The 59,214-nt window shown below is 35.9% G+C and overlaps 2 protein-coding genes and 2 long non-coding RNA genes across 6 annotated transcripts; 3 read left to right on the plus strand and 1 right to left on the minus strand.

Moving 5' to 3' along the window:
* Nucleotides 1–419: 419 nt before the first annotated feature.
* Nucleotides 420–903, minus strand: LOC135149287 (uncharacterized). The gene is made up of 3 exons (XR_010287610.1): nt 799–903; nt 635–712; nt 420–515 (listed from the first exon to the last, which is right to left on the minus strand). It is a non-coding gene; the product is annotated as an uncharacterized LOC135149287 (long non-coding RNA).
* Nucleotides 904–1,989: 1,086 nt separating this feature from the next.
* Nucleotides 1,990–2,411, plus strand: LOC135149231 (uncharacterized). The gene is made up of 3 exons (XR_010287511.1): nt 1,990–2,026; nt 2,113–2,190; nt 2,324–2,411. It is a non-coding gene; the product is annotated as an uncharacterized LOC135149231 (long non-coding RNA).
* Nucleotides 2,412–29,514: 27,103 nt separating this feature from the next.
* LOC108200864 (uncharacterized) lies at nt 29,515–42,655 on the plus strand. Its single transcript, XM_017369129.2, has 14 exons — nt 29,515–29,683; nt 31,242–31,323; nt 31,871–32,106; nt 37,398–37,470; nt 38,336–38,410; nt 38,837–38,947; nt 39,083–39,125; nt 39,611–39,707; nt 40,024–40,126; nt 40,209–40,304; nt 40,430–40,462; nt 41,822–41,915; nt 42,114–42,198; nt 42,336–42,655. Exons 2-14 carry the CDS (start codon nt 31,252–31,254, stop codon nt 42,451–42,453), a joined length of 1,236 nt encoding a protein of 411 aa, XP_017224618.1. The 5' UTR covers nt 29,515–29,683; nt 31,242–31,251; the 3' UTR covers nt 42,454–42,655.
* An 11,906-nt stretch (nt 42,656–54,561) lies between these two features.
* Nucleotides 54,562–56,075, plus strand: LOC108201884 (uncharacterized). 3 transcript variants are annotated; one of them, XM_064083963.1, is made up of 4 exons: nt 54,562–54,867; nt 55,099–55,403; nt 55,501–55,572; nt 55,657–56,075. In XM_064083963.1, exons 1-4 carry the CDS (start codon nt 54,771–54,773, stop codon nt 55,660–55,662), a joined length of 480 nt encoding a protein of 159 aa, XP_063940033.1. In that variant the 5' UTR covers nt 54,562–54,770; the 3' UTR covers nt 55,663–56,075. The 3 variants fall into 3 exon arrangements, with proteins under 3 accessions (XP_063940033.1, XP_063940034.1, XP_017225710.1); XM_064083964.1 differs by having other exon boundaries at nt 55,108–55,403; XM_017370221.1 differs by having other exon boundaries at nt 54,564–54,867; nt 55,078–55,403.
* Nucleotides 56,076–59,214: the final 3,139 nt, after the last annotated feature.

Raw genomic sequence — 59,214 nt, forward strand, 5'->3', positions numbered from 1 at the left:
TTATCAGTACCATTGTGACTGATCATAAAACAGATTTTAAGTCTAGCTAGAACATTTGCATCAAACTTCTTACATCATCAAAATAGGCTAATTAATTAAGTCTTGAACATAGATATATATACTACTACTGATGATCAAGAATCATCAGCAGCTTCGCTATCAGTCTCCGGCTCATGTTCACTCTCACAGCATGCACATATTTCATCCACATCTATATGGAGCGATGGATTTTTCTCAGCCAAATGTCCAAGGATTCTCTTTAGCTTTTTGTTCAACTTATCCTCCATCTCAGCAGCTATCTCCTTCCTTAGGCTTGCCAATTCTTCAGCCTTTTTGCTTTGACGTTGTTGATTGTTGACTGTTTTCCTTGTTCTACCAGTCCTCCCAACAAGCCAATTTGGTCCATGAGCCTGAAAATCTATTTCTTTTGTATTTGCTGCTTCTTCAGCCTCATTGTCTTTCTCAGTGTCTTTGTCATTGTCCTTTTCATTGTCCTTCTCAGTGTCCTTTTCAGTCTACAAAAATCAAAATATGTAAAGATATTAGTGTATAAAAAGGCATGTACATATTCAACATTCATAATAATCTTATGACAGAAGTAATTTCAACAATTTATAAAAATATTATTCCTAACCTTCTTATCATGACCTTGGCGCGTTTTAGGATATATATCCGCCTTTGTAGGTGTATCAGGGGTCGACTGGTTCTTTTTCTATCATAAAATGAACAAAATATTAACAAGTAGGATTGATAGACAAAATAATTGCAAAACATGATAATTAGTATCCACGACCATACCATTTCATTTCCAATCTGTGCAAAGGATTTACGGCCAGCAGTGTGCGTGTCAATGACCTTTCTTCGGTTGTTTGAATTCTTTGCAGCAGTAGATTTGATTTTTTCATGGCCCCAATATTGTAGCAAAATCTTGAATTTTCCAAAAGAATGGACTGCGGCCGATTTCTTAGCCTTTCCTCATCATTGTCATATTTTGAATAGTATTCTGCCTTAAAACGGCTTTTGTGCATCCTCCATGCATCACAGATGGTCTTTAGAACCCAATATTTTCCCTCCTCTGGAATGATATACTTTGTCTACAGATTATACACAATAAAATAGATTATATATATATGAGCTGTTATACACAATAAAATAGATTATAAATAGGAATGTAGTGTGTATGTGTTGTTTTTACCTTGACAAACTCCCACCAGCCAATCTTCTCTCCTTCGGGAACTCGGCTCCAGTTCACATAATCTAGGGACACACATTGTCTTCCAATTGTCTCCAAGAAACTACCAAATTCCGATCTTATTTTACTATTTTCATGCACTGGCTGCAACTCATGATTCAGGGTCAACTCTGGTCTGTCTTCTAATCTTCTTGTGAAAACAGAATTCTGTTTAGTAATCCCTACTAAGATGAATTCTGTTTTCACAAGAAGATTAGAAGACATACCAGAGTTGACCCTGAATCATGAGTTGCAGCCAGTGCATGAAAATAGTAAAATAAGATCGGAATTTGGTAGTTTCTTGGGGACAATTGGAAGACAATGTGTGCCCCTAGATTATGTGAACTGGAGCCGAGTTCCCGAAGGAGAGAAGATTGGCTGGTGGGAGTTTGTCAAGGTAAAAACAACACATACACACTACATTCCTATTTATAATCTATTTTATTGTGTATAACAGCTCGTATATATATAATCTATTTTATTGTGTATAATCTGTAGACAAAGTATATCATTCCAGAGGAGGGAAAAGATTGGGTTCTAAAGACCATCTGTGATGCATGGAGGATGCACAAAAGCCGTTTTAAGGCAGAATACTATTCAAAATATGACAATGATGAGGAAAGGCTAAGAAATCGGCCGCAGTCCATTCCTTTGGAAAAATTCAAGATTTTGCTACAATATTGGGGCCATGAAAAAATCAAATCTACTGCTGCAAAGAATTCAAACAACCGAAGAAAGGTCATTGACACACACACTGTTGGCCGTAAATCCTTTGCACAGATTGGAAATGAAATGGTATGGTCGTGGATACTAATTATCATGTTTTGCAATTATTTTGTCTATCAATCCTACTTGTTAATATTTTGTTCATTTTATGATAGAAAAAGAACCAGTCGACCCCTGATACACCTACAAAGGCGGATATATATCCTAAAACGCGCCAAGGTCATGATAAGAAGGTTAAGAATAATATTTTTATAAATTATTGAAATTACTTCTGTCATAAGATTATTATGAATGTTGAATATGTACATGCTGCAATATTGGGGCCATTGTATACACTAATATCTTTACATATTTTGATTTTTGTAGACTGAAAAGGACACTGAGAAGGACAATGAAAAGGACAATGAAAAGGACAATGACAAAGAAACTGAGAAAGACAATGAGGCTGAAGAAGTAGCAAATACAAAAGAAATAGATTTTCAGGCTCATGGACCAAATTGGCTTGTTGGGAGGACTGGTAGAACAAGGAAAACAGTCAACAATCAACAACGTCAAAGCAAAAAGGCTGAAGAATTGGCAAGCCTAAGGAAGGAGATAGCTGCTGAGATGGAGGATAAGTTGAACAAAAAGCTAAAGAGAATCCTTGGACATTTGGCTGAGAAAAATCCATCGCTCCATATAGATGTGGATGAAATATGTGCATGCTGTGAGAGTGAACATGAGCCGGAGACTGATAGTGAAGCTGCTGATGATTCTTTAAGTACTTTCTCCCCCTTTTTGACATCATTAGAATTCAAAGCATTAGAGGTGAGAAATTGTACCAGTTGAGCCACAGAGGAGCTCAAATTAGCCAGAGTTTGCTGCATTGATCTCTGAGTGGATTCAATAGAAGACAGCCTGGCTTCCACAGAAGAGGATGGGGCTCTGTGCATATTCCTGGAGTAAGTCAATGTACAGACCTTGCTCTTTGTAGACACAGAGTGAGGAATTGCAGAATCAAGAGATGGTGTAGAATCTCTGACAGGTGAAGAACCTTTGATAGGTGAAGGAACTTTGACAGGTGAGGAATCTCTGATTGGAGAGAATGTTGGAATTGGAGAATCTTCCCTGACTGAGATGCTTTCTCTGAGCAAGGCAGAGATTTCAGCTATAAGAGATACTGAGTCAACAGGTGGAGCAGAGTTTACTTCAGTATCATCATCAGCATCATGATCTTTGATGCTGATTGTATGGGAACACAGAGGAGCTGTAGCTTCATCAGAATTTGCAGCACTTAAGATCTCCTGATCAGGAGCTGCAACAAAATCTTCAACAGGAATCAGAGTTTCCTGAGCAATATCTGGGGTAGTCACAATTCCTTCTGGAGTAGATACAATTTCTTCTGCATTATGTGCTTCTGGAGTCTGTGCCTCTGAAGTATGTACTTCTGGAGTTTGTGCTGAAGAAGGTATACCAGCAGCTGTAGGTTGTGGCACAGGTTCTTCTGATTGAAGCTTATTTTCTGACATTGGAATGTCAGCTTCTGGAGTATGTTCTGATGAAGTTGTCAGAGGTACAGCAGATATTGGCTCCACCATCAGAGGATCAGAGACTGTGACCATCTCAAGGGATTAACCATGGATTCCTGAGGAGGATCCACAGTGAGATCAGTCATTGTGGAGGTGGGCTTGATCTTCTTCCTGGGCCTGGAGACAAGAGGATGGGGTACTGGTTCATTGTCAGAGTCAGAGTCTGAGATCTGCTGCAAAAATCTTCTCTTCCTAGGTGGAGGAGATGGTTTGGATGGTGATTTTGAAGACCTCAGCACCCTGGTAGGTGAAGATGTTACAACTGGCCCTTTTTGGGAAGGACCAGAGGTGGATTTGTGGTCAGATTTTACAACTGGCCCTTTTTGGGAAGGACCGGAGGTTGGTACATCTGTCTGTTGCTGGTGGGAAGAGGAGGGAACATTCTCATCAGAGAATGTGGAATCATATTTCTCTGGCATTGCCTGCTTCAATTTATCATGTATAGTTACTGGAATAGCAAAAACAGGTAGGTGGGGTTTCTTACTATCCTTTTTCATCAAATCAGTGAATGCTCTTTTAGTGATTTTAAAAGGTAGTTCTGTATCAGTATCAGGAATAGGTACCAGAGGATAACAGTATGAGAATATAAGCTGACAAAATCGAGCAAAATAAACAGTATTCTCATCCTCTAACCTTCTATCACCAATAAATCTCAAAATAGATGGAGCAATATCAAAGTTGAGATTATGGATAAGAGAATACCCAATCTGCTGACTGAAGAGAGGAATAGCATCAAAATTGCTGCATTTATTTGCAAAAGCTCTGGTTATGCAGGCGTAGTAAAAGCTCCATTCCTTGCAGAGACATGGACGCTTGAGTTCCCCCATTTTATCAGTGCTACCAGAGTATCCAAAGAACTGCATCATATCCTTCAGAGTTTGAGTAGAAACAGCACTGTGATACGTAGAGTGTTCTGGAAGGTGAAGGGCCTTTCGAACCGTCTCAGGAGTTATAATGTACTCCTGTTCCTCATAAATACAGGTTAAGGATGGTGATCCATGTTCACCACCACCATTATATCTTGCTGAACGCCAGAGAGTCAGAACTTGAGCAGGAGAAATAACCTCTGGTTGAGTGAGTGCATACATGAACTCACTGTGGGCAAGATAATCTTGTATCAGATGGAATTCACTGGGAGCTTCATCATTGCTCAGAACTGCAGCATAGTTGTTGGTAACGAACTTGGCACCATCAAATTCGAAGGCTTTGGTCGACATTGTCTGAAAAATCAAGAAACTGTGAGGTGTAGATGAGATGTTTGATGAAATGCGCACAAGAGGTTTTGAAAATTTTCAGAGAGAGAGAGAGATAGATATATCGTGTGAGATAAAAGAAAATGATCTTTCTCTGAGTATATATGTGTATGAACGCATGCAGGTGAGAGTGTAAAGCAGTAGTGGGGCACGTGGCAGTTTCTGAACGGTAACAAAAACGGTAGTGGAGCAGTAATTATTAGCAGCGTGTGAATCTGTACAAACTTCTACCATTTACCGATAAAACACAATTATTTACCGTGTTTTTCTCCACTCAGGAATTCAAATGGATTTTGTACCGTTTGACAGTAAATCTGATATTTATCTGACCAAAATATATTTATTTTAAACTCTGACTTGAATTAGAAGTTTGACTATTGACCAGAGTTTAAATAAATGGCAGATTTTGAGACAAAACAATGATTAGTCATAAAATTTTGCACTGATTAGAGATAAGGAAAATCTGGCAACCAATTTTTCCTCAGAGTTTGCAAATAATTATTTGAATTTAATCAAAAATCACTCAATGTCATAGATTTTTGTTAATCACAGATGTGGAGTGAGAGGTGTGTGTTGTCATGATTATTCTAATTGTAACAGAGATTGACAAATTTCTCAAATAAAATTAGAAAGAATCAGATGTTCAGAAAATGATTTATCCATCTCATAAGCCGAGTGTCTCATAATAAGGATCAGAGTTTAGGATTTCTCTTCTTTTGTAAGACAAGTATCTTCTGAAAGGAAACTTCTCAGGGTAAGTGAGTTATAACCTTCATCAGATTTTATTTATCAGAGTATTTCTCCAGTAATCAGAGAATGTAAAAGGTCACCAAGAAAAATAATTTTCTGATGCATTTTGCTTAATACCAGCATTGCACATGGTTCTTTCCTTTCACAGAATTTCTAAGATCTCAAAGGAGTACCTGAAATAATTTTCTTTCTTTTTCTATTTTTATTTTCTTTTCTTTTTCTTTTCTTTTCTTTTTGAGAGAAAACCAATATGTGATCCATATCTGAGACCTGATTACTCTTAGCTCATAAGAGGAATAAAACAAGTTCTTTTCTGAATACTTATCTAATATTTAAGAAGTAAGGCAGTCTAGGTAACAAGTTAAAATCATGATTTGTGTCACAAGAATTTCCACATATGTAATGTCCCAAAAGTCAGACTTCAGAGTTTTTCATGATTTAATTCAATTATTTGCAAAATATTTTGCACAAGAATATCTCATATCAGTAAAAATTCTAACCATCAGAGTTTGTCGGGTCAGAGATTAACTATCAGAGTTTGTCATATCAGTGCATAATCATCAGAATTTAGATCAGAGAATAACAGAGGCAGTTGCATATCAAGATATTAACAACAATTACTAACAGATATAGTATCATGCAATGTATCAGAGTTTAGAGAGGACCAGTAATCATCCCTAATTCGTTTACAAGTCTTGTAAATGTTGCTTCAGCCAGAGGTTTGGTGAAGATATCTGCCAACTGCTGATCTGTTGGAACAAAATGAAGTTCTACTGTCCCTTCCATCACATGCTCTCTGATAAAATGATATCTTATGCTGATATGCTTGGTCATGGAATGCTGTACTGGATTTCCTGTCATAGCAATAGCACTTTGTTTATCACAATAAATAGGAATTTGAGTCAGAGTTAACCCATAGTCCAGTAATTGATTCTTCATCCATAAAATCTGAGCACAGCAGCTTCCTGCAGCAATATACTCTGCTTCTGCAGTGGATGTAGAAATTGACTTTTGTTTCTTACTGAACCAGGAAACCAGTCTTCCTCCAAGAAATTGACAGCTTCCACTTGTGCTTTTTCTGTCTATTTTGCATCCTGCAAAATCTGCATCAGAGTAACCAATCAGTGTAAAGTCTGATTCTCTGGGATACCAGAGTCCCATCTCAACTGTTCCTTTGAGATATTTGAAAATCCTTTTGACTGCTACAAGGTGTGGTTCTCTTGGATCTGCTTGAAATCTTGCACAGAGACAGGTTGCAAACATGATATCAGGTCTGCTAGCAGTCAGATATAGTAGTGAGCCTATCATACCTCTGTAGTTAGTAATTTCCACTGGTGAACCAGTATCTTTATCTAACTTAGTGGCAGTTGCCATTGGAGTGGTAGCAGCTGAGCTATCCTGCATGCCAAATTTCTTTAGCAGGTTCCTGGTATATTTAGACTGATTAATGAAAATACCCTCATCAGTCTGTTTGACTTGAAGTCCCAGAAAATAGCTCATTTCTCCCATCATGCTCATCTGATATCTGGACTGCATAAGCTTTGAGAATCTCTCACAGAGTTTAGGATTAGTAGACCCAAAAATGATATCATCTACATAGACTTGAACTAATAGCAGATCATTATCATGGTTGAGATAAAATAAAGTTTTATCAATTGTACCTCTGTTGAAACCACTGTCCAAAAGAAATTGAGCCAGAGTTTCATACCATGCTCTTGGTGCTTGCTTTAGTCCATACAGTGCTTTATCCAATCTGTAGACATGATCTGGAAATTTTGTGTCCACAAATCCTGGAGGTTGTTCAACATATACTTCTTCCTCCAGCTCCCCATTGAGAAAAGCACTCTTTACATCCATCTGATAAACTTTGAATTTCTTGTGTGCTGCATAAGCCAAGAAGATTCTGATTGCTTCCAATCTGGCAACTGGGGCAAAGGTCTCATCATAGTCAATTCCTTCTTGTTGAGAATATCCCTTAGCTACCAGTCTGGCTTTATTTCTTGTGATTACACCATCACTGTCTGTTTTGTTTCTGAAAACCCACTTAGTACCAACTATTGATCTGTTCTTTGGTCTTGGTACAAGTGTCTAGACTTTATTTCTCTCAAATTCATTTAACTCCTCCTGCATTGCTGTTACCCAGTCTGCATCCTTTAAAGCTTCTTCCACTTTCTTTGGTTCTGTCTGAGATAGGAAGGAATAGAATAAACACTCATTTGCTGTTGCAGTTCTGGTCTGTATCCCAGCATCTGGATCTCCAATAATCAGATCTGGTGTATGAGACTTTGTCCATTTCCTTTCATGTGGCAGTTGATTTCTGGAACTAGATCCTCCCCCATGATCCATGCCAGTATCATTTTGATTCTCTGATGCCTCTCCCCCATTATTCATGCTATCTCCATGAGCATTCTGAGTTTCTGATGCTCCCCCTGAAGATGTGTTCTCATGATTCTCTGATGCAGAATGATCAGAGTTTGAGGAGTCAGAATCAGAGTTTGAGTTTTCTGCCGAGTCTGCAACATTTTCATCCAGATTTTCATTTTGAAAGTGCTCCCCCTCAACATGTGCTTGAGGTTGATGAGTTGAAGTGACATGTTCTGATGTTGTCTCAGAGTCAGAGTTTATGGAATCAGAGAATGCATCTTCATCTTTAAATCTCAGTTGCTCATGATCTTCAAAATCTTCCATTCCAGTAATTTTCTTATCATCAAAGGACACATGAATGGATTCCATGATTACTCTTGTTCTCAGATTGTAAACTCTGAAGGCTTTTGTTGATAAAGGATAACCAACAAAAATTCCTTCATCAGCTTTTAAATCAAATTTGGTGAGCTGTTCAGGATGATTTTTCAGAACAAAACATTTACATCCAAAAATATGGAAGTATTTGAGATTTGGTTTTCTGCCTTTGACCAGTTCAAATGGAGTTTTTCCATGATTGTTAATCAGAGTTGCATTCTGTGTGAAACAAGCAGATTGCACAGCTTCAGCCCAGAAGTAGGTTGGTAACTTAGCTTCCTCCAACATGGTTCTAGCAGCTTCAATCAGAGTTCTGTTCTTCCTTTCTACAACACCATTTTGTTGAGGTGTTCCAGGTGCTGAAAATTCCTGTTTAATGCCATTTTCTTTACAGAACTCCTCCATTTTAAAATTCTTGAACTCAGTGCCATTATCACTTCTGATGATCTTTACTGCATCTTTAGAGATTTTGTTCAGCTGTCTGACATGCTCAATCAATAAAGATGGTGTTTCATCCTTGCTGTGTAGAAAATATACCCATGTATATCTGGTAAATTCATCAACAATGACCAGAGTATATCTCTTCTTTGCAATGGACATTATATTTACTGGTCCAAAAAGATCAACATGAAGCAGATGATATGGCTCAAGAATTGAGGACTCAGTTTTACTTTTAAATGAAGACTTCCTCTGTTTTGCTTTCTGACAGGAATCACAGAGTCCATCTGGAGTAGAAACTGATTTTGGAAGTCCTTTCACAAGATCTTTCTTCACAAGCTCATTTATATTATTGAAATTCAGGTGAGATAGTTTCTTGTGGTAGTTCCATCTTTCTTCAATACTGGCTCTGCCAAGTAGACAGATTGCAGAGCTTTCAGAGTTTAAAGATAGCTTGGCTTCATAGATGTTCCCATGTCTATATCCTTTTAGAACAACTTTTCCAGTGGTTTTACTGATAACCTCACAGTGTTCCTCCATGAAATCAACATGATATCCTCTGTCACAGATTTGACTTATGCTCAGCAGATTGTGCTTAAGTCCTGAGACCAGAGCTACCGATTGAATGATGACATTTCCAAGATTGATATTGCCATATCCCAAAGTTTTCCCTATGTTGCCATCTCCATAAGAAACATTTGGGCCAGCCTTCTCCACAAAGTCTGATAGCAGGGCTTTATTTCCTGTCATATGTCCTGAGCATCCACTGTCCAGAACTAGGATGTTCTTCCTGTTGCCCTGCAATCACATACACAACTAATGATTAGTTTTAAGGACCCAGACTTGCTTGGATCCTTTGTTCTTGTTAAGTTTGTTAACACTAGCAGCGGAAGATTTATCAGAGTTTAAATCAGAGTTTGTGCTAACAGACTTTTTAACAGATGCTGAACTAGGAGAATCAATCTTTTTCATCAAAGAAGGTTTCAATTCATAATAATCATAATATAAACTATGGTATTCCTTACAAGTGTAAATGGAATGCCATAAACTACCACAATGAAAACAAGGATTCTCTGGTCTAAATCTAGTATTCCTAGTCTTAACTTCTGATTTTGGAGACATAGTATTTATGTCCTTATTTTTCCTGCAAAAAGAAGCAAGATGATTAGGATTACCACAATTATGACAAGTTTTCCTAGGAGCATTTGGAATAGGCATGTAACTGTTGCTTTTGTTTATTCCAACCTTTCCATTCCTATTTTTCTTAGGTTCCTTGATCCTGTTTTCTTTCTTAACCTCCTTGAGCTTATGCTTAAGCTGTTTCTGAGTCATCAAACCAATGTTAACCTGTTTAGGTATATCAGTCTTTGATTTGTCCCGAGTGTTTGATTCTACAACAAATCTTACTGGAACTACCCTAGGTTTTTCAATTTTAATGGTTTCTTGTTTATATGACTCAACTTCATTTTTATCAGAGTAACCTAACCCTTTCTTCCAGTTTCCACTTTCTAAGATATTCTGAGTAGTCTTCCCTGAGTTAGTCCAGGTTCTGATTATCTCTTTTTCCTTAATAAGTTCTGATTCAAGAGAAGCATTTTTCTTTAAGAGTTCATTTTTAACAAAGATAGAATCATCTCTTTCCTTCTGAACTTCTAGCATCTGAACTAGTTCCTTTTCAAAATAATCATTCCTTTTCTTAACATCTAAGATCTCAGATTTTAGTCTGTCATTTTCTAAAGTCTGATCTCTATAACTAACATGTAGAGTTTTAAGAAACAATCTTAACTCAGTTATATCCTCGATATCAAAAGCAAGAGTGGAATGAGGTACCTTAGTTTCAACAGTCTCAGTGCTGTTGTCCATGTTTGCCATCAAGGCATAGTTGACTTCTTCCTCTGATTCTGATGAGCCTGCCCAGCTTCCTTTCTTTGTGATAAAGGCTTGTTCTTTTTCTTTCTTAGTGAAAGGCATATGTTCAGCCTATTTGTATTTAAAGAGATACAACTCAACTCAGATAAGAAAGCTCAGTAAATAGCAAGTCATCGGAATCCGTACGAAGAACGTCACATGATTTATGGGAATTATATGTCAGATATATTCCAGGATGCTGCTGCACACCACTGAAAGAAGTTCATTAATATGTTCAAGCCTCAGTGCACAAATAATCTTTTGTGGCACGTCCAGGAGTTCAGAAGATATAAAGTTTCTATACTTTATTTTATCAGAAGATTCCATTTAATGAAGATGTACTTACAAGACGAAGACTCGACGAACGAATCAATTTCTTAATGTTTATTTGACAAAGAATATTTGATTTAACTAGATACAGATGAACCAGACAGTACATCTGTGTATCAGTTATTCAAATTTAAATATTCGAAGTCAAGCAGATTTGATGGTTCGTTCGTTCGACAGATCAAGACGAAGTTATTAATGTTTAAAGAAGACGGGAAGCAGTTCTACTGAAGAATGGGTGATTAAATATTTAATAGATTATTATTTCACTTCATAAATAATTATATTAATTATGTAATTTATTTATTAAGTTAATTCACTCTCGAATTAATTTAATTTATGAATTTATATGATTAACTTAATTAAGTGAATAATTTTCTATTTTAAATATATGTCAAATTACATTCAATCATCCACTCAAGCTCAGCAAGACAATCTGAGATTGTCTTACCGAATATTTCAAGCTGCCAAGACAAAACAGATTGTCTGACCGAAGCTTTGCTTGCAAGACAATTAAGTTTGTCTGACTGAAGCTTCCATGACAATTCTTAATTGTCTGACCGAATGATACTCAGCAAGACAATCGAGATTGTTTGCCCGAATATGCATTGCCAAGACAATCCTGATTGTCTGACCGAGGAAATGCCTGCAAGACAATTCCTGAGGCGTTCAAGACAATCTTGGATTGTCTGACCGAATGCACCTGCCAAGACAATTGGATTGTCTGGCCGAAAGAACAATCCTGCCAAGGCAATTTAATTGTCTTACCGAAGTTCTGGATTGTCTTGCTAGCTATAATAATTGTCTTACTGCTTTGTCTTGTGCTTGCAAGGCAATCTGTAATTGTCTTGCCCTTTCCACTTTGTCTTTGCTACTTACAATTGTCTTGTCTTTCAATTGTCTTACAAGTACAAATGCTTTGCCTATAAATATGGCTTTGCATTCTTCATTTTTAGTGTTCATCACTTTGTAATTCAAAGCATTTGTAAAGCTTTCAAGTTGTTCGTAACTTGCTTGATCATTATATCCACAGTTTTCTGTGCTTTGATAACCCGGTTGTTTTAATCACTAAAATCTAGAATATACCCTGTCGAATTTATTCTACGAACTTTTAGTGGACATTAAAACTGAACCATATTAATTATATAACGACTTCAAACATTGTTATATTAATTAATTATAATCTGATTAACAAGTTATATTCAATCAGATTATCTTCCGCGATTATTTGGTATCGATTGTATTCAACCCCCCCCCCCCCCTTCTACAATCGTATCTGGACCTAACAATTGGCATCAGAGCGGTTGATACCATTTTCCGTATCAGATCCTATACACACTCTGTAACGTTCAAATATTTTTTATTCGAATTAATTTTATTCCAAAAATTAATTTTGATTTAAAATATTTTTCTTTCAAAAATTCAAATCTCATCCAAACACTATTCACTTCAAATCCTTAAACATGAGTACACAAAAGATCAGTAGCATTAAAATCCCACCGTTCAGCAAGGAACACTTTGGCCTATGGAAGAGGCACATGTTCCTATTCCTCCGCACTGCGAACAGAAAATACATCGGGATTTTGGACAAAGGTGTTACTACTCCGATGAATGTCATATTAGAACACGAAGAGGATGGTGTGTTAATACCTCATCAGATCATTCCGAAAGAACTTTCTGAGTACACAGATGAAGAGAGTGAACAGATGAATTTAGATGATGCTCTTCAACTAATTTTGGTTGAATCTCTAGATCCAGTGATGTACAATGCTGTTGTAAATTGTACGAACGCCAAGCAAATCTGGGATACGTTAGAGATTATCAATGAAGGCTCAGAGGAAGTTAGGGAAAACAAGAAAGAGATACTGATGGCTCAGTATGAACAGTTTGGTTCCCATCCCGGTGAAGGGATTTCAGAAGTATTTATCAGACTTAATAATTTGATAAATAATTAATTTAAATCTGAATGGGAAATTCTACGACAAGAAAGAGGTCAACATGAAGTTTCTCTTAACCCTTCCTGAACATCTGGAACACAGAATCACTGCCATCAGGGAAAGCAGAGATCTGAATGAGATTTCTCTGGAAAGACTCTACGGAGTTTTGAAAACTTATGAACTGGAGCAAGTTCAGAGTAAACAGAGATATGGCTGGGGTAAAACACAGAACCATTCGAGAGCTCTAGTTGTTGAGTCACCTGTACTGGAAGAAAAGAAGAAGGATGTTGTTGTTCCTTCTAAGACTACTCAGGAATTTGTTGTACCTGAGATGGGTCAGACTGCTTCTTCCAGTAGTGACGAAGAGTTCTATACAATGGAAGAGCTTGAACAGTTAGAAGATCAATCTCTATCCCTGTTTGCCAAGAAGTTTGGAAACATGAGATTCCGGAAGAACCCTTCCTATAAATACAAACCTACTGTTAGTAAGTTTCAGAAGGGAGGCTATTCATCTTCAACAAGCAAAGGAGGATACAAGACTGGGATGGTGGACAGAAGTAAATTTAAATGTTTCAACTGTGGTGAACCTGGACACTTTGCAACTGAGTGCAAGCAGCCCAAGGTTCAAGGAAAGAGAAAGGATTCGTATGATGAGCTGAAGCAGAAGTATGATGCCTTAGTAAGAAAGCATCATGGTACTTCTGGAAGTCAAAGCTTCAAGAGCAAATCATATCTAGCAGAAGGGAAAAGCTGGGATGATACAGATAGTGATGAAGAAGAGCAGATTGGGAATGTTGCTCTCATGGCTAATGCTGGATCATCTTCACCTCCTCCTGCTGGAAGCTTTCAGGTAGATCCTACATGCCCTAAACTGTTTATGCAATTAGGACTTGAAAGAGATGATGCTTTTAAAAAGATGAAAGCTGCTAATCTTAAAATTGATACTTTAGTCTTAGAAATTCATGCTTATAAGATGAATGAGATGAAAGTATTAAAACCTAAAATAGAACAATTGACTATGGATTTAGGATTACAATGTGCTAAAGTCAAAGTTCTAGAGAAAGGTGAGATTGCTTTAAGACTTCAGCTAGACGAAGAGAAAGTGAAATGTAAAGCCTTTAAGGATGCCTCCTTGATAGTCAAAGAACTTAATGATAAACAAGAGATCAAGAGAACTGTTGGAATAGGCTTTGACTATAACAAATCTGTAGGTAAGGCTAGTAACATTACTCCTTTTAAGAAGAGTGCTGAGGAGAGAGGGATTCCTTTTGTTTTAAAAGATTCCCCTAAACCATTGTTTAAAACCTCAGAGGCTGAACCTCTTTTAGAGACTCCTGTTGTCATTAGATATGAACTAAAACAGGAAGACCTTAAAATGAAAGAGAGTAATGAGATGAGAGATGAGATTCTGACAAACCTGAAACCAATCAAAGTGAAAGGCAATGTTAGGTTGCCTAAAGCTGGTTTAGGTGTCAACTCTGAAAGAACTAAGTTCAACAAGCCTAATAACTTTGTGAATAGTAAGAACAGAAACAATAGATGGCATTCTACTGAGAATTTTAAAACTGTTAACAATAGTAGAGTAGAATCTGTTGATGTTCCTGTTATTATGACTGATACTCCTGTTGTTCCTGCGTTTGATGCATGTCATAAATCTTGTAGTGTTGATAATTGTATGACTTGTGCTTTCAATTTGATGTATGCTTATTTTAAAAATTTGCATGCTAAAAATGAAAACACATCGCCTAGACAACACACAAACAACAAGCATGCTAGATCAAAGACTGCTAGTCCTACTCGTGTTAGGAAGGAGACTTATGTTCCAAAGCCTAAAACTAAGGTTTATAAGGCTGTTGTTAAGGAAGTAAGTTCAGTCAAGTCTGAACCAAGTATCAGTCCAAGAGGCTCTGTTGTTACACCTGATAGAAATCAGTTCTTTAAGTTTGCTGGACCTAATCAAGTGTGGGTCCCAAGGAATGCTTAATCAAGTTGTCTTTTGCAGGGTGCCAGTGGAATTGTTCGTGTTACCTGGGTGCTTGACAGTGGAGCGTCAATGCACATGACTGGCAATAGATCCCTGCTGGAAGACATAAGAGAAGGAGCTGGCCCAACAGTGAGCTTTGCTGATAATAGCAAAGGTCGTACTGTGGGATATGGCAAGTACAAAATTGGAAGGATCATCATAGAAGATATTGCAATAGTTGAAGGACTTCAACATAATCTCCTAAGTGTCAGTCAATTCTGTGACAAAGGATATTATGTTCATTTTGAAAAGGAGATATGTATCATTAAACATATCAAGGATAAGCGTCCTTCACTATGTGGCATAAGGAAAGGCAATATATTCGTAGCTGATCTGTCTTCAGGACCAGGAAACGAAGTTCACTGTTTCTACGCCAAAGCGTCTGCTGAAGATAGTTGGTTATGGCATAAGAAGCTCTCACACCTCAACTTCAAAACCATGAACTCTCTATTCAAGAGAGATCTAGTGAGAGGCTTGCCTTCCCTGGAATTCTCAACTGATGATCTTTGTGAAGCTTGTCAGAAAGGAAAAGCGAAGAGAGCATCTCACAAAGGCAAAACCATCAATACCATTACAGATCCACTTTATTTGCTGCATATGGATTTGTTTGGCCCAGTGAATGTTGCATCTATTGATGGAGGAAGATATGCCTTAGTTATTGTGGATGACTTCTCAAAATTTACTTGGGTTTACTTCCTGGCTTCTAAGGATGAAACTCCCCTGACAGTAATTGATCATATCAAGTTGGTTGAGTTGGAAAAGGGTGTTCCTGTAAAAGCTGTAAGATCAGATAATGGAACTGAGTTCAAGAATCAAACTCTAATCAACTTTTATTCTGAAAAGGGAATTAGAAGGCAGTATTCAGCTCCAAGGACTCCTCAGCAGAATGGAGTCGTCGAAAGAAAGAATCGTACACTGATCGAAGCTGCAAGGACTATGATTGCTGAAGCAAAGCTTCCTCTGTACTTTTGGGCTGAAGCTGTGTCTACTGCCTGCTATACCCAGAATAGAACTTTGATCAACAAGGATCATATGAAAACTCCATTTCATCTGTATAACAACAAGAAACCTTATGTCAAACATCTTCATGTCTTTGGAGCCAAGTGTTATGTTCTCAAGGATGGTGAAGAGAACTTGAACAAGTTTGAGCCAAAGGCATCTGAAGCAATTTTTGTTGGTTATACAAATAATGCTTATAGAGTTTTTGTAATTGATACTCTGTCAGTGAAAGTTAGTGTCAATGTTACATTTGATGACACTAAACTTCCAAGTCTACAATCTGCTGATCCATCTGAGTCTCTGAAGTTTGACAACTATCCAGACTCTGATTCAGATGATGATATACCACCTGAGGTTGCAACAGGAGATGACAACAATGATAATGATCCAGGCAATGGTGGAGGAAATGGCAATAATGCTGGAGATTCCACTGATGCCAGTGGTGGATCATCAAGTCAACCTGGCAACAACTCAGGGGGAGCTGATAGATCAACTAGTCACACATTTCAGCTTAATGATAATACTGCTGAATCATCAAGGACACATCTTCCAAGGGAAAGGATTTGGAGCAGAGATCATCCCTTTGATTTAATTATTGGTGATCCTGATGTTGGTGTAAGAACTAGAAGTGCTACGACAAATGAATGCCTATTCTCTGGGTTTCTATCTCAACTAGAACCAAAGAAAATAGAAGAAGCACTTGCTGATCCTGATTGGGTTCTTGCCATGCAAGAAGAACTCAATCAATTTGAGAGACAAGAAGTCTGGGCCCTGGTTCCAAGACCAAAAGGAAAATCTACAATTGGAGCTAGATGGGTCTTCCGTAACAAGTTAGATGGTGATGGCATTGTTGTAAGAAACAAAGCCAGACTGGTTGCAAAAGGTTATTCACAAGAAGAAGGAATTGATTATGATGAAACCTATGCTCCAGTTGCTCGTCTTGAAGCCATCAGAATATTTCTTGCATTTGCTGCACACTCCAACTTCAAGGTTTATCAAATGGATGTGAAAAGTGCATTTCTGAATGGAAAGCTAGAAGAAGAAGTATATCTGGAACAGCCCCCTGGCTTTGAAAATCCAGAGTTTGCTGATTTTGTATACTTCCTATTCAAAGCTGTCTATGGACTCAAGCAGTCACCAAGAACATGGTATGACACTCTCTCTGAGTTTTTAATTGAAAACAATTTTACTAGAGGTGTCATAGACAAAACTCTCTTTTACAAATTGCATGATAAGGATATGATATTTGTACAAATATATGTTGATGATATTATATTTGGTTCTACTAACGATAACTTGTGCAAGAGATTTGCTAAGTTGATGCAGAGTAACTATGAGATGAGTATGATGGGTGAGCTGTCCTACTTCCTTGGTCTTCAAGTAAGCCAAAAGGAAGATGGAATATTCATTTGCCAATCCAAGTATGTCAGAGATCTTCTTCGAAAGTTCAATCTAGAAGACTCTTCACCGGCAAAGACACCCATGGCCACTGCCACAAAGCTTGACCAGGATAAATCTGGTAAGAAAGTTGATATCACAAGCTATCGAGGTATGATTGGCTCTCTACTTTATCTTACTGCAAGTAGACCAGATATCATGTTTGCAACATGTTTGTGTGCTAGGTTCCAAGCTGATCCTAAAGAATCACATCTTATAGCCGTCAAAAGAATCTTTAGATATCTTAAGGGTACACCTGGATTAGGTATTTGGTACCCTAAGAGTACTGGTTTTGACTTAACCGGCTATACAGATTCTGATTATGCAGGATGCAGGATTGATAGGAAGAGTACGTCTGGAAGCTGTCAATTTCTAGGACGTCGGTTGGTTTCCTGGTATAGCAAGAAGCAGCACTCAGTATCTACTTCTACTGCTGAAGCTGAGTATATAGCTGCTGGAAGCTGCTGTGCTCAGATCTTGTGGATCAAGAACCAACTGAATGATTATGGTGTTGTAGTAAACAAAATTCCCATATTTTGTGATAATACAAATGCCATAGCCATTTCCAACAATCCGGTTCAACATTCAAGAACCAAGCACATTGATATCAGGTATCATTTCATACGAGAACATGTCATGAATGGTAAAGTGGTGTTACATTTTGTACCCACGACTGAGCAAATTGCTGACATCTTCACTAAACCACTGGATGAATCCACTTTCTCTAAGCTGGTTTGTGAATTAGGGATGTTAAATATGACATAGTTCTCTTGTATATATTTTTCATATGCATTATATGTTTTTGTATATTTTTTGTGAATTTTCTGTATAATTATATCTATATTATTAGATTTTATATGATTTTCTAAGTTAAGGCTGCGTTTGGCTTGAGTTCTTTAAGATTGGGGTTTTTGATCTTAAGGACTTGTTTGGACATCTAGCTTTGTGGAGTTAAAATTGATTAGTACCATTTAAATTAATTAACTTTTAATTCGATAATATTTTAATATTTCGAATTATTAATTAATTAATCAAGTTTAATTATTAGTTGAAATTTGCGAGACATTTGAGAATTCACTTTTAATTTGAAAAATTCTCGCTTAATTCAATTTTTAATTATTAAAAATGGCCGGAGAATTCGTGGTTGCTGAGACTAATTACCTTGCTAGCCTTAACCCTGATGACTGCTCCGATAGATTCCGTACCTGGGTCAGATTTCTTTCGAGACAGAGTTTAGTCAGTACAGCACTCACTACAGATATAGAAGTCAAGCTGCAACCCTTGTTTGACTTCTACTCAAATGCTGTCAACTCTACGACCCTGGAGAACTACAAGATTATAGGGGATCTGCCTAACAGGAAACGTATTGTAATCACTGTCGATGATGTGAACCGGATCTTAGGACTTCCAAGGGATAATTTTGAGCCAGATCCCTCAGAGGATGAACTGAGACAATTCTTTCAGGATATTCACTATCAAGGTCAGATTTTTCTCCCGAAGATGTCAAAGGGAAATCTGAAGGCTGAATGGGATGTGTTCTTTGACACCCTTGCCAAGGTGTTTGCTCCCACTAATCGAAAGAACTTTGGGAATATATCTTCGATGCTGCAAATCTTTGGATTCAGCATAGCTTATAACCGTCGAATCAACTTTGGGAAGATATTGCTGAGGGAGATTATCAGAAAGATGGGGTCTGTTACACAGAGATCAATTCAAAGGAATGAGAAAGTTGAATGCTTCTATCCCAGGTTTCTGATGTTATTCATGAATGATAAAATGGATGATGCTGATAGGCACATGTACATAGATTCTCCTGTTGTTCCTATTCAGAGGACTTGTGCCAAGATCCAGACCCGGCTGGTGAACAAGAAAAAGCATGACAATGTGCCATTAGTAATGACTCCTTTCATGCTAGAGCAATTCAGTGCTCCATTTCAACCTGTACAAGTTCCAGAACCACTACAACAGCAACAATATCAACCACAACAACAACAACAAGCTCAACAACAAGAACAACCGCAACAACAATCACCTCCTCAAAACTATCAACCACTTCAACTACTTCAAGACTATCAGTCATCCAGCCAATCCTCACATTACTCTCCCTACAACCCTCCTTACAATTCACCACAACAATCACCTCACCAATCATCATACAATTCTCCTCACCAATCTCAACACCAATCCCCTCCACATTATAACTTCTTCCCAGACCAACAAGCCTCCATTCTTCCCTCTCAATCTGAACCAACACCTTCACCTACACATACACATACCATTCCTCAACCACAATCAACCTCTCAGCCTCTGCCTGCTGATTCTGCTATCAATCCAGAGCTACAGGACTTCAGGACAGATTTACAGGTAGCTCAGGTACTTTCTAATCTCACTGATACCTTTAATATTGATATTGCAGATTTTGATTGTGATATTGGATTTGATTTCTAGACTCCCAGCATTGAACCTGTAAACACCCAGGTTCATAACCCAGCTGACGTTTTCGTTTCAACAACTGATTCTTCGTCAAACACATCAACCGACACTACTCATACACCAGTTGTTCGAAAGGTAGCCCGGAAACGGAGTGGGAGTGCAATTCTGAGAGAACCCGCAGCTCTGTCTCATAAGAAGCAAAGGGTGGCAGAACCGGAGACAACTGCAGCCGCATCCATTTCTTCCCAAAAGGATTTGGACACTGACACGGTAAATATACAGTCTCTAGATTCATTCTCTCCACAGAATGCATTTATTGAAATTGGCCGTCCGACCGCGGTATCCTGTAAAGAGTCAAGCACACAACTAGCACTCACGCTAGTAGAACCTTTGTCTTTTAATTCTTCACTTAGAGAGAGCACAGATATTCAAAAATTGTCATATGAAAAACTTTCTGATCACTCTTTCTTTTTGGATCAGGCTATACTTGGCAACCTGCAAGTACATCAGCCTTCACAGGCATCTGAAGGACAATTTGTTCCTTCACAACCTACAGTTCCATCTCAGGGAACTATGGTTGTATATACAGGTACTGGTGACGGTGTGACAAACACGAGTGAAATCAGGCAAACACCGAGCGAAACACATGCACGAGAGGATAGTGATAAATCTTTGAGTGTTCGTGAGGTGAGTGCACACACCAACACTGATCTGTTACAGGAACAATTGGCTGCCCTGAAAGCTGAGATTTCAAGGTTGAATGCTGAGAATGCCAGATTCAGAAGTGGAGAGTTGGTGACTCTACAGGAAAAGGTTGTTGATCCTTCATTTTCTTCTCTCAAACAGGAATTAGATGCTCATGTCAAGGGCATTCACTCTAGGATGGACAAATTTGATAAAACTCAGGAGCTCTGTCTGACGAAACTTGACAACTTGGAGCAAACTTTGGCTCAAGTTGTTCAGCACTTAAAGATCAATCCGTCAACATCTCAGTCTACTCCAGAGGATCCCTCAACTAAGGGGGATAAGGATAAGGATGACAAAGATAAGGATGACAGCAATGCTGATGTTGCTGATAGGGGTGATAAGGGTGGTGAGACTGATAGGAGTGATAAGGGTGGAGAAGGAGCAAGATAAGGATGACAGCAATGCTGATGCTGCTGATAGGGGTGATAAGGGTGGTGAGACTGACAGGAGTGATAAGGGTGGAGAAGGAGCAAGTAAAAAGGATTCTTCTGCAGCTAGCAAATCTAAAGGCAAAATGCCTGAAACTGAGAACATCTTCACTAATCAGGATTATGACAATATTCCTGAAGATGTTGATGATGATGATGCATTTGATTCTGCTTATTTTGAAGCTGAGGAAGAAGGTCGTTTCGAGGAAGGCTTTCTTTTCAATGAAGACCAGTCTGTGGACCCTGAGCACATGGAAAAGGTCAAAATGTTTAAAGCTCAACATGAAGCTAGCAAAGCAAAGCTTCAGGAACTGCAGAAACTGGTGGATGAGAAGAGGACAACTGATGAGTTGGTCAAGCTGGAGAAACAGAAACTGTGGGATGCTAAGTGCAAGGAAAAGAGAGAGGATATCTCCAGGAAAGTTGGTGAAAGCTGGGATATTGCAAGACAAATCCTCTCTGGACCTCAAAGGGAACCTTTCAATGATGGTAAGTTCAAATCCTTCATTTATGACCTGAGAGAGGCTAACCCTAATGAAGATATGTTTATGCGTGCTCTTGCTCTCGAGTTAGAATATTTAACTATTGGTGTCAAGAATCTTCTCAATGAATGGGAGATCATTATTTCTACTCATAGAAACGGAACATTCAGGGTTTCAATTGATTTATTCAAGTTTCTATCTCTAACTGAAATCTGGGTGATTCGTAACAAGATCAGACGCAGCTCGAATCTGAATGAACTCCTACGTGACAGACTTATGGATTGTGCAATTCATAACAGTCCACAAGTTGTCAGAAATCCATACTGTGTCAAGTTCATTCACGAGGGAAAGTTTGGAACCTTCTACCTGGACCACCAACATCTTCTGAAGTATGATGTTAGTCAGTTGGTTCTTGTATCAAAAATTCTACGTACCAAGGGCTTCGCTACTAAGGCCAAAGCTGATGCTGATATTGAGATTGTAAACTACTGCACAAGGAGAAATATTCATCAATACTTCAGGAAGATGAAGTATATCAACCAATCTCAGCCAGCAGATTTCATCGAAGACCCTGTGGATATAGAGGTTCAATATCATCTTTCATTGGCTCGTGAAAGAAAGAAGCGTGGAGAATCCACTGCAGCTGAAGAGCCTACTCAGAATGAGCCTTCTACTCCAATTATTCACTGTTCAGATGCTGAAGAAGGAGAAGTCACTCGTTCTGAGTGAATAGATTGATTAGGATATTTGTTAGATATGTTCAAGGAACATCCTTTTGTAATCTATTTATGATCATGGTTTAATGTTTAATGCAAGCCATAAACTTTTGCTATTTACATTCCATTGTTTAAATCTTTGTCTTATCTGTTAGTTGAGTTATCCTCTAGGAAATTTGCATGTTATGTTAACAAACAAATAGGGGGAGATTGAAAGGCATATGTTCAGCCTATTTGTATTTAAAGAGATACAACTCAACTCAGATAAGAAAGCTCAGTAAATAGCAAGTCATCGGAATCCGTACGAAGAACGTCACATGATTTATGGGAATTATATGTCAGATAAATTCCAGGATGCTGCTGCACACCACTGAAAGAAGTTCATTAATATGTTCAAGCCTCAGTGCACAAATAATCTTTTGTGGCACGTCCAGGAGTTCAGAAGATATAAAGTTTCTATACTTTATTTTATCAGAAGATTCCATTTAATGAAGATGTACTTACAAGACGAAGACTCGATGAACGAATCAATTTCTTAATGTTTATTTGACAAAGAATATTTGATTTAACTAGATACAGATGAACCAGACAGTACATCTGTGTATCAGTTATTCAAATTTAAATATTCGAAGTCAAGCAGATTTGATGGTTCGTTCGTTCGACAGATCAAGACGAAGTTATTAATGTTTAAAGAAGACGGGAAGCAGTTCTACTGAAGAATGGGTGATTAAATATTTAATAGATTATTATTTCACTTCATAAATAATTATATTAATTATGTAATTTATTTATTAAGTTAATTCACTCTCGAATTAATTTAATTTATGAATTTTTATGATTAACTTAATTAAGTGAATAATTTTCTATTTTAAATATATGTCAAATTACATTCAATCATCCACTCAAGCTCAGCAAGACAATCTGAGATTGTCTTACCGAATATTTCAAGCTGCCAAGACAAAACAGATTGTCTGACCGAAGCTTTGCCTGCAAGACAATTAAGTTTGTCTGACTGAAGCTTCCATGACAATTCTTAATTGTCTGACCGAATGATACTCAGCAAGACAATCGAGATTGTCTGCCCGAATATGCATTGCCAAGACAATCCTGATTGTCTGACCGAGGAAATGCCTGCAAGACAATTCCTGAGGCGTTCAAGACAATCTTGGATTGTCTGACCGAATGCACCTGCCAAGACAATTGGATTGTCTGGCCGAAAGAACAATCCTGCCAAGGCAATTTAATTGTCTTACCGAAGTTCTGGATTGTCTTGCTAGCTATAATAATTGTCACACTGCTTTGTCTTGTGCTTGCAAGGCAATCTATAATTGTCTTGCCCTTTCCACTTTGTCTTTGCTACTTACAATTGTCTTGTCTTTCAATTGTCTTACAAGTACAAATGCTTTGCCTATAAATATGGCTTTGCATTCTTCATTTTTAGTGTTCATCACTTTGTAATTCAAAGCATTTGTAAAGCTTTCAAGTTGTTCGTAACTTGCTTGATCGTTATATCCACAGTTTTCTGTGCTTTGATAACCCGGTTGTTTTAATCACTAAAATCTAGAATATACCCTGTCGAATTTATTCTACGAACTTTTAGTGGACATTAAAACTGAACCATATTAATTATATAACGACTTCAAACATTGTTATATTAATTAATTATAATCTGATTAACAAGTTATATTCAATCAGATTATCTTCCGCGATTATTTGGTATCGATTGTATTCAACCCCCCCCCTTCTACAATCGTATCTGGACCTAACACTTAGCTTTCTTGCACTCAGTTGCAAAATGGCCTTTCTCTCCACAATTGAAGCAGGTGTATTTAGACTTATCAGATTTTCCAGATTTTTCTTCTTTGCCTTCATTCCTTTTGAAGACCTTCCTATCAGAGTTTCTGTCTTTCTTTGAGAACTTCTTCCCTTTGTTGAAGTTCTTATAAGCCATCTTCTTGAAGCTTTTCACCATCAGTGCTGCCAGCTGCATCATCTCAGTATCACTGTCATCAGAGTCTGAAGATATATTAGAGTCTGAGTCATCATCAGAGTTTGATGACTCAGTATCAGACTTTTTGACATGAGCTTTTCCCTTGCTTTTCACAACTGTTTCTTCTTGAACTTTTAGAGCAACTGGTTTGGGTTTGCCACCATGTCGTTTGCTTCTTTGCTCCATTTCAAGTTCATGAGTTTTCAACCTTCCAAAGATGTCATCCAGAGACATCTCTTCAAGGTCATGGTTGTCTCTTATAGTGGTTACCTTCAAATCCCACTTTTCAGGAAGAGCAAGTAGAAACTTGAGATTTGAATCTTCCAAATCATATTCTTTATCCACAAGAGACAAGTCATTCAGCAGCTTGACAAACCTGTCATAAAGATCAGTCAGTGATTCACCAGATTTTGAATCAAAGTGTTCATACTCTTGAGTAAGTATGGTTCTTCTGTTCTTTTTGATGGCTTTGGTTCCTTGACATCTGACTTCCAAAGCATCCCATATCTCCTTTGCAGTTTTGCATCCAATTACCCTGTTAGACATGGCATTGTCTAGAGCACTATGCAACAGATGCTTCACCTTTGCATCCTTACTAATTGATGAGATGTCCTCTGAAGTATAGTCCTTCTTTTCTATAGTGACCATCTTCTGGGGTTCATCTCCCACTGCAACAGAAAGCTTTGTTGGCATGTGTGGACCATCATAAATCCTATCTAGATATTCTGGATCTGTTGATTCCAGAAACATGATCATTCTTACTCTCCAGACAGAATATTCAGATGCCCTGAGGACCGGAACCCTAAGTGACTCATATCTACTGTTTTGTGATTTCTCAGACATGACTGTGTGATTAAGATCTCACTGTAGGTATATCAACAGAGCTGGCTCTGATACCACTTGTTAGGCTGAATAAACTCACTATATAGGATAATATAGTGAACACAGTCAAAGACAAAACACAAGTATAAGAGAATAAATCAACTAATCTCTTATTCACAATTCACAGTAGCTTACAAATAATCTCTTAGTGATTTATAATTTATCACTAAGAGCTGCTAGGTTACACGAATGATATTCAGTTGTTAACTCCTCTAGAGTAAACCCTAAGCTGTGTTTATATACACAGTTACATGATATCTACTGATTGATTTACATTTATCTGCATCCTAAAATAATCTAATCAGTAGCTATCTTTTCCATGTTCTGATTTGCATATCTCCCTTGATATTCTCTTTCCTTGCTTATCCAGATCTTCTCCTAGAAATCAGCCGCCTGCAAACTCTGATCATCATACAAACTCTGATCCAGCTGGCAGTCGTTAAACTCTGATCCTAGATTAAACTCTGATCTTCATTTCTGCACACTAAACAAGTTAAATACCTGTGACATCATCAAATATGTAACAATGTTGCCTTAGAGGTTGCTTTTTATATTATAATTCACTAAAATAACAATACATTAGGAGCAAACTTTGTTGCCACAGGTGCTCTATGGCAATGTTTAAATCAAAATAAAGTGTTGCAAATTTTGTTGCAATAATAGAACAAACTACAGCAATGATTTAAATTGCATTGCTATAGAGAAAAACTTGTTGCAATATGTGGCTCTGGCAATGAATTGAACATGTTGCAATACAAGGGTTAATTCATTGCAAAAAGAGCCCTATGGCAACGGGGGCAAACTTAACGGTCGAATTTTTGAAAATTGTTGCAATAGAGGCTATTGCAATGCTTTTTTATAATATAGCAACTATTTTTAGGGGTTGCTAAATGCAATCTATGGTATAGTGAATAACCCCACTGTTTAGAGCCCAGTAAACCCATTTAAACCACAATTACTAAATCCCTCCAAAATTGATTTTAGTACATATAAAAAACCTAAATTAAACATGTAACAAATCTGAGAACAAGAAACCCATGTATCAACATAATCTGAAAATATACAACACCATCTAACAAAGCACAAAATCAAAGAACAAGAAACCCATGTATCAACATAATCTGAAAATATACAAAACCATCTAACAAAGCACAAAATCAGAGAACAAGAAATCCATGTATCAACATAATCTGAACCCTAAAACATGCAAGCACATCAACCTAAACCAATTTAAACCCCTAATTAACAACAAGCATATACACCATTACCCACATATACACAATCAATTAAACATATATAGACACCCAATTAAACACATATATACCTAATTTATGAGAGACATACAGAGAAACGGGGTTGTGTACCTAATTATACCGAGCCTTGCCTTCGACTTCTCTCTCACACGCCCAGCCTCTGTTCTTCGATCCTCTCGACTTCTTCTCTTTCGCTCCTCTCTCTTCGATATAATGCCTCTGTACTCTGTAGTGTTAGTGTAGTGTTTTAATTATCTGTAGTGTAACTGAGTGTAGTGTACTTTCTTTTTTGTGTGTTTTTTTCTTTTAATTAACCCGGGCACTTCTAATTTTCACTATCCCGCCACTACTAATTTACTCTTGGCCCGCCAGTTTTTTGGCCCCAAAATTCTAATCTACTGCAACGCCTGGTACTAGCGTTGCAAAATACCTTGCTTTTTATAGCCTTTTCAAACTTTTTAACGAAAATTTGATTCTATTGTAACGTTTTTTCGGCATTGCGATAGACTGTTTTTAATTTTTCAATTGCAACGATTTTGTGGAATTTTTTTTTGAGTGGTTGCGAAATGCAATCTATGGTGTAGTGAGCATTTGATGTATGCTAGGGGAGAGCGGATGTGGTTTCGGTGCGGGCTTTGGATAAAACCGCACCCGGAACCGCATGTCCTCGGTTTTAAAAATCAAAAATCTCAACCGCAACCTCATTGTCGGTTTCGGTTTTAAAATCTCGGATTCGGTTTCGGTTAAAAAACCGCGTAAAAAAAAGAAATAAATTATACATGAATAATTAAAATCTAAATAAAAATTATACATCCATCAAAAGTTTAAATAAAATAAAAGCATAATCTAAATCATAAATCTGCATACTACTAAGTCTAAGTATCAAGTCACACATGAAATATAGTTGAATCTTGCTGAGTAGTTGAACTTGTCATTTATACAGCAGAAACTATAACTATATAAGTGATCAATTGTAGTCTGCCAATCACCAGTGTAAACTTCCAGCCATATAAATATGAGCAATAATGAATATGTAGGTATATCCTCATATTTAAAGAAATAAGAATTAGTTCTTACTAGTATTTAAGTCTTTATATAAATAATATATATATATATATATATATATATATATATATATATATATATATATAATATTTATAATAAAAATCGATTCGGTTACTAGCTATAACCGGAACCGCAAAATCGGTTTCGGGTTCGGTTTAAGTTTGCGGTTTTGGTTTAGGTTCGGTTTTAACGGTTTTTACCGGTTTCGGTTTCAGATTTATTCGGTTTTTTGCTCACCCCTAATGTATGCAGTTTGAAAACAGTTATTAAAAAGATGAGTAGACTTTTATATATTTTTCTGAAAAATAATTTGATTTTTCTGAAAAACAAGCATTATTGCCCATGCTACACATACTATTGATTTAAAAAATTTGTTTCATAATTTTTGTGTTATATTTTTGTAAATATCTTATAAATTTCATTAGTTATTCTTAATTTTCAATTTCAAAATAAATATTACTTTTCAACATTACTGATGCCTAAAACCTAAATGTTGATCATGAAAAGTGATATTTTATACATAATATAATATTAGATTTATGATCCACGTAACAATTGATTAAACGGAATAGCCGATATCAATAATTGCACATCGTAAAAGTACAATATACCTATTAACAAACACCCGTGTACTTATTAACAAACACCATCCCGAAAGATAATAAAATAAACTGTGATTTATATATAACATAAACCTCAGTCCTCGTATATTAAAAGAAAATCATGTTTTGTAAAATTTTAATGATAATTTTAATATATCAGATAAATATAATATTGCATGATAAATACCTAAATATGATAACAGAATGATATTAACAACGAAGTGAAATTAAAATAATATTAAATCAACTGAGTCTTGATAAGATGAAGTAGTTTCAATACAAAAATTTCAATAATTCTACAATAGTAGTCAAGTTTCAATAATTAGGTTTAAATTATTTTGCGTACGAAAGATATATTAAGAAATTAATTCATCAATAGACAGGTTGATAGTTTATACGTAGAATTTTTATAAATTTAAATTGTTATGTTAATTTTTTAATGTATCTTTTGTAATTAAACTATTTGCAATAAGTATTTTATGAGAATATTTGATTTAAATATGAGAAAAAGAGGTTTATTATGAAATGAGAAAAAAGAAAATAAGTGATGAAGGGATAATTAAGAAATGGGAAAGAGAATAAGTGGATGATTGATTAATAAAAGGGGAAGAAAGAGAATGAGCGGGGTGTTAGGAAGAGAAAAATAAAGATGAAAATTACAATAATGCTCTTGGTTATAATTAAGTCCAACTATGGTTAGACTTAACTCAATGACATAGTTGGTGATTTAGTGGGTGTTTGGCTACTGCACTTCTCAAACTTAAAAGTGCTAAAAGCCCACTTCACTTATTTCAAGCCTGTTTGGCAAATTTTAAGAAGTACTTAATTAAAGAAAAGAAGTTGGGGAAAAAAAGCCACCAAAGCTGGCTTTTTTTTTTCTCAGCTTCTCTCCCTGTTGCTGCTCGGCGGACTCACATGTAGAGTACTGGGGCCGGTGCCCCACTCAACTTTCAACCAAACTGATATTTAATATTTATACATGTTTTTCAAATTATTTTTCTTATATTTGTATAACTACTCGATAAAAATCTGTGGCCATAATTGAATTCCAACTTAGTTTAGTAATTATATCTATAATTTGTTCATTAATTTTATTAAAAATTTATTAGTCAAATTAATATAAAACACAAAAATGGTTTAAATTGTCCAAATAATGTTTTTAGTACCATTTAAATTATCAAAAAAATTTAATTTATGTATATATTTAAAATTGTTAAAAGAAAATTTATTCAAAATTACAAAATATCGAATTTAAAATTATGTATATATATAAAATTTTCATCAACTTTTATCAATTTATTTCGTAAATATCAAATAATTATATTACAAAATTACGAAACTATACCAACTTATAAGTTAAGTTATCCAAACACTTAAAAAATTATAAGTCACGGTATCCAAACACTCATAACAACTTATAAGTTCAAACTAACTTCACACTTTTAATCCCGTTCTTTATTTTAAGCAATAAGTCACTTCTTTTAAACTCGACGAAACGGCCAATTAGGAATTAAATATATATTGATAATTTTATTTTTGAAAAATTAAGTTGAGGCGGGAGCACTTTTCCACTAAACCTTCAAATTTCCTCCGACCAATGTTAGGGTTTATTCGACAGGGAAATACAAAACAGCGTATCATCTGAGTATATATCAACCCCAATTTCAACTTTAATTGCTATATCTTACTCAAATTTGTTAATTTCGTCCACAATTATATCGATTTCTCACTTCACCAAACACCGATCTGGTAAGCATTCTTGTTCTAATCACTCTAATTGCAATCGAATTATACTTACACGTACTGTATATATCTGCGATTGTTATACCCCAAGTTTCAATTGTGATGATACATGTGTGTGGAGGGAAATAGGGTTAGTGAATGTAATTAAATGATTTGTGCTGTGAATTGTTATATTGTTGCATTGACAAGGCGAATTGAGACGGTAGATTTAGGATTGTTGATACATGACAAGCAAATTTTTAGGCTCGGAAAGGTAGGGGCACGCAAAGAAGATGAACAATAATTAATTAATTGAAAGGAAATATACGGGGAGATTGCACATAATGTTATCGTTGTAAGTGGTTGGTGCGTAATTTCTGTTGGAATAGCGAGTTTGGATATGTTGAGATTATGACGTTCAATGTTTCCTTTTGTCTGGGTACTGATTGTAGTAAGCAGAGCTTCTAGTTTGTTACTTTGCCAACTGTGGAAGCCTTGTAGATGCAACTTATATGCTGGCATGTAGTTACTTTGTAAGAGGTCTATGTGATTTATGTTATATTATTCGCCAGTCCAATCGTGAATTCTGCTTTTGTATCTCACTTTCCTGTTAGTAAAAGTCTAGTTACTTATTTTACCTTATCCTTGCGGCCTAGGTCCTAATTAAATTATTTTCTTACCCATGAATTAGGTCTCAAACTAGTAGGCTGTAACACTTTTGTATCTAAGAGATGTTTTTAGTATATTTGAACTGAATCCTTAACATACATTAATCTGCACTCTGGTCAAGCTTTTTTGACTTGAAATTGCACACAAATTGAAACTCGATTGATTAATTGAGCAATGATTAAATACCTAAAATTCTAAGAGCATCTCCAATGGTGCTCTCAAATCACTCTTTAAAATATAATATAATATGTGGCTCTAAGTGAGTTAAGACATTGAAAGAGATGACAACTCCAATGCTACTCTTTATACCTACTCTTTATTCATATTTTATTCATATAAATAAGAGAGAAAAGTGAAAAGAGAGAGAAAGATTGGATGTGAAGTGGGAGAAATATTAATATAATATTTTTGAATAAGAAGTTAGGAGTTATTAGATGCTCTTTAAAAGAGAGGAGAGATGATAGGCTCCTAGATTTTTAGAGAGCTTCTAGGAGCCCATTGTAGCACTATATTTTGATTTGCTCTTTAAATTTAAGGGTCAGAGCTTGTTTAAGAGATCCATTGGAGATGCTCTAAGTTATCTAGCTTACAAATAATATACACAGACATTAGGGCTTCATATATTTTTCTTGTCCCGTCTCCCTGTTGCGCATATCAATCAAGGTGAGATTTTACTTGCATCTTTCATTTGTTCTACATCTATTTCTTTTCTTTTTTTAATTTCGGTGCATTTGGTTTCTTTAATTGTTGTTCTTGCCTTCTTTCCTACTCATGTAAAATATGTTTGTTTGTTGTTTTTGTATATTGATTGATTTACGCCGAAAGAGTCGTATCGCGAATTATACCAGCATTTGTAACCTTAGTTGTAGTTGATTTTAGTTCACTAGATTTGACTAATACCTGAGCTTGGCAACAGTAATCTTACCATGAAACGGGGGCGAGAGGCTGACAGTGAGGATGATGTCTTCACAAAATCAGGCGCGGAAACTCTGGATTATGTGAGTAAATACTTAAACTTTGTTTTGTTATACATAATAGATATGCATTTGAAGTTTGTTTTGTTTCCGTTGATTGTCCTTTAGAAAGTAGTTTTTTACAGGGGGTTTAGTTGTAGCGTTTCACATCAGTTGGAATAAAAAGAAGGTTTGAGGCCTTTAAGTACAAGGCAATGATTAATGTATACCGAGTGGGTAATTTGGGGGTAGTTGGGTCCGGTATGCATTTTGGGCTTGGGTCATATAAATGGTATTAGTGCCTTACCCGGGTGAAAGTTTCCCATGAAGTTGTGTAAGTTTGTGTGTGAGTTCGATGAGAACGACAAACCTATAAGATGGGAGTGCTTGTAACATTCTATATAATTTGCAGGCTGGAGCCAAGTCCAATCCAACAACTAACATATTGCTAGATCTTTTAGACTAATTCGTGGTGAGTTTTTGGGTGTAGTATGCTGGACTTGGGTCGTTATATTAGTAGTTAGAAAATGTTGATTGTGAGATATTTTTATGGATCTTGTGTGTTGTCTATATTAAGGTTTAATTGTTTTAGGTGGATAGTGAAGGAGACGGATCTGAGTTCGATAGTGATGGACTGGCAGATCATGAGAGTGATGGAGATGAAGACAATGAAGATGATGATAGTAATGGAGATGAAGATGATGAAATTAGTGGGGAGGAAGAAGTTGAAGATGACGAGGAGATGGAGAACACAGAAAATGAAAAGAGGAATATTGCTGAGGTTGAAGAAGTAGAGAAGGAATATATAGAGCTTCGTCAAGAGGAGCAGTAAGTCATCTCTTTATATGTTTATTGCTTCCCAGAAACACACAACCATGATTTCCTTATTGTAGTGGTGCACCTAGGTGTTTAAATTGCGTTACATATTCTTTTTAGTGAGTTTCCTGTTCCCTGACACCTGTGTGTCAAGGAACAGTTATCCAACAAACTGTCTAGGAGCCGTTGGATTGGTGTTCCAACGGCTAAGATTAAATTTTTTTTAATCAATCCGCGGTTATTTTTCGCGGAACAGCCTGCTTCTACTTAAAATAAACGCGGAACGGAGAAATTACTTTTTGACCCTTAATTCTGTCCGCGCTAAATAACCGCGGATCACCACAGTCCTACATTAACCCGCCTTTTTCCCCATTTATCACTTACGTTTGTTTTCTTCTTTTCAATTACAAATTCTCTGGGTTGAGGCGATTTGATGATTTCTGATTTGTGAGGGCGGTTGAGGCGATCTTATGTCGCGCTGTCATCGGCTTAACCTCGACTTGTGTGAAGTTTGAAGGTCGAATTCTCTCCACTTTTCTCTTGATTTTGCTATGTTTGTAGTTGATTTATTGCGATTTTGTTGAAATCTGGTGATGGTGTTTGATTGTGCTACATTCTGTGATCGTGTTTGTTGCAGTTGTAGGATTTGTATTTGATTTTGATTGCAGAATGTGTTTTTGAATGAGATCTTGATTGCAGAATGTGTTTTTGAATGGGATCACTGAAAACACTAATCCACTTTTTATGATTCGAAAATATATAATGGTTCGTGGTTGATTTTGATTCTAGGTTGTGATACTATGTTTTAAAAAAAAAGCGTTTGGGAAGTGCCAATTGAGGTTTGTTTTCAAGCCATGACACACTCAACTATGTGTTGCGTTAAATTTGATGAGTTAATGTGAGTGCTTGGAAACACACTTGAATCGGCAGTTGGAGTCGTGAGTTTGTTTTTGCCGATTGAGGTCTGTTTCTAAGCGATGACACAGTTTGACTGAGTGTTGCCTGGTTAAGGTGGAGATGGTAAAAGTATTGTGGTGAGTTTTGTTCGTCCAGTTGAGAATGCAACAGCTTTTTGTGTTTGTGATTATGATAATCAGTTCTTGGTAGGACTTTTGTTTGGTTTCTGCAAAACGGACTTGTAGGGCTGAGCATTCGGTCGGTTCGGTTCAAAACCGAACCGAACCGAAATAACCGAAAACCGAATTAGCTTTTTTTTCGAAACCGAACCGAACCGAATTAATATTTTGAACCGAACCGAACTAACCGAATTATTTCGGTTCGGTTTCGGTTTCGGTTTGGAAAAACCGAAATTTTTAAACATCCTGTATTGTTTGCAGATTACAATTTGTAATTAAACAATTTCAATCAACCAAACTTCACTTGATTCATACATCACTATGAGTACAAACCTGGAGTTTGAGTTGCTGCTTGTTGGAGAATGGAAATGAAAATGAAAAGATGAGTTGCTGTTGGAGATGAAGATTCGTGTTACTACGAGTCTATGATTGAGATTCGTGTTATGATAGAGAATAGAGTTTGGGTGGGGAGTGGAGACTGAATTAGAGTTGGAGAGCCAGAGGATGAGAGGAGAGTGGCCGCACGCAGTAGGAGTTTAGGACATTAGATTCCATTTCTAGGGTTATCTTATCTGTATATGATATATCAGTATATATGTAATATATTATATATTTATTTTATATTTAATAAAAACTTCGGTTATTTCGGTTTGAACCGAAATACTATATTAAAAACCGAACCGAACCGAAATTCTTTTCGGTTCAAACCGAAAAACCGAATTAACCGAAATTTTCAGAAAAATAAAACCGAACCGAACCGAAATTATACGGTTCGGTTCGGTTTTTCGGTTTCGGTTCGGTTTTGCTCACCCCTACGGACTTGTGATATGGCTTGAAATATAAGTTGACATATCACAAATAAGAAAAATATAAATAATTTTATGAAAATATCACCCTCTAATCGTACTCTAACAAATATCTATAAGCTGCTTTTATCATTATATTTAAATAAGTTGATCAGTTTCTTTGTTAATTTTGCGTATATATTAATTTGTATGATGTTGATTTTTTTTTAATGTTTGAGGATGGAAGATATTTTGCCAGGTCCCATTAGTCAGGTGGTTATTTTGGATAACTCCTACCATGTTAGTACTGATGTCTGGGAGGGAGTTGATCGGGGTCCTCTGGAGTGTATCTGTGGTAACAGAGCTATGAGGAATTGATTTCTTTCTAATGCTCAGAAGGAGATTCTACATGCTATTGGCTTTGGCGTGTTTGCTATTTCTTTCTTGCAAACACGCCAATTGCATGTAGAATCTCCATCTGAGCATCAGAAAGAAAACAATACCTCATAGCCCTGTTACCACAGATACACTCCAGATTACCCCGATCAACTCCCTCATAGACATCAATTTTAACATGGTAGGAGTTATCCAAAATAACCGCCTGAATAATGGGACCTAGCAAAATATCTTCCATCCTAAAACATTAAAAATAAAATCAACATCATACAACTTAATATATACGCAATATTAACAAAGAAATTGATCTTGCCAAACGCTTTTTTCTAAACAATAGTATCACAGCCTAGAATCAATATCACTAAGCCAGGTTCCTACATGGTCTTGGTGTTCGACAGTGCTTTCTTATCTCTACATAGGTTTGTATTACGCTAGACACAAGGAGGCGAAGAAGATATCTTGTTGTGTATGGTTGTTTGAGATTGGGAGACCTATTCCAGATGAGAGCAGGGACATTTATCCGGTAGCTGAGTTTTGGTCTAGGCCTGATGAGGAGGACGAGGTTCAGGGGAAGAAGGGGAAGGGGAATTGGAAGGGGAAGGAAGAGGGGAAGGGGAAGGGGTTAAGGGGAAGGAGGTTGTTATTCCCGACGAGATTGTTGCGGAGGAGGTTCTTGACCATGTGTTGATTGTGGGGGGAAGAGGAAATGGGGTAGGCCTGACAGTAGAGCGGCGCCTCATCATAGCTTGTCACATTACAGGGGCGAGTTTGAAGGAGTGGCTTCAGATATAGTGAGGTGGACACCCTATGCCTATTTTCACGAGATGAAGGAGGTCTCGGATGGGGATCATGACATATCTTCAGATGGCTGGGAGGCTCGTTTTGCTGGGCTTGCTAGGGTCCCACTACTGCATTATTACACAGTGGAGTACCGGCATTCTGATCGGGTGTTCAGATAGTTTGGGCTGAGACAGTCTATTCCTCCCCCCACCATCATCTCGTGAAAATGGGTATAGGGCGTCCACCTCACTATATCTAAAGCCATTCCATCAAACTCACCCCTGTAATGTGGCAAGCTATGATGAGGAGCCGCTCTACTGTCACGCCTACCCCGTTTCCTCTTCCACCATACAATCCACCCCTGGTCAAGAACATCTTCCGCAACAAATCTCGACGGGAATATCAACCTCCTTCCCTTGACCCTCGTCAGGCCTAGCCTAAAACTCAGCTACCGGATAACTGTCCTTGCTCTGATCTGGAATAGGTCTCCCAATATCGAACCCCTCATAGCACCATAGCATCAACAACCATACACAACAAGATATCTTCTTCGCCTCCTTGTGCGTAGCGTGATACAAACCCCTGTAGAGATAAGAAAGCACTGTCGAACACTCGAACCCCAAAACCATGTTGGCACCTGACTTAGTTTGTGAAGATGTCGGATATATTTAGGATGCACCACATTCCTACTACTAGTAGGAAAAAGAACAGAACGTAACACAAAGAACAAGTAGGCCTGTGTGTGGATAGCAATCCACCTCGGATCAGGACCGGGATCAGCCATCCCGTAAGCCTTATACAACCACGTGAACTTTACTCCTCCCCTAGTAAAAGCCAGCTCCACCTGCTCAATTGGCAGCTCAAACCAATTCCTTGCAAAAAACCTTTTGTTGCTATCACTATCATCTCCCACTATAAGGCGACCCTGAACATGTAACACCAATAGGTAACCAACATCCTCCAGAGTCACTGTCATCTCCCCTTGTCTCATGAAGAAGGTGTTGATCTCTGGACGCCACCTCTCAACAAGTGCAGTGACTAGCCTAACATCATTTTGAAGTACAACTCCAGGATTGGCAAACACGCCAATTGCATGTAGAATCTCCATCTGAGCATCAGAAAGAAAACAATAGTATCACAGCCTAGAATCATCTCAATCGGCACTTGCCAAACGCTTTTTTCTAAACAATAGTATCACAGCCTAGAATCAATATCAACCACGAACCATTATATATTTTCAAATTATAAAAAGTGGATTAGTGTTTTCTGTGATCCCATTCAAAAACACATTCTACAATCAAACACAAATCCCACAACTACAACAAACACGATCACAGAATATAGCACAATCAAACACCACCAGATTTCAACAAAATCGCAATAAATCAACTACAAACATAGCAAAATCAAGAGAAAAGTGGAGAGAATTCGACGTTCAAAGTACACACAAGCCGAGGTTAAGCCGATGACAACGCCAGGCAAATGATCGCCTCAATTGCCCTCACAAATCAGAAATCGTCAAATCGCCTCAACCCAGAGAATTTGTGATTGAAAAGAAGAAGAAAACAAATGTAACTGATAAATGGGGAAAGAGGCGGGTTAATGTAGGACTGTGGTGATCCGCGGTTATTTAGCGCAGACAGAATTAAGGGTCAAAAAGTAATTTCTCCATTCCGCGTTTTTTTAGAGCGAAAGTAGGCCGTTCTGCGGAAAATAACCGCGGATTGATTATGTTTTTTTTTTTTAATCTTAGCCGTTGGAACACCAATCCAACGGCTCCTGAACAGTTTGTTGGATAACTGTTCCCTGACACACAATTGTCAGGGAACTGGACCATTTTATTGAAGGCCTACATTTTTCTTTTATTTATTTACAATATTTTTTTAGTTACAAGTTACAACGCTGCATATCCCTCAGTAATACAACTTTTTAAAGGTCGTAGTAATCTATTACTTCATACTTATTCCTTTGCAATTAAATAGTATCTTATCAAAGGTCTTTGGAAGGATCATCACGTGTGCATGCACTTTGTTTAGTTATCATAAGGTGAGGAAAATTAATATATTAATAGCTCACAGCTGCATTTTAGAATTTTGCAATTATTTAATTAGTTACTATAATTGCACTCTTGAGTAATAACTTATATTTATTCACCATCTTTGATTGGTATTCCAATCTCTTTCATTATGTTTTTACATAGGGATTGAAGGAATTTAAGGGTCTCTTAGAATCAGTTTTTGAACTGTTTTTATAAATTTGCATCCAGAGATCTCTTAAAGAACTTAAGGAGGCACCAAGATGAAGATGTTCTGAAAGGCCAAGCAGTAAAAAACCAGAAGGTACAATCTTCTTTGTTTTTAAATTTTGTATTATCGTTGAACAGACTCACGATCCATTAGTGTTGCCAAAAAATAAGCCATCTGCGAATTTGGCCTCCGATGCGTCCAGTTCCATATTAAATTGCAAAGTATCTTACTGTTTTTTATTGTCTTCATATTATGGATCATGTTACTGCTGAACTGTTTGGTCTGGACCAGGAGACCACAGTTCAAGCATAACACCTTTTCCTATTGTCACTTGTCAGGTGACAATACTTCTTCCCCAATTGCTTTTCACAAGTGTAAGAAAGCATCCGAAAATTCATGATAGACTTTGGATGCAAAATGGTTTAAGTGTTCACTGACATGAACTGTTCTGATTCTTTTTTCTTCTGGCAGTATACATCGTCGTGATTATTCACACATATTCTTTATGATCTTTTTAAGTGATGAAGTATAGTTTGAGTTCTGAGTGCTTGCCAAAACATGAAGTGCAATTTAATCAGCTAACTAGCTGGTAAATTCTTAGCATCAGGGTACTGCTTTATAAAAAGTCGTGATATGAGAAGCATGATTTTGCATACGAAGCCCAAAGGAAAAAAAAAATGAAATTTGTGCATTGATTAAACAATACCAGCACTTGCTTCACCTGAAATTTACCGATTAGATTATAATTAAACTTAACTCCACCGTCTGCGTTGGATATACAAATTTCATAAAAGGTGAAACAGTTTTAATTTTATTGTTTGTTTATTTTTTTCCTTTGGGTGCATCCTAGAACTGCATTTGGTCTCTCTAACTTATGTTTAGGTTTGTTTAAATATACTACTTTTATGCATACTCTTGTTAGTGGTTAATATGATGGTTTTGGTTTTTTTTGGTGAAGGCTTTATGGGATAAGACTCTTGAGTTGAGATTTCTGCTGCAGAAAGCATTCTCGAATTCAAATAGACTTCCACAGGTGAAATTTGGGTTATGTGTCTTTATACTTGTGGCATCTATTTTTGTATAAAGATGTGTATAACACGCATGGTGACACACTGACACTTCACCCTGTTACCTGTCGAGTTTTTGTTAGTTTCTGAGATGGCCTTGAAGATGTGTGAGTAGCATAGACCAAAATCCTATGATATTTGCAAGCTAATCCTATTGAGATACTCAATATTTCTTCTTTTCGAATTGCCTAGCATCGACCTTTAGTGAACTGTGAAAAAAATACAATAGCAATGGCCATCTGTAGTTAGAAGTATGTTCAGCATATCTTAAAATGCATTGCAATACTAAAAGTAGTGCAACCACATGGGATGGAGGGAGTATATATATGTTGTGTGTGTGTGTGTGTGTATTGCTGAATGCTGAAGTTGAACTAGGGTGGTATTTGGTGCAGGATCCTATAAGATCCTCATTTTGTGATTCCTATAGTGAAACCAGTGAAGCATATTCAGACCTTATAACGACATCAAAGAAGACCTTGGATTCTATACAGAAACTGCAGGAGGTTTGTTTTTGTACCATGTTATGGAGATATGTTTTTGTCAATTAAGGTTATTGAATACAGAAACGTTTCATTGTGCACAGAAAGTTTTACAACTATAAAACGCCTGATACACTCATCTGATTTTTTCTTCAACAGGCCCTACTTGAGAAGAATCCAACAATTACTCAGGGTGCTGATGGTATGTTACATGGTCTATCTATTTATTTATACATTTTTATTTTGTAATACAAGCTTGATATCCTCCAAGAGTCCAAGTTATGTTGAAACCAATTAAGGAATTTGATGACTTTTCTATATCACTTATTCTTGATTATTATTATCAAGTGATGATACCTTGGAGAAGTTAAAAAAGTTTTCATTGTATTGTAGCGCTATTCTTGAGAGTTGCAAATACCTATGTACTACATAAATTCATCTCTCCTGGCTATTTGTTTCCCACAAAAGGTTTTTAAGGGCTGATGTCCTGATATTTAATAATCTACTTATGCAAATTATGGCTAGAACTAAATTTTGACAAAAAGTCATATTTTATCATCTGGTGGTGCCTATAGTAAATAATGCTTGTGGTTGGGGTACTCATTGCTATCTTATGAACACCGTGTTTGACTTCTCCTTTATATTGCATATCATTTTATTTATCAGCTTCTTCCCAACTCACTTCAGGTACTTCTGGAAAAAATACCAAGCAATTGAAAGCTTCTGAAAATTTGATTGCGGAAGAAGATCAGGAGTGGTCAAAGATATCTGAAATGCAGTCAAGGTATATTTATATCGGGGTTTATATCTAAGTGGTCATTTATTGCACTCAAATGCCTCACCTTTCTCAACAAGACCTCGTTTAAACCGCAGTCGATTTATGAAAGGTCTTAAGAGAGTAACATAGAGTCATACATTACGTATCCTGCTTTATATATCAAGATCACATCAACATATTGGTATTTTAAATTTTAAATTTCATGTGATCAAGTTATAATTTGAAGATTCTTTTGCTTGTCATGTCTTACATCTTATCCAGTATTGTTAAACGAGGCATGTCAGGTTTTGTAAACTGATATAGTTAATACTCTACCTTTCAGAATAGTCTCTTTTAGGAATAAATCAGTGGATAAATGGCAGAGGAGAACACAGGTGACCACTGGCGCTACTGCAATTAAAGGAAAATTGCAAGCCTTTAATCAGGTTTGTCAAATAACCTTAAGTTTATCTGTTTGCCACTCTTAACAGCAAAGCTTCTCTAATTTCGTTGTTTAATCATCTCTAGAGTATCAGTGATCAAGTTTCTGCTTATATGAGGGATCCTAGTAGGATGGTCAACGGAATGCAGCAGAGGAGATCAGCCATCGCTATATTTGGAACTGTAAGCTTTATTTGGTTTACTTATTTGTTCACCTGTCAACACTGTTCTTGGATTAATTTGTACTATAATACTTACCATAGAGCTGATGTATACCATTGTACTGACTTGTTATTAATGTTTTACAGGATCCAGAAACCTCTAATATCACCAAGGAAGAGGTATGATGTGTTTCTGTTATTGAAATCTTGTATTTATTTACTAACCCTTATCATGAAAATTTAGCTGAATCAATTTCAAATAAAGTCTTTACTTCTAAAAATTTAAAAAGTTTTAGTATTTTAATAATAAAGTGAATAAGTGATAATGTCTCTTAGTTAGCATTAGTACTTACTGAAATATGCTTATGCCAATAATAAATGCAATTGGATTTTTAGGGAACACTTTTAAAACACTACATCGCGACTTGTTTGACTTATGATAATGTTGCTTGTATTATATGTACATTGTCTATGGTAAATGCACTAGGTAAATGATGATCTTTATTGTTGTCCTGGATCTTTTAATCAGGTGCATGAAATTTATTTCTATATATGGTATAAAAAAGTCGGATTAGTCATTTAGTCTAGCCAATTACGAATTTCATCTTAAATCGGGTATGAACTATTTGTCTTCAACCATAACCGGTTAATGATGTGCTTTTGGTTAAAAAGGTTGATATATGGTGCTGAGTTACCGTATCTGTCTAATGTCTATGTTTTTTAAAGTATAACCTTGAAGAAGGCACTTTAAACTTGGTGTAAATATAACTAAGATGGGCATATAAGTTTTGTAATAATATTTGTAGTTCCGTCTGCGTTAAAGTGTACTTGATTGCAGTTGAGTCAGAGCTCCAAGAAGTTGTGCTTTTCATATTTTAATCTGAAGGTGTGATTAGAAGATCATTATAATATGACAAATTGATCTTCTAATTTCAATTTTTTTTAAAGCTCTCAAATATCATTTGTCAGATTGTTTTGTGTTATTAATGTTATGCTTTTGTGTATATGTTGTCAACATGGATGTATTGTTGCTGGACGGGACACCAGTATTGTTGCTATATGGTGTAGCGGTCTTCAAAAATCACCAAGTGTCTGACTAACCTTAAATTAATGCACTAAGGTGTTTGTTGCCGCCTGCCATAAGGTGATAAGGCCACAATAGGCTGCCACAGGTTATGTTGACCTAGTTAGATCAGACCCAGTTTTGTGGCTCACCTATAACTATAAGTACGTCCTTATTCACAATAGTTACCTTAGATGCATTGTAGCTTCAGCACAACAGTCAACATATGTTCCTTCACTACTCTTAGAATTGATATTTGCTTTTAATCAAATAGGCGGATCATGGATGCTTGACTCAGTAAAAAGCATGGTTAATAGATTGATTATTATCACATATCAGAATACATGTTTCTTACATATAATATAAGCTATCGTTAATAATACATGTTTCTTACATATAATATAGGCTATCTTTAATGATTTCACAGCTAAGTTAAATAAAAATTACATTGATTTACAAGAATTCAACATACACAGGAGGTAAATGGTGATCCAGAGCTTCTTGATGACTCTGAATTTTATCAGCAGTTGCTAAAAGAATTCTTTGAGACAATTGATCCAACCTCATCTGGTAGGCCTTCTACTTAATATTATGTGCCATAACATTTAATATTTTTTTAAACAAAATACCACTCGTATCCCCTAGAAGAAAATGATGAATACACAGCAGCATTACATAAAAATCTATCATAATTTATTTCCAGACATTGTCTGAACTCTGAACCGCTCACAGAATGTGAAACTCATATGTTTGTTCATCTTGCCACAGAGGCTGCATTTTATGCTTTGAAGAGGATGCAAACTAAGAAGCGGAAAGTTGTTGATCAGCGTGCTTCAAAAAGTCGCAAAATTAGGTTAGTAATTAGCATATACCATGTAATGTCTGTGTAGAAAATTACTAAAAAGTACTTGATTAGCTTTACCTGTGTTATAAATTTGATCCCTTTTAAATTGTGTAATCATGTCACTATATTGTTTTAACGGTCTGCAGATACCATGTTCTTGAAAAGATTGTCAATTTTATGGCTCCTCGGTCCATGAACCTTCCACCAGTGGCTCCAAAATTGTTCGAGAATCTTTTCGGCCTCAAGGTGCAGAAAGCTGCTTGAGCATTATCAGACTTTTATAAAAATTAAAGCATATCCTAGAAATTGTGGTTTAGTAACACTACAATATGTTTTGGAATAGTACTTGGTAGTTGGCCGCAGTTTGTTTGCCAGGTAAAACATTTTCTAGGAAAATGTTCATGTTTCTCAGAATTCAAACAGTGGGTGCAGAAAAACCAAAAATTTTGAAAAGAAAAATTTAAAATTGTTGTGTTTGCTGGGTTCTTAAAAAATAAAAAAGAAATTAGAGGAAATTACATATAATTAAAAGGAAACCGGTCCACAGCCACCGGTGGACAGGGTCCGGTTTCCAGCCACCAGATCACGTCCCTCCATTTTGTGATCCTACGGCTAAAAAAAAGGCTTCCCGCAATGAAACATTGCAACCCCGCAATGAAACATTGCGGGTATGAAAGACCCCGCAATGAATCATTGCGGGTATACAAGTCCCCGCAATGTTTCATTGCAGGGAGTCTCTTTTTATTCCCTGGACCCTTTTACCCTTCCTTTACATATCATATGCCTTGTAGAGTTTATTATATTAAATTGTTATCATTTAACATTTTTAAATTAAACTAAAAATATTGTTAAGGTTTGTCAAAAAATATATATATATATTGTTAAGGTTAGAAATAAGAGAAAATTTTGATTTTTCTTAGTACAATATATGCATAATTTTCTATCTAATTTCTATATATTTTTATCTTATTAACTATTTTATGTCATTTCGTTATACTAATAATTTTACTTATTTGAATACTACTGCTTGTTTCCTAAATATATCGAACACATGTTTGAACTATGCAGCTCACATGCTCTTTTAAGGTTAATTAACTTTTTGTAGCTAAAGTTGAATTATTTTATTACAAATTATTCACTTTTTCCAATTCTCTTTGGTACTGGTAGTGTTTTCAAATGTACTCGAACATATTCAAATCAAAGATAAATATCGAAATTATGAATAAACATCACTTAAATTGGTTGAATATTAGTAAGAACGCATATAATTAGTATTTTTTGCTAGAATTTAATAATTTTTGACAAATTATTAACTTTTTCCAATTCTCGTATGTACAAGTAGTTCGAACAAATACAAATCAAAGAAAAATATCTAACTTATCATTAAATGTCACTTAAATTATTTAAATATTAATAAAAACACATATATTAATATTTTCTAGCTCAAGTTGAATAAATTCTTACAATTTATTGAACTTTTTCAAATATTTTGAATAAAATAAATAATCTTATCTTCCCCGCAATGAAGCATAGCGGGGATAGTTTACCTAAATTTCACACCCGCAATGAAACATTGTGGGGATTATGTACCCCGCAATGAATCATTGTGGGGTGTTATATCTTCATTTGAAAGATGGCTGAGTGAGGTGGATAGGGTATTTGTTTTAAAAGGCACCCGCCATGAGTCATTGCGGTTAGTTTACTTTTTAAAAGACACCCGCCATGAGTCATTGCAGGTAGTTTACTTTTTAAAAGATACCCCGCAATGAATCATTGCGGGGAGTATGTTATACTCCAAAGCACATAGCTCACGATTCGAACACTGCACCTTCCAGTTCTACGACAGTGTGAATGATAAATAATAAATAAATTTTATTGTATATTGAAATTGGTAATTTAACTTAATTTTATTTCTGATTAATTTGACATTATGAATAAGAATGTTATTTTGCTATATATTTATTTAAAAATTGTGGTTATAAAAATTCAATTTTATATTAATAACAAAATAATTTAATTTAATTAATAATATAAATAATAAAATATTTTTTAATTTTAATATTAGCTCAAATGATTTCGAACAAATAAAACAATTTCATAAAAAGAAATTAAATTAATTACATAATATAATTAATAATATACTTTAATTTTAATAATAATTCATATGATTTCGAATAATAATAAAACAATACCAAAAAATTAAAAACTAAATTAAAAACATACTTTAATTAATAATATAATTTATTTTAATAATAAATCAAATGATTTCGAATTATAATAAAATAATTTCAAAACAAAAAACATAAAATTTAATTAATATTTTATTTAAGTTTTTAAAAATTCAAATGATTTCAAATCATAATAAAATAATATCAAACAAAAACGTAATGTATTACGTTAATAATAAAAAAATCAAACAACAAATAATAAATTAAATTCAAAAAATGAAATGAGAGAAGGTGATAGAGTAATTTTGTTATTACTGGTAGGTAAAAACATTAATTACGATCCCCGCAATGTTTCATTGCGGGGAGTAAAAGTTCTGCGCAATGAAACATTGCGGGGTGTATTGGTACCCGCAATGAAACATTGCGGGGAGTATTGGTACCCGCAATGTTTCATTGCGGGGATGGGAGATGGGATAGTCTACAAATAATTTCGTTGCGGGGTGATATAATGTATTAGTATAATAATTAAAATTAAAATTTTAAACAAATATAACATATAAAATAATTAAAATTTTCAAAAAATATTAAGAAAAAATAATTTTGTAATTTAAAACTATAAACAATTAAATATTTTAAAATATTTGTGATATACAAATAATTTAATATTATTATACATTCTAGTGATATAATTATTTTGAATAATAATATTTAAATTTTAATTTTAATTTTAATATATATATATATATATATATATATATATATATATATATATATATATATATATATATATATATATATATATATATATATATATATATCAGTGTTGTAAAAAGCGAGAATCGGACTTAGTCGGTGAAGGCACCGTCCAGCGATTAATCGGATAATCGGAGATTAATCGGAGTGATTAATCGGATCATTAATCGTAATCAATTTAATATTATTTTTTAAATTATATATATTAATATAATTATATATAGTATAAATTTATAGTCATATAAAATTAAAAGATTAATGATTCTATATAACATAAAACATGTTTTTATATACATATACAAGTCCAATCATCTCATATATAAACTTGAATTTGATTAATTCTGCGAAGAAAGATATTGCAAATTTATGTAATTAGAGTTTAGAAGCTAATATTTAAAGATTGAAAGGTAATAAAAACAACTTTAAAATCTGTGTTTTGTCATTTCCGTGCCTTTTGTTTTATTTAAAATTAAATTTAAAATTTAAAAAAAAAAATCTTTTTATTTTAAATTTTTTAAATTCACCGATTTTTGACCGACTTTTTCCGATTAATCCCGACTTTTGACCGATTAATCCCGATTTCGACCGATTTTCAGAAAAAACGATTTTTTCATCGATTAACGCTTAATCGAGACGGTGACCAACCGAACAGCGATTAATCGGCGATTAATCCCGATTAATCGCCGACTTTTAGAACACTGATATATATATATATATATATCTTGAATTAATGAAGATAATCGTATATTTAAAATGAATAAAAATAATTTAAAATTTAAAATGTAAGTAAAAATGTTAACTAAAACTAAAGTAGTGGAAGGATAGTTTAGGGAAGTAAAATGTTTCAGAGTTACCCGCAATGAAGCATTGCAGGGACTGAGTTACCCGCAATGTTTCATTGCAGGGACTTAAGTACCCGCAATGTTTCATTGCAGGGACTTAAGTACCCGCAATGTTTCATTGCAGGGACTTAAGTACCCGCAATGTTTCATTGCGGGGAGTCTTTGTCATCCAACGGCCCAGATCTGGTGGTTCCCTATCCAACGGTGGCTGTATAACAGCCCCCTAATTAAAATATTTGGCTTTTTGTATGTATTTGTAACTACTTTCTTAAAATAATTTTAATTATATAATAAATAATAAGTAGCACATTCTCATAGCATTAGAGCATCTTCAATTTGACTAAAGTGGACATATAAGAATTGCTTAAAATTTGTTGATGATATTATAAATAAAAATTTTGTTTTCAAGGATTAATTATCGAATTTGTGAATAAAATCGATTAATAATATCAATTAGATCATCAATCTCCGCTGCGAGATATCATTCAACTCACTCAACTGCTTAATGATTTCAAATAGATCATTAATGTTAAGTCTTTGTTTAACAATCTCAAACAGGTTATTGTCGTTAGTTCTTTGATGAAAAATTAAAAGATAACCATGTGGGATGCCTTATTGATTCGTATTCAGATTTTTTTGCCGATACATTATTATATCAATATATAACAACTCATAGATAACTATGTGTCACCCTTTTAACAACGATCAAAATACTGAGACACATATTCATCGGAATGGCAAATATTGGTAGTGATCTTGCGTGATTACGATCAATCAGTTGGGGAAAGGGCACCGTTGTGGCAGTAGTTATGTATGCGTGATTACAGCTAATTAAACGATAATATCATCGAGTTGTGTATTGAAACTCAAACGACACCACGCGACATGTAACAGTTGGTATCATTCCCTTCTTGTCAAAATTGGGGAACCTACTTTGGGTAGTTTATGCCCCATTAGCCTTGCAAAGATTAAAGGCTACAACTCTGTGATTCTAGAGACACATAATCTAGAATTGTTTCTTGTGATTAGGAACTTTCACATGGGAGCACCTGCGGAGGGCTATGACTTAGTATTGTTGGAAGTTTGTCATTTTGAGCACAAATTTGAGTGAGGCTCGGCTACGTGTTCGTGGCGGGTTATGCTTGGATTATGTTCTCCTCCGAGAGAGCTTTCCAATGCATGTTTATTCACTCAAAATGACTAAGGAATGGATGAGTTGTGATGATCCAAAGTTGCTTCCTTAGTAGTGGAAAATTGGAAAAGAAACTAGAGTCCCACATAGAAAAGAATATAGGCCTTCCATGGCTTTATATAGTAGAACACTCTTGTAGTGTTTAACTTGTGTTAGTGTGTTATGCTCCACCACCTACGTGCGCGCAGGGGGGGTGCAAATTGTGGGATTTCGAGGCAAATCTCGTGGCTTCGCAAGCCTCGGGCTTTCCCGCGTGTGCGACCTGCGGACACGAATGCAGCAAAATCTGGGCCCGAAGAATTACGGACTAGTTTTGCTGAATTTATTTTTCCACTGGGCTTGGGCTCAATTAAATTGACAGAAATTAATTCCGATAGTTCTCAGTCTTGTTCTGGTTCGTCGAAGGTGCTTATTGCATCGTTCAATCCGTTTTATCCTGGGAGGCGATCGTTCATCACACACGAGGTGTGCTACGGTCTCTGAGGTGAACCTGGTTGGATCTAATCCGCGAGAATGGTGGATTGATACAGGAGCATCTAGGCATATTTGCTCCGACAAGGTGACTTTCTCTAGCCTTGTAGCTTCTGATGCTGGTGAGAAGCTCTACATGGGAAACTCTGCGACTTCTACCATTGAAGGGGAAGGCATGATGATTCTGAAGATGACCTCTGGGAAGAATCTGACTTTGAAGAATGTACTTTATGTGCCTGATATTCGCAAGAACCTTGTGTCCGGTTCCTTGTTGAGTAAACATGACTTTACGAAGATTAAGTGTAAAAGAATACATACCAAAACTTACTATTGATTCAAAACATAAGTGTGAAACTTGTGTTGAGACAAAATTAACGAGATCATCTTTTAAACGTGTGGAAAGAAACACCAAGGTGCTGGACCTAATACATAGCGATATATGTGATTTGAAATTCGCTCCAACAAGAGGAGGAAACAAGTATTTTATTATATTCATAGATGATTGTACAAAATACTGTTATATATATTTGCTGAAAAGCAAAGATGGAGCTATAGATAAATTTAAAATCTATAAGGAAGAAGTCGAGAGACAACAAAATGAGAAAATCAAAAGGATTCGTAGCGATCGTGGAGGTGAATATGTTGAACCTTTTAGGGAATTATGTTCACAACATGGTATAATCCATGAGGTCACTGCACCATACTCCCCTCAGTCAAATGAAGTGGCTGAGAGGAAGAATCGCACTCTCAAGGAGATGATGAATGCGATGTTGCTAAGCTCTGGACTTCCGCAATCAATGTGGGGGGAAGCCATCTTAAGCGCAAATAATATTTTAAATATTACGATGCACAAGAATAAGGATGTGAGTCCTTATGAAATGTGGGAGAAAAAGAAACCGAGTTACAAACACCTGAAAGTGTGGGGGTGCCTTACTAAGGTACTGATCCCTACACCTAAGAAGGTGAAGATTGGTCCGAAAACCGTGGATTGTATCTTCATCGGATATCCTCCGCGTAGTACAGCATATCGGTTGCTTGTGTATGATTCTAAGATTCCTGAGATTCAAAAGAATACGATTATGGAATCAAGAAATGCCTCATTCTTTGAGACTACGTTTCCTTGTAATCCAAGAAACGAGCACCCTACGACATCTAAACGAACTCATGAATCTGTAGATGATGAAAATGAGAATGATGAAAGTGAAGATGAAAATGTGGGGGTTGTGAGGAGGAGCAAAAGACAACGAACGGAGAAATCTTTTGGGTCAGACTTCATGACCTATTTGCTCGAAGAAGGTGATCCGAAAACCTATAAGGAAGCGGTCACCTCACCTGATGGACCTATGTGGAAAGAGGCCATCAAAAGCGAGATTGATTCTATCCTACAGAATCACACTTGGGAGTTAGTGGACCTGCCACCTGGTTGTAAAGCACTAGGCAGCAAATGGGTTTTCAAAAAGAAATTGAAACCTGACGGAACCATTGAAAAGTATAAGGCCAGACTTGTAATCAAAGGATACAAGCAACAGAAAGGCCTTGATTATTTTGATACGTATTCTCCTGTGACGAGAATCACGTCTATAAGGATGATGTTTGCAATCGCTGCGATGCGAAACTTAACAGTGCATCAGATGGATGTGAAAACAGCTTTTCTAAATGAGGATATAGATGATGAAATCTATATGGAACAACCTGAAGGGTTTGCTGTCCCCGGGCAAGAAAGGAAAGTCTGTAAATTAGTGAAATCACTATACGGCTTGAAGCAAGCGCCTATGAAATGGCATGAGAAATTTGATGAGGTCGTGTTAGCACACAACTTCAAGATCAACGAATGTGAAAGCTGTGCCTATTACAAGGATGACGAGAGCGGTTATGTCATGCCGGAAGCAACGATAAAGTGATCAAATCCACAAAGGACATGTTAAAATCAAGATTTGACATGAAAGACATGGGACTAGCAAATGTAATTCTGGGAATCCAAATTTCTAGAACATCAGAGGGTCTCGCACTAAGTCAACCTCATTACGTCGACAAGATCCTTGAGAGATTTCTTAAGGATGATACTGAAAAAGCTAGGACACCTGTGGATATGACTTTACATCTATCCAAGAATAAAGGTGAAGGGGTCTCTCAGTTGGAGTACTCTAGGATAATTGGAAGTCTGATGTACTTAATGAGTTGTACAAGACCAGACATTGCGTACTCAATTAGCAAGTTGAGTAGGTTCACGAGTAATCCTGGAGATGATCATTGGAAAGCGATCATAAGGGTACTAAGGTACCTAAGGGGAACTCGAGACTATGGATTGCACTATGGCAGATAGCCAGCAGTTTTAGAAGGATATACTGACGCAAACTGGATATCCTCCAAGCACTAAAGTCTACGAGTGGCTACGTGTTTACACTGGCTGGAGCAGCAGTATCATGGAAATCCTCCAAGCAAACGGTTATAACTCACTCCACTATGGAAGCTGAGTTCGTGGCTTTAGATAAATGCACTGAAGAGGCTGAATATCTACGCCAATTTCTAGAGGATATTCCAAGATGGCCAAGGCCTGTGACTGCAATAGGAATACACTGTGATAGTCAATCCGCTATTGGCAGAGCACAAAGCACAATGTATAATGGGAAGTCCCATCATATACGACGACGACATAGTTCCATTAGACAATTAATCTCAACCGGGATTATCACTATTGACTATATACCGTCAAAGGATAATATTGCGGATCCGCTAACCAAAGGGTTACCAAGAGAAGTGGTTGAGAAATCATCGAGAGGAATGGGTCTTAAGCCTATAGCTTAACGGCGTCACGGTGGACACCCAACCATTGCTAACTGGAGATCCCAAGAACTTGGTTCAATGGGACAACTAAATCATGATGACCAAATCACTGTGGGGGTAACCCCTGGCCTGTTCCCATGATGATGAAACAGTGAGACCCGTAAGATACGAGGTTAAGCCTTGAGCTTTTAATGATCTTTGGTGAATACATGGAGTGGTACACGCATGGAATTCAGTTGAGTAAACGCGGGTTACTCTATAAGATAAAGATCACCTATGTAGGAGAGAAGTGGGGCCGCTTCAAAGGAGAATTGCGAGGCACAATTCTTTAGAAACTCCCGCAGAACCAGGACGATGTTCCATGGCCAAAATGGACATACTCATGAGAACTGAACAAGTCAGAAAGGATATAGTGATAAGTATATCATCGTTTACACAAACGGTCGAACAGTTCAAGGACAAGCACGTCCACTGTCTACCAGTAAAGTCGATGTGCTTAATCGAGCGAAGGTTCAAGGAGCATTCTCTACCTATCGTATGCTATATCTGATCGTAGAAACTATCACCAAAAGTCAAACCCCGTGTCTGTCTGTCTGGTGTGTGCTACTGAAAATCATCAATCTCACCCATGTGGGGGATTGTTGGAAGTTTGTCATTTTGAGCACAAATTTGAGTGAGGCTCGGCTACGTGTTCGTGGCGGGTTATGCTTGGATTATGTTCTCCTCCGAGAGAGCTTTCCAATGCATGTTTATTCACTCAAAATGACTGAGGAATGGATGGGTTGTGATGATCCAAAGTTGCTTCCTTAGTAGTGGAAAATTGGAAAAGAAACTAGAGTCCCACATAGAAAAGAATATAGGCCTTCCATGGCTTTATATAGTAGAACACTCTTGTAGTGTTTAACTTGTGTTAGTGTGTTATGCTCCACCACCTACGTGCGCGCAGGGGGGTGCAAATTGTGGGATTTCGAGGCAAATCGCGTGGCTTCGCAAGCCTCGGGCTTTTCCGCGTGTGCGACCTGCGGACACGAATGCAGCAAAATCTGGGCCCGAAGAATTACGGACTAGTTTTGCTGAATTTAATTTTCCACTGGGCTTGGGCTCAATTAAATTGACAGAAATTAATTCCGATTTGATTTCGGATTAATTGTTTGGTTTAAATTAATTCATTTTGATTACGGATTTAATTTATACCCGCGTAAATTAATTAACGCGTTTTAATTATTTACGAAGCGTAGCGCACAAGTCTTGCATTGCCTATATATATTCATTATAGTTTAGGGTTTGCATTCACGAAAAATACACAGCCTCTCGCATACAAAACCCTAGCCGCGTCGGTGATAGTTCTCAGTCTTGTTCTGGTTCGTCGAATGTGCTTATTGCATCGTTCAATCCGTTTTATCCTGGGAGGCGATCGTTCATCACACACGGTGAGGGAGAAATACGCTTTAAGGAGACAGTTACGCACTGGACTCGGATTTCTGTTCATATATCCTTCGTTCTATCCTGCCTCCTTACGTTTATTGTTTTGTCACGCACACACACAAACGCACGTATTGAATTCTTGGTTTTGCACAGATTGTATAACAAGTATCCCATATTGATATCCTATTTAAAGACAAGAGCTGACATGTGTGCTCGCGTTTTTTTCCGCTACGCAATCACATTGCTCGTTTTGTCGCCAGGCTATGTAAGGATGTCTCAAATAAACTCTACACACTGAATCGAATGATAGGCCCTATGAATGAGTTATTGGATTGGGACATGGGTCTAGGAGTGGATCATTAAGACTATATGGATCTGTTGATTCCTGATGGAGCTCAAGAGCCGGTGAATTTTGATGTCGCTCTAGGCATTGCTGATCAAGTTAATGGTTTAGTATTAGGTCGGGAAACTGTCCAGGATCAGATGGCTCAAATAGTAAACGCTGTCGGGAATGATGGTGTTCAGGCTAGTGTTCAGTTCATGGTCGCCAACGGAGATGAAGCAGTTGGTAAGCAGAAGGAAACTCATCAGACGTGCTTGGTTGAAAATGGACTCTTTTTCAGAGGAGATCCCTCAATCGAGGATATTGACTAAATTCCACGACCAGATATCCCAATGTTCTGGGATCTTGCATTAGTTGTAGTTATATGTTTCAACCGAATGCTCTAATAATTTTTGTTCTAGTTAAATTTTGTAGTCTCTGCTTTTGTTATGCTGGAGTTGAGTCCACTTAAAGAAAGTCCAAAGGAGGAGTTACAGTGAGTGCAATTGCTATAATATAGCACCCGAGGAAAAATGCACACTCCAATATATATTTAGATGCAAAACAGCAAAATGTTATACTTAGTGCTAAATATAGAACCAAGTATAAATGTTGTTATATTTGCCACCTAACCATGCAAGTGGCAAAATGAAGGGAATGAAGCAAGGTTGTTATTTTCATATAAATTTTATATTAATTTTATCAATAAATACATGTTGTGAAGTTGCACAGTGAACCTACTGGCGAACCTGATAAAATGGTTCTTTCATTGAATATTGTACAAATGCAAAAATAGCAATTTAATAAATAAATAAAATTTATTCATACTAAATTAATGCCTCTGCTGCCAGTAAATTAACTTTCACATTGATGGTTCAACTACATGAAATTCAATATTCAACAACCCTGCTTCTACTCCCTTCCTCCAACAACTCTATATAAACAAAGGATAAAGGGAGAAATAATCCATATGGATTCTCTCAATGACCTTGTTCACTTGTTTGCATATGTGTATAGCTACTGAGAGTTATCATCTGAATCATGGCATTCTCTTCATCATCAAGAGACTTTCCATAAAAATCTCCTTTATTCACTCTTTTTTCAAGTCGCTCATATTCTGAAATGAAAGTTACAAGAAATGAAAGATGTTTTGAGAATACAAAATTGTCGAAACAGAGTTTAAAGGTTCAGTTGGCAAAGGTAGGTGATAATTATAGGGCCTGTTTGTTCAGGGAAGTTACTTCTACTTTCGACTTTTGTTCTTCTTGACCCGTGTGTGTAAATAAGTAGAAACACTTTTAAGAAGTTGAGAAAGCTAGCTTCTCTCTCAGAGTTTCTGCTTCTTTTCCAAATACTTTATTAACTTAATTATTTCTCAATTCTACTTCACTTCTTTAATTTAAGTAAGAAGTCACTTATTTTAAGCTAACCTAAACGGGCCTATAGTTATGTGTATTTATAAGAGGGTAGTTGAAAGTTAGTTAAATATATATCTAATTGGTTCTATTTTGAATCTACTCATTGGACTATGAGTTTTACTTTAACTCCAAAAACCATCTTTTGGTTTTAAATTATAACAATAGCTATACATATTTTAGCATCACCATTGGACTTGCTCTTGCTGTTGTAATTGTCTGCCATCCCCCTTTCTCTTTCTCTTGTTGGAGATTGGTGTTTAATAAAAGTCCGTTTTTTTTTAAAGTTAAGAGGGCATTAGATGATTACACCATAATTCTCTCTCACAAATGTTTTTTTGTTAGCGATGATCTTGTAGAGTGTTTTTTCAATATTTATTTGTCATTATTTTGACATGTTATAATTTGAGCATGAGTAATAGAGTAAGTAGTCAAATCAATCACTGATCCATGTAAAATATAAAATAAAATATAAAATAAAATAGAGAAAATTTATAAAAGAAACCAAAATTTTATTTTGCCGGACAGAACAATAAATTATTATATACTCCCTCCGTCCCCCTCAATTGTTTACATTGAGGGACGGGACTCGACACACATTCTAATGTTTTCATAAAATATAATTTTATAAATTACTTTGAATTTTTTTTCTTCTAAATAAAAATTTATTATCTAATTTTTGTATATAGAAAAGAAAAATAACAAAAACAAATTATGAAACTATGTTTTATATGCGCTTTAAAATGCGTATCAAACAATAAAAAAATGGAAAGAATTAGGAGGGATTGACGGAGTGCATACTAAATTTTTTGAATCTATAATAACATTAGACAAGTTACAATTTTAATATAAATAATTATATACTCTCACGAGACTAATCTATTTTCCAAAACCTTTTTGCAAACAAATATTTTATAAAATTCAGATGAATTTTTTAGTGTAATTTTCTCTTTAAATATATAGACTTAATGTTTTTAATCTTTATTTGTTTCCTGTTGAAACTTGAAAGTCTTGTCTTGGTGTGTGCTCTTTATAAAAGTCAGTTCAACTCCCTCTGGTTTTAGGGTTTCAGATTTGTAATTGAAAGAAAAAACACACAAAATCCCCAAAATTCTTATTTATTTAATTATTTCTACTAATACAGTGTATCAAAACTGAGATAGTGATATATAAATTGTATATTAATCAATAATATAGTGATATTAATGTATGGCTTCACAAGTTAACAACTTTTCTTTAGCAGAATTAAATTGGCAGAAGAATCATCCCCAGCTCATGTCAGGCTTAGACCATCAAAAAGATTCAGGTATTAATTTATATAAACATATTTGTCTTTGTATATTTGCGTGTTTTTACAATTAAAGATTCAATTTTTAGCATGTAATAATTTTCTCTCTGTTGTTTGTTAAAGATTTGTATTTAACTGCTTAAGATTTGTGCTACTGTTGTAACTTGTAAGGATTAATTTTTGCTCTGAAACAATTGATAAGTAGAATGTGGTGAAAATTGTATTTAGGTAATAGTGATTTTGGAAGAGATGTTGCAGTTGGAAACAATGGTTTTCAAGATTTTGCGGAGGCGAAGACTTGGAATTTTAGGCCTCGGAAACCTTTACGCAGGCTGAGTAATGGGAACGATGGAGCCGGACATGAGAGTAAAGCTGAAACTAGGCAACAGTTGGATGTTATTACTAAAACTCATCAAGTCAAGAAGGAGAAAAGGCAGAAGTTTTCAGTCTTGCTTACGCACGAAGAAATTGAAAATGATATCTTTTTAATGACTGGAGGAAGGCCGTCAAGAAGACCTCGAAAGCGAGCCAAGACTGTCCAGAAACAGCTAGATGCAAGATTTTTTAACTCTTTATGATATGTTTTTTGTTAATATTTTCTTGGTACTTCTGTGTTTAGTAATGTCTGATTTACTGTGTTCCTCTGTACAGAGCCTGCTTCCTGGTTCATGGTTATCAGCGGTAACTCCTGATTGTTATAAAGTTCATGACCCTCCCATAAAGGTAATGTTTTTGGTCATTTGGATTCAGGTAACGTGGTGCTATGACCTTATGTGGTGTTTTGAGAAAATTATTTTCCGTTTGCAGGGTTAAGTACGATAGGAGTAGTCATCCTGCGCTGATAAGATGATGGATGACAAATTTCTAAAGTGCATTTAGAGGTATAGCCAGTCATAGATAATAAAAGTGAAAGAAATGTTAAGTTTAACTTGTTTTTCTTTCTCTTTTATTTTTCACCTGATAGGTAGATTAATAGGAAAAAGAACATTAGGTTCATTCATCTGACAGATTGTTGCAGTTGTACATATGGATGATATAGTTATTAGAGTTTAGTATCTCCTACCTGATTTATAATAATCTTCAAATGCTAATGTTGTGAGAACCATTGTGCGAGAACTCAAAAAGTGAAGTGTCATTTGATTAGGTAATGTATTGTAATATGTACGAAAATATTGATACACATTCACCTTCTATTTACCTTTATCTAATACCCTGCGTTGTTAATATCTGAACTGCATTTTCCCGATGGTCACAACTCGCATATCTTATATCCCTCACTTCACTTAGCTGTTAACTTTTATAGACAGTATTTAAGTATCATGGATAACAAAACTTGAAGCTAATCAGATGAGAAAAAGATAAGTACATGGAGATGGGTAGAACTAGTCATTTATCTAGTCTGCCTGACAATTTCCACTCTGAAATTATCCATGTCCTCGTGGATATACTAAAATTAAAAGCTTCCATGCCTCTATCAAATACTATAATATTGACGAATAGAACTCTTAAGTTCCTTACCACTTGGAAGAACTTAATATGTCTGGATCATCTTGTTGCAGTTGTGTTGCTGTGAAATGGAACTAACCGTACTTGAAACTGATCCATGGCTTTCTCAAAGAAAAAACAGCTTTTCTTGTCGTAACAACTTGAACTACTTTAACCCCTCAACTAAAATAACTTTAGAGTATAGTGTGTGGAAGTGGAAGACCTTTACTTAAAAGTCAACGCCTGAAGAGTCCATTACTTCTGGTTATTCTATAAACTTCTTTCTAACATTTGCCACATGTTAGTGTGTTTTAGTCTGCAGTGCTTCTAATCTTCACCTTATCTCTATAATTTTCTATTCCATTTGCCCAAAGCATTTCTTAAAGAGGATAATAGTTGGTGTCTGAGATAATGAAAAACCTAGCTGAACCCATGAGTGTTGGTAGCTCATTCAGTAAATGTAGATCTCCTTGTTATTCTCCATAGAACTTGGCTCTACCTTGTTGGTAAGAAGCTAAGGTTTATTATTTAACTGATGATATTACCTTAAACACCATTGGTATCTTTAAAACTACCAAGAGACCTTGTTGTCAATCTATCAGTTTATAAAATTGGTGGTTTACTAAATCTATGCATGTATCAAGTCAGAGCCAATATTTGTAATTAACATCAACCTTTTTGCTCCTTCTCGTGCTATCTGTAAGGCCTTGTGAGATGTCATACTATAGCATCACTGTTAAAATCATCTCCAAGATAGGGTTCTCTCTTCCTATAGTACTGCAATAGTATTGCAGTGAAAATCGGCTTAATTTTATGATATTTGAATCCGAGCAGAAAGGACTGATTGGCTTGTTGAAAGACATCTTCAATCTACTAAGAATTTGTAAATTCATCAAGTTCTGTTAGTCGGAATCAGGGCCATCGGTTATTCAAGTGCAATAGCATCCCTTGTAAGTTTATCCTTGGCCCTATTACTAAATAAGGAAAGTAATCCAGTATTGCCATTTGCCAAGCACTCTGTATATTTTTTGCTACTTAGAACCTGGAGCAGCCTACAATTGTTTGTTCTTGCCTTTGTCATTTTGTTGGCCTTTGACCCAGTGTCCCAGTCCACAGTTATTTATTCTTTTTATTAAGATTGTACTACCCTGTTACATTAGAGTAAACTTATGACTGATCTTTGTTTTATTTTTACGGGATACACTTTTTACTATGCTTGAAGGCCATGTTTTTAAATTGGACCCAAGGGGCCATTTGATTCATGTTATTTTATCTAGGTTAATCGGAATTAAATGTGATTCTTATGGGTAAGGGTTCAATTTAGATGGATTTAGAAATTCATTTCCTCTGACTGGATAGCTGATTACACTCTTCATTTTCATTGTAATACAAAAGAAACTAAGATGCTGGAAATCTTAATGTTGTAGAAGCAAGCTTCACTCCCAATTTTCGAAGTTCACATTTGCCTCTGACATATTTCGTATCCTTATTATCATCATATCTACCTTTGGCAAGCATATATGTTTACAGTATTTATTTCATAGTCATCATGTATCTATTCTTATAATATATATTTAAATATTGAATGCTATGACAAAGATTTTTGTTACCTTTTAGTGATTAATTAAACTTCAATATATGAAGTATCTTCTATGTGCAACTCTTTCCTCAAACTTATGCAATCTAACAGTAGTACTTTAACATATCTCGGTGCTTTCATTCTTCAGTTGATGTCTTTATGTTGAAAATTTCCTTGGATGCCTATTTTAGTGTAGAATCAAGAGAATAAAATTTTTAGCTTCAGAAAGAGTAATGTGGAAATACAAACTGGAATTTGTTTGTACTTTTATCTTATTATTAAGGAACAGAACTCTTTGCTGAGGAAAGATGCTTTGTGTTTGTTTTTCTTCAATCCTTCATTTAGCTGGTTTAGTTATATTATAAACAGATCATTAAGAATATTCTGGAATAAGGTAGAGAATAAGAAAAGGATTTGTCATCTTTATTTGGAAAGATTTTTACTTGGTGGTTCAGTTAAGGTATTTACTATTTACTTCTATATAATGAGCTGTAATATATTATTGTAAGGTACTTGACTGATTATTATTGAATTGAGAATTGTTTTCTTGTTACGGGTCTTGTTATATGTTGTGATCCATGAAAAAAATTATATCATGCAGTTGGAAATCCTAGGGTAGTGATTCTTCTGCAGTTGGATCACCTTAGAGGTGGGTTTCTGCATAGTTTGAGTTTTTGTGTTCAATAATACTACCTCTGTCCCCCTCAATTGTTTAAATTGGGAGATGGGGGCTCGGCAATGCTCTCATAAAATATTGTTTGAGACTGTGTTATGAAACTATGTTTTATATGCGTCTTGAAATGCGTATCGGGCAGTGTAAAAAAACTGTAAAGAAATGAGAGGGACAAAGGGAGTAACAATTAACCAACTACATGTATCGATTGAAGTTATGAGATACCGAATTAGCTCATTACTAGATCTATGAAGTGAAGTTAGGACAAACAGGACAGGCCCATGACTAAAATTTGAATCACACTTAACTATTATTCTGCCATAATTTAGAAATTGAACAAACAGTTGAAGTAAGATATTAAACTAGAGAATATTGGGGCCTGAAATTTTAGAAAATACAGCAACCATAGATATATGTTAGTGAATGTAACATGAGTTCTATTACACAGTAAGCACTAATAGTACTATGATAAGAATATATCCTGATTGTTGACTCCTGGATTCACTATTACTAGTTCTTTTTATATTAAAAGGCATTGAAATAGCTTTTATATTAGATGCATAGTTGCATCTACAGGTCATTGGGGTCACCCTTGGGTGTCAAAATCCATTTCAGGAGTTGGTCATCT

The sequence above is a fragment of the Daucus carota genome, chromosome 9, assembly GCF_001625215.2.
Source record: "Daucus carota subsp. sativus chromosome 9, DH1 v3.0, whole genome shotgun sequence".
Lineage (NCBI taxonomy): Eukaryota > Viridiplantae > Streptophyta > Magnoliopsida > Apiales > Apiaceae > Daucus > Daucus carota.

Coding starts and splice junctions, on each gene's coding strand:
- LOC108201884 (XM_017370221.1), top strand. CDS start 54,771: ATGGCTTCACAAGTTAACAACTTTTCTTTAGCAGAATTAAATTGGCAG. Junction 54,868..55,077: donor AGACCATCAAAAAGATTCAG/GTATTAATTTAT, acceptor AATTGTATTTAG/GTAATAGTGATTTTGGAAGA. Junction 55,404..55,500: donor CTGTCCAGAAACAGCTAGAT/GCAAGATTTTTT, acceptor TCCTCTGTACAG/AGCCTGCTTCCTGGTTCATG.
- LOC108200864 (XM_017369129.2), top strand. CDS start 31,252: ATGAAACGGGGGCGAGAGGCTGACAGTGAGGATGATGTCTTCACAAAA. Junction 40,127..40,208: donor AATTGCAAGCCTTTAATCAG/GTTTGTCAAATA, acceptor AATCATCTCTAG/AGTATCAGTGATCAAGTTTC. Junction 40,305..40,429: donor CCATCGCTATATTTGGAACT/GTAAGCTTTATT, acceptor AATGTTTTACAG/GATCCAGAAACCTCTAATAT.